Source organism: Trachemys scripta, chromosome 6 (genome assembly GCF_013100865.1).
Source record: "Trachemys scripta elegans isolate TJP31775 chromosome 6, CAS_Tse_1.0, whole genome shotgun sequence".
Classification (NCBI taxonomy): domain Eukaryota; kingdom Metazoa; phylum Chordata; order Testudines; family Emydidae; genus Trachemys; species Trachemys scripta.
Genome location: NC_048303.1, coordinates 109,069,974 through 109,142,062, shown reverse-complemented (window position 1 = coordinate 109,142,062; position 72,089 = coordinate 109,069,974).

The following is a 72,089-nucleotide window of genomic DNA, read 5'->3' as shown; positions in this document are numbered from 1 at the left end:
TGAGCATGGAGCAAATTGGTTTGCCTCCCATCTTAATGGCAGTCCAGCTGGTGTTGTCTTGCCATCAGAGAGAGAACCATTTTGTCTTAATACACTTTGAAAGGCTGTTTTGTGTTTTGACACAAAAGATGGGCCAACAATCAACTACTCTACCCAAATGACCTAACTGGGTCATTAGTCACATACCATCAGGCACTGAGAGCTTCTTCGGCTAAGACCCTTCTGTAAAACACTGAAAGTGGCGTATTAAAAGCACTGTGTGTATCTCACATACATGCACACTCATGCATCCTTAATTTACAGGCATTTTACTAGGACAATACTTCTGATATTCAAAGGCAGATTTTTTTTTTTTTTGAACTACACTGGTTCCTAACCTCCTTTTTCTCCTACTTCATCCTCACAGGTCACCCGAGGAAGCAGAAGGTAGACAGATAGAGCCCCAGTCACAGAAGCTGTGCTCTGGTGAAACCTTGCCATCTCCACTCAGTTGCAGAATCAGATATTTCACATGGTGAGGAAGTTACAGGCTAATTTACAGATAAAACTGCTCAGATTCAGACTGGATTATCAGCCTTCCTGGGGCCAAAGACAATTTGGTGGAGGCTATTGTGTTCATTTTAATGGAATAAATGGGCCCGGAATGTCAAACGTGTTAACATGACCCTGTCACTGTACAACACCGAACAGTCAAAGATGGTTCGGTGTTTTCAGTACAGAGGCCTTGGCCTGCATAGATCCAGGACAAACACAGAAGAAAATTAATTTGCTAGTTAGTATCCAGAAGAGAAAAAGAATCAAAGTAAACCAAAGCATTTTTCAATTGAGTGAGTATGCAAAGCAAACAATCAAAATGTATCAAAGTTTCTTTTTCAGACAAAAGATATCATTAGTCTTTTATTTTGTCAAGCAACCCTTTTGTGGTCAGAAAGAAAGTACTGAATTCTTATTGAATTCTGAATTGTGAACAATAGTCACTTTCCCCTGCTTTGAAAAAGAGGTAGGATAGTAAATGTGGAGAAAATATGACTTTTGTTGATCTTCTGAGGATAGTATGTGGCTAGTCAGTTTTAGACAGATGCTTGGGACTCAAAGGTCTGCCAGATTGCTCTGAACCTTGGCTCACTTCCCCAGTCTGGGATGTCATTTAGGCTGCAATTATTATAGTAGGGCAGAGGGATGTCTCTTCGCTTTGCTTGAGTTTTAGCTATCATCATTCACTGAGGTCTTTGAAATACCATGTTTGTTTTTTGAGGTGAAGTCCAGCAGGAAAGCACTGGGTCCCCAACTGTTGCCAGATTCTCTTTAAAGTGACTGATAAAGGCTTACTCAAGAAATCATCTCGCAAGCCACCTTAAACCCTCTCTTGGCACTGAGAATTTCACCAATTATCACATTGTCACTTGACTGCCATTCTTGAATAAAATTCTTGAGAACCTTAAAGCAAATTTGGTGACAGCATGAGGCCTCACATTTCTTCCATTCCATCAGTCTGCTTTTAGATCTGTACTGGCCTATAGGTGATAGACGGAGATCAGGTATCTATGCTGAATTCATTTAGAGCTACCTTCATTATCATTGAACATGAGGAACTGTGGAAACATCTGCAACCCTGGCAGGACTAAACGGGGTTCTTCCTGAGTAGCTCTTATTTTCTGAGAGGATCCAGTGAGTACCACTCAGGTAGAGTACCATGTATGTCTATTCGGTCACTCCTCCCAAACACTGAAAACCACTGGGGAGAAGGTGATGCAGTACAGGCCGAATCTCTCATATCACCAATAAACATCCCTGGGCACATAGGCTGCAGAAGTCTGCACCAGCTGAAGGCTGAGTTGCCTTCAGGTATTGTCTGACATAGAACTCATTCACGTATTTCAATCAGGAGGAGTTACAAATGCCTAACTGTGTATATTATATGTATGCTCCAGAGTCTGCTCTGGCTTCTAATTAGTTTCTAGGAGCAGGTTGACTTTCCAGGGTGTTGACTTTCACTTACACAATTCTAAATGTGGAGCCTAGTTACATTACAGACTTCCCTATCTCCTTGTGGGATACCACAGGAGAACTGCTGAGGTGCTAACAGCCTCTTCCCTCATTTAACAGCAAGGTGGCTCATAGGGAGGTTTTGGTGAATGCCCCTTTGCTTCGATCTTCAAGATATGCTTTGTGGCTTATCTATTCTTCCAGGCTTTCCCTGAGGTGTGGGCTGAAGAGAAGAAAGCAGAGAGGGAGGAAAAAAAATTTTTTTTTGGTATCTCAGGAAGGTCTAATATGGACATAAGTTCCAATGGACTTGAACATAGGTTTTAAATGGTTTTTATGTCTAGTGTTTTAGATATATATTTTTAGAAGGTAAAAAAAAAATTAAATAACCCCTGCATATCCCGTTTATCCTGACAATAAAAAGCAATGTCTTTCTTCCATCAGAGAAAAGCTTAACAATTAGCTTCCTTCCATGAGTGAATGTGATCTCTTACAAGCTACACTTTGATTGCACAGCATTTCAGCAATTACTTCGTTGTAAAGGTGTATGTGTTATTCAGTAAGTTCAGAGATGGTAGGGGGTAGACAAAGCTTTTGTACTGCTAGCACGACACATTGTTTTAAAATGACGGATTCCTAAAGGGACTGACTCAGATAAGTACCGGTACGATGGAAAAAAACCCCTCAGTTAAATGAATGAGCGAGGTGCAGAGGAAACGTATTCCAACAGGATGGACTCTTTCCAGGAGATTACACGGTATAAAGTATTTCTGTTCAGTGCTCTTAAAACAAATCCATTCTTTATCAGGTGAATCTATGATTATATTAAAATTAGACTTCTTTGCGTCACACAGTCTGTTCATTTTTTTTTCAACTTAATTTTTACCTAAAATGGTTCGAGATTTAAAGGCCTTCACATTACAAGAACTGAAATTTATGTTTTCTTAGCACAGGAAGCAGCTGAGTACCCACTAGAGCTACTATGATTAAGACTGAGCTGGTGTGTCCATTTCAAACCTCTCCTTTCAGAAGAGGAGTTGGCGGTCGTGTGCGAAAGAGAGATGTGATCATGTAATGTAAGACTGTATCATAATGCATATGCACATGTGATCACAATTAAAAACTGTATCATAATAAATACACTCATGTGACCATGTAATTAAAGACTGATAATGCACATGCACTGGCAATGTAAATTTTGGTATGTCTTAACATTTGAGTGCTTGGCTTTGCAAATTTAATGTCCTTTTAATGTAGTTTTTATATGTAATATTATGTACCTTTGGCCCATCTACTTTTTTCCGTTTTTACTTTTTTGTCCCTCCGCCACTAAAAAGAAATGTCTCTATTTAAAAAACAAAAAACAAAACAAAAAACCCTCAAGAAAAATCTATGCAAATATTTACATTAATAAAAACAGATTTATGCATTGAATAATCCTTGTACATCTTTCTTCTCTTAGGAAAAATGGAGTATTTCAGGAGAATCCTTTAGAGATTTTAGCAGCTATAATAACCTTACAAATCAATAACAGATACAGAAAAGCACATATATGTGTTCACCATAAGTGCAAAACATGTGTGGATAGCAATTGGTTCTTCACATTCGAAGGTCTACATCAAGGTAGAAGCTTGGAAGGTGGTTGTTCGTAAAGGAAAAAAGGAGGGTAGTGGTCAAGGTTACGAATTGCACTGTCTGATGCTGTGTATCCCATCTTTTTCACAGGCTTTATTATTACTTTTTCAATAGTGTGCAGATGTGCTTGCTGCTTTAAGGGCAGAAAAAAGAAAAGACTACACGAGACAAGAATAGAAAAGAAAAAAAGAAAAAGACCAGGTCCCTGCCCCAAGGAGCTTGCAATGTACAAAAGTGAGGAGGAGCAGATGGAACAAAATCATGAAAAGGTGCATTGCTGAGGGTTCAGAATTTGTTTTTTTGACCCAGCAAAGACAGCAGGGGAGGATAATTAATGCTACCCAATAAAAGGCTAATGGAAAGAAATGAGTCTGAGAAGGGAATTTGTGGTGGAAATAGTTATGAAACTAGAACATTTGTTCACTGGGCACTGCATGTTCACAATTCTAAGCCTACATCTAGACTAAAAGCTAGGGGTGTGATTCTCAGCTTGCATACTCTCTCTCATTGAACTAGCATGAGTATATGTACTCAAGCTGGGAATCAATACCCCTAGCTCTTAGAGATAGCCTAAAACTCCTCCTGAGTGTACCCATTGTCAGAATCCTGTTTTTCTTTATCTAAAACAAAAGTCATTCAGACTGAAAGCACGTGCCTGCTCATTGGCCTAGAAAAAATGTCATGATAGTTTCCCCCTATCCACCTATCTTAGGTACTTATATGGCCTCCACTTCTATAGTATCTTAGTATCTCAAAATCTTTAATATATTTACCCTGACAACACACTGGTGAGGTAGGGGTTCTATTATGTATCATCTACTTTTGACTGACTGTAGTGTACATTGTCATAATGGGCTGAATTCATTGCTGGTCTCACACTTCAAATCCACAGATGAATTTGGCCCTATAACTAACTACTTGTCACTGTCTCCTGGTGTGGTCTTTTAAGGGGTCTCTGCTTCTCCAGACTGGCCCTCCTTAGTTTGCTCTCAGTCAGGGCAGTTCATGGACCCCCCACCTCTAATTAAGTCTAGCAGTCACGCTGCTTCAGTCTCTTGGCTGTGTTCATGAAGGCAGCTGGGTTTATGGGTATTGCTCCTTGGCTGTCCCAGACCTTTCTGTCTCTCCCTCCTTCTCTGTGCTCTCCCCTTTACAGCAGCCCTTGTTTCCTCTATTGGCTTCAGCTGTGGGAGCCTGCCTCCATGATTGCAGCTCTGGCAACTGCGTGGGGGTGTGATCAAGTTGCATGCTTGTAAACAGAGGAGACTCTCCTTCCTGCTCCGTCTGTGTTCAGTATGGGATTTGTAGATTATTACACTGTTCTGCAGTGTTCCAGTGAGGTTAAAAATAGTATCTCATCCATAGATAGGTACATATGTGCCATGCTTTAAGATTGTTTTTATTTTTTTGGCAATACAAGATATATTCCAGTTTAGAGGTCATAGAATTAAGTCAGTATAGTAAGTGAAACAGTAATAAATGCTAAGCCATGCTGGAGAAGTCAAAGTGACTGGCTAATTACTGAACATCCTGCTCTTCAGAGCCTCACATTTAGCAAAGCTACAGTGGTTTAGTGCCTTACTACTGCCAAAGCCAATTACCAAACCCAATTTCATGCATGGACAGCACTGATCTTACCCTCCCCCCTCAGCAACCCCCTCCCCATTTAAACTTTCTGAGCCATCTCTAATGCCGATTAATAAATGGACATGAAGGTTTGGCTTCTCTTTATAGGCAGTTTAGTTACTTTTATTACAGTTTTGGTTTTTTTTCAATAAGGTTACAGAGATGTAAGAGTTTTCTGCTGTATTAGCACTAACCAAATAAGCTTTAGAAATATTGTGATGTTCGAACATAAGCGGCACAAGGAGTTCAAAAAGAAAAAGCACATTTCAGTAAGAAACCTAAGTGAAAAGTCATCCAAGAAATATAATGCAGATTGTCTTGGCAGTTCAATGAGGACATTTTTGGCAAGTCAAAAGTTATAAAGAATAAAAAGCCTTCTATAGCTATACTTCGTCAATAAACTAAAGCACATACTTGTGCTGCTCTAGAGTATGGGATGAGGAGATTAGCTGGCCATAAGGATGCAGAAATTGTTTCCCTCTGTTTCCCCATTAAATAAATTAAAAGGCTAGTATTAGTTTTGTTTTCCTTTCAGAAAAAAATTGTAGAAATGGGCCAGGCCTGCCAAGAGAGACTTTGCCAATGTCTGGGGATGTTCACATCTGGGAGTTTGGATTGCTTCATTAGAGAGACAAGAGTCAGCCATGAAGTTCATATTCACATCTCAACTCTTCTATGAGTACTGGGGAATGAAAGCCAGGCTCTTGTTTCGGTCCCATCTACCAGACTGTGTACTTGATCAATGAACTCTGTGTGCTTTTCTAGAACAAGTTCTACAGCCCATTGAATATCTAAGTAGAGTTATAAGTATATAACTTATTACAAAAAGTGACTTGATAATATAATTTAACCAATAAAAATACTATAGGACTGATTATCAGAGGTGCTGACTACTCTCACAGCTCCTAGTGACCTGAACTGGAGCTGTGCAGTGTCGGTAAATGCATGCAAGGAGAGTGTGCCTGATTTTTCACAAGAGCTGTGTGTGCACAGCTCCAGTTCAGGTCAATAGGAACTGTGAGAGTAGTCAGCACTGTCTTACAGTAACAAACAAACAGTAAAACTTACAGTAACAAAATAATTTTACAACAAACTTTATGGTATTTACTGCATGGTAAATCATTTCATAAATAAATCATACCTCAATACATTAGTTTATTTTGATAGCATGTAAAAGATCAAATGTGGCACATATATGAAGTTGTAGAATTTAGATCTCTTTCCTACCAAAATAATTGTTTGAATATCAGTTACAGCAACGGAGTATTGAATCCAATTCCTAGTAGACAGGGTCCAAATCTCAAAAGTAATACCACCATAATTAACTCAAGTTATCTTTTATTTATTTCAATCTACTCAATACCAGACAACTATCCACAGTTTAAGGCACCCTGACAATTGTTTAGAGTAAGAGTCCACACAGGAATAACCATCCAGAAATGCGACAACACTGATACACAACAATATCCGATTATCTTTAAACAGCCAGTGATGCAAAACTACAAAATCATCACCCCTACTCTCACCCCTACCCAAAAGCCTTCACAACCAGATGGTCTGTGCAGTATGCCCTAAATGTCAACAAATTTGGGCTATTAGGGACCAACGGTTTGAACAAGTTTCAGAACAAAGGGGCTATCATGGAGAACACCCTGCTAGCAGCTCTCTCTTTTTATTACTAAAGAAAATCGGAGCTATGGCAGTGTGGCTTGGAGTGATAGAAGGACCGTCTTTCAGTTTCCAGGCTATTTAAAGCTTTATAACTCAAAACCAGCATCTCAAACTCCACCCAGAAAGCAGGAGACAGTTGAGATAATGGAACACTAGCATTATGCAGCCCTGACAAGATACATCATTTACTAAGTGAGCTGCTGCATTTTGCACAAGCTTCCGTTTCTGAATGGACTTAAGACACAGCTCCCCCGCCTCCCCAATACAGCACATTATAGTAATCTAATCTTGAGGAAGAAAAGGTCACAACCTCCTAGCCAGGCGCAGATGGTAAACAGCTGACCCTAGCCACTGACGTAATATGATCATCTAAAAGTGAATGGGGATCTAAAGCCACCCCTATGTTCCAAACTCCACCCTGGCAACCACCCTGAATTACACAGGTCGATATTATAACAGTCATGCCTTTCAGTTACTTCCCCCAGCCCAGTGTCATCACCACAGTCTTGTCTGGATGGCGCTTTAGCCACTTTGCTCTGGTCCATGTCTCAGTCTCAGGGCTGAGCTACACTTGCGAGTTACAGCGCATTAAAGGAGCCCCGGGTACACTATCTCACTCCCCATCCACACTGGCCAGACATGCAAAATGTTCTGACTCTGCGGCTACAGTGCTGCTGGTACTCCACCTCGGCGAGTGGACTAACGTTTGCTGCGTCCCCGCTGGAGCGCTGCGGTGCCAGCGTGAACGAGGTGTTGCATTACTGCGCTCTGATCGGCCTCCGGAAACGTCCCATAATCCCCTTAAATCAAGTGGCCACTCTTGTCTTTGTTTTGAATCGCAGCAGGAATGCGGATATGCCCTTTGAAAGCTTCGTTTCTGACAGCCGGCTACTTATCTGTCCCGAGACAAAGCAACCATTAGTGTGGAATGCTGTGTGTGTGTGTGTGTGTGTGTGTGTGTGTGTGTGTGTGTGTGTGTGAGAGAGAGAGAGAGAGAGACTGACTGGAGGGGAGGGGTCTGCTGCTGTCTGAACTTACAAGACAGCATGCTGACATGCTCTCAGCCCCCCCAAAACCCACTCTCTCTCCCCCCACATACACACAACACACTCCCTCTCACACTCCACCCTACCCCAATTTGAGAAGCACGTTGCAGTCACTTGCATGTTGGGATAGCTACCCATAATGCACCACTCCCAATGCCGTTGCAAATGCCGCACATGTGGCCCCACCAGTGCGCTTCAAGCTGTCAGTGTGGACAGACTGCAGCGCTTTCCCTACTGCACTCTACGACAGCTGGTTTAACTCAAAGCACTCTACATCTGCAAGTGTAGACATGCCCTTAGCCAAACACTGACTAAGCTACTTGATTGCATTGTTTGGGTCAGTTGAGACAGACATAAAGCTGGCCGTCAACCACAGACTGAAGACACTGCACTCTGTACCTCCTCTGTACTCCTCCTAATGGCCTCATTCTCAGCTGCAATAAGAGGCTCCACATGATATGCCTCAGACACTTGAGAGTCCTTGGAGAAGCAGAGCAATTGTTCATAACTCCCTATTGTGATCTCACCAAGAGAAAAGATTGAAACTAGTGAAGGACAACTCCAACTATACCCACTAAGGCCTTAAGAGGAAGAATAGTGACTGAATGGATGTGAGGAGCAATCTACTGAACAATCACGCAAAGCAAGGGTCCTTCCAGATCAGGAATGTTGGCAGTGCTGTTTACATTGCAACTGCCTGAGCTGCACCTGTGCTCTCTCCAGTAACGTTGACCTGACATGCCACAAAAATTTCATTAGTGGTAAAACAAGCAGGTGGGGGAGGAATTTATGAAAGGGGGATGCCCATGGAATACAACTCACCCAAACTGATCACTCCTCCATTAAGATATGATTGAGACTGCTAGTTAAAAAGGTCATGTTCTCAATACCATTGTTACATCAGACCTATGCCAATGTTGGCACAAGTCCATGGTGTTGTTTACAATTGGGTATCCATTTGTAGATGGCTATTACATCTGGGTATCCACTCTGCAGATGGCCATTCTTTGTGGGAAGTAAATATTTCTTTACTCCAAGTTACATTGAATAGGATATATGCCTTTAATCTGCTACATACAAGACAATCACTAAATTATGAGAGTTAGGAAAAAGCTTCCCCCATGAGCATGTTATTCCATAATTGTCCATTATGGAGTGTCTTGCCCCTTCCCCTGAAACATCTGGCACTGACTACTGGATTAAAAGGACCTCTGTCCTGTCCAGTATAGTAATCCCTATGTGTCAAACTTCACAATCAGGGGAATTCAAAGAATAAGAGCATAAAAAGAGCAGGTTCTAAGTCCATAATGAAGATTAGCTGAGCTTGGAAGTGACTTGAAGCTCCTCTATGGCTGGCTATGGAGTAGGATTGTGAATGTGATGAGTGAAAAGCTCACAATGGTGCACAGGTGCCAAGCTAGTACCAATGTGGCACGTAAAGAAGAGAATGTTAGAATGTGTTCAGTAGTTTAACAGAAACCAGTACAGAGATCTCAGCAGGGGAGAAATGAGATGAGTCAATTTTGCATGTGTGTTTATGCCCCCGAGGCAGAATTTTGAGCGAGTTGTAGTCGGTGCGGGAAGTTGTCAGCCCAATGCAGAGTGAGGCTGATGTAATCTAATCTACATGGGGTAAACGCATGGACTAACAATTTTCCTCATCACTTGTTGGGTAAAAACGTGATCGGTGTAGAAGTCTCACATGTCTGTGTCCTCTCTTTTCTTTTTCATCATTCTGATTTCTGAGACATTCAAATGAGTGCAAACAACCACCAGGTAGTTCCATTCACTTGCATTTGACTGATCTAAGCTTCTTAATGGAATATAAAACCTTCATCGCTGTTTCAATACTACTATTTATGTGCCAAGAACCCATTAAAATTTTTCTTTCCTTTGAGTCAATTGTTGAGTATTAACCTATTATTAACTGAATAAAATGAAGTTATGTATAGGTGCCAATTTTAGTGACTAAATGCCTCACCTCAGGAGAATGCTAATGGACCTTTTCCCCTGCAGGTAATCAGGTGGAACCCGCTCCAAGTTATAGTGTCCAATAAAGATTACTCTCTGGTGGCCTTTATATCACAATCACCACCATTGCCAGAGGTGTCAGCAAAGAATTGAACTGACAGATAACATTACCTTTTCACTCAAGCCTCTAGAAAAACAGTGTGGCAACGTGGGGAAGCATGAACTGCTATTGCATGTGCTATAGCAACATTGCCCATGCATGATAGACCACTGCCTGGACTCATTCTTTGCTAGAATCCTCATCCTTCCCTTCATCTCCTCAGATTTGGGCTACTACAATCCCTTTCTCCCGGTAGAATGCCTTCAGGTACAAAACGCCTTCGCACACGCACAAAGCAGCACAACCACTTCGCCCTAGTCCTCAAATGTCTGCATGGAGTTCCTCATTCCCTTCAAGGATTCAGTTCATGATTACTCTCCTTGTTTTTTTTTTTAATGTCCCCCTCCCACGGAGCTAAAACAGCCCAGCTTATGGGCTTTGCCTCTATTCTCTTTCTTACTCAGCTATGGCTTCCTACACGTCCCTCTATACAATCTAGCTAATACAGGTTTGAGTGTCATATGAGGGTCCTGCCATCTGGAATAGCAGCCAACATGTACTTGGTTATACAAGGCTGCTACGGATGAATGCCAGCACCACTGTTATAATTACTGTTGGACTAAATCCTGAAGTCCTTGCAGAGTTTTCACTCAGTCCAAATTCCACTAAATTCAGTGACTGAGGACCCAAGTAAGGACCTCAGAACACGGGCCATTAAGAGTTTGTTTAGCACCAGGTAAATATATAGCACTTTTACCAAACATTGAAAGTCGCAGTCCCAAAAAGCTTATAATGATCTCTCCCAATGTAATGTCAATTTACATCTAATCATCAATCACAATAGCACTGAAATTTGTTCAGATACCAGAAGAGCCTGATCCTGTTTCCCACTGAAGTAAATGGAAGATTGCCATGGACTCAAAGGGGATCAAGATCAGGCCCAGAGGCATGACTTACAAGGAGATAATCTTCCATTGTTGTATGCAGTGTTGTAACCATGTTGGTCTCAGGATATTAGAGAGACAAGTGGGTGAGGCAATATCTTTTATTGTACCAACCTGTGTTGGTGTGAGAAGCTGAAGAAGAGCTCTGTGTAAGCTTGAAAGTGTGTCTCTCTCACCAATCATGTAGTGCCCAGAATGGGTCCAAGCATAGGCACCAACTTTCTCCAGGGCTGATGGGTGCCCATGCCCCTCCACCCCGACTCCACCCCATCCCTGCCCCATTCCAACCCCAACTCCAAAGTCCCTGCCCTAACTCCACCCCCTCCCTGCCCCTATTGGATCCCTTCCCCAAATCTCGGCCCCAACCCCGCCTCTCCCCCCAGTGTGCCACGTTCCCCCTCCTCCCCCCTCCCTCCCTGCCCCACGAATCAGCTGTTTCGCAGCACAAGCGCTGGGAGAGATGGGGGAGAAGCAGGACGTGGTGGCGCGATCGCGGAGGAGGAGGAAGCAGAGGTGGAGGTGAGCTGGAGCAGGGGGGCAGGGCGGGGCTACGGGGAGCTGTCACCAATTTTTTTCATGGGTGCTCCAGCCCCAGAGCACCCACGGAGTCGGTGCCTATGGGTCCAAGTCCTGCCCCCCCCACCTGCCTTGTAAGTCAAAATATATTTTTAAAATAATGTAAAAATGGACTGGGAACAGTAAGCGTTTAACAGTTTCCCTATATAGCACAATGCGGGCAGGGGGGGCAGGATGAGGGCTCTGGAATGGGGTTGGGATGAGGAGTTTGGGGTCTGGAAGGGGGCTCAGGGCTAGGGAAGAGGGTTGGGGTGTGGGGATGAGGACTCTGGCTGAGGCTGAGAGGTTTGGGTTGTGGGAGGGGGCTCAGGGCTGGGGCAGGTAGTTGGGATGTGGGGAGCTCAGGGCTCTGGCTTGGGATGCAGGCTCTGGGGTGGGGCCAGGGATGAGGAGTTTGGGGTGCAGGCAGACTGCCCCTGTGCTGGGTCCAGGGGAGGACTCCCCCCAGCCCTCTCCCCGCTGGTAGCAGCGAGCTCTGGGAGGGGGCCCCCTACTCCCCGCCGGCCAGGCCCGCCGATGGGGGGGTAAAGAGAGTAATTGACCAGGGGCCCTGGGGGCCCCAGCCACTGCCATGTTAGCTCTGCCTGCTCTGGGGAAAGGCGTCTCTTGATTCAAAGATGCTCTTGATATGCCCCATGCAGATTCCGGGGCGGCTGAGACAGCGGAGTAGCAAGTAGCCTCAGCCGCCCTGCATGGCACATATCAAAAGTGTCTTTAAATCAAGAGATGCTGCAGCTTTTCCCCAGAGCAGGTTGGGTCGGTGCGGCTGCAGCTGCCCTGGGGGTCCTCCAGGCAGGTGGGAGGGGGTACTCAGGGGGGCCTGTGGCCCTGGCTGAGAAAGGGGGGCAGGGAGCAGCAGCCAGCCACTGCCCAGGGTGCAGGGATGCGCCGGGGGAGGCGCGCGGGGGCGGCCAGCAGGGCCGGGGGAGAGGTCCAGCCCCGAACATTGGTGGAGTCAGGTCCCCGTGCTCTGAATATTGGTGGAGCCTGGGCACTGCGTGCCCATAAAACTCGCCACCTATGTCACCAATAGAAGTTGGTCCAGCAAAAGATATGACCTCACCCATCTTGTCTCCCCAAGGAGATAATCAACACTTAAGGATTTGCAAATACCATATGAAAACAGATTAGTTGTGTTCGATCACACCCAGTATCTTGTTCTCAATACTAGCATATTCTTGATGCTTCACAGACAGGGAAAGACTACAATGGATCAGGTCAGCTATGCCATACTGTACCATGGGGAAGGAAGGTAAACGGCAGCTGGCTACTGAGTCACCTTTACACTACAGACCTGACTACATTGCAACCGTAACTTCATCACAGTTGTCCTGTGATGGGTTACACATGGTTAAAAGATGTGCCAATCTCTAAAATGGAGCTAAAGCCTTGAACGGCCTCGTGATTTAATCCAATCATGGGGATGCTACTGGGTCTTGTTCACACTGCAGATTCTAACAGGATTCACTTATTCATTCTGAATCTCAACATCGATTACAACTCATGAGATTCGCCTTTGGTGCATTTTAACAGCTATTGCAAATGCTGCTTCTCTTCCTTCCTTGTCAAATGGCCTTCAGTAGGAGGACTATTAGATGGAAGTTTTAAACATGGATAAGGAGAAATTAGAGAGCTCTTCGGTGTGGAATTTCAGAAATTGCATTTCTGCAAACAGCTGTAAGTGAGAAGGTTTTCTCTTCAAATATTTCCGGTTTCAAAGAATTCTCTGGAGTCCCATTTATTCCTGACAGTTTGGAAATGGCTTGACAACAGTACTTAATAGTCTTCTCCCAACTCTGTGTTGTTAAGAAATTAAACCTCTGCCTTAAAACAGAGCTTTATTTAATGCCACATAAACAGAATTATAAGGGTTAACAAGGAGCTGAGCAAGAAACAAGATTCAGTTGTGGCACTTTATATGCTTGTCATAGCTGCTGAGGCTTGTGGGAGCTGGTGGGACTGTTGCTGGAGGGCGTGCCAGGAAGGGTTGCTGAGCTGGTATCAGATAGTGGTGCTGAGTTGGGGTTCTGGGTTTGAGGCTGGTGGGGACGAAAGGAGGCAAAGCTAGCTACAGGGGCTAGAGCAGGGCTGGGCAAACTTTTTGAGGGCCACTGGGGGTTCCGAAACTACAGGGAGCAATTTAATACATTACACCTGGTTTGGGAAGGCTGTGCCTCCCCAAACAGCTTGGTCCCCACCCCCTCCCACTTCCCGCCCCCCTGACTGACCCCCCCCACCCATCCAGCCCTTCGAGGACCCCACCCCCTATCCAACTCCCCCTGCTCCCTGTCCCCTGATTGCCCTTGCCCCTATCCACACCCCTGCCCCCTGACAGGCCCTCCGGGACTCCCATGCCTATCCAACTCCCACCCCATCCCCTGACCACCCCCCTGCGTCCCCCTGCCCCTTATCCACCCCCCCCCCCGCTCCCTGCCCCCTTACCTTGCCGCTCAGAGCACCAAGTCTGGCAGCCGTAAGTATACTTACACCATAAGTAGCACATTCATACGGGGAGCAATTTAATACACTGGCCCTAAATTGCTCCCTGTAGGAATGTGCTACTTACAGATGCCAGTCCTGGTATCAGCTCTGTAAGTAGCACATTCCTACGGGGAACAATTTAATACACTACACCCGGCGGCTCTCGCAGCTGCGCTGTCCGGCAGGAGCTCGCAGCCCCGCCACCCAGAGCGCTGGTAGCATGGCGAGCTGAGGCTGCGGGGGAGGGGCCGGGAACTAGCCTCCCTGGCCAGGAGCTCCAGGGCTCGGCAGGATGGTCCCGCGGGCCATAGTTTGCCCACCTGTGGACTACAGGGAAGTGGTGCTGACTGGGGCGGGGGGTACTTGTGTAGAAGCTGGTGCTAGATGGAGAGTTTGTGGATGGAGCTGGACACACAGCTTCTGGAGGTGCTGCTTCTACACTCCCAGAGATGAGCTCTTTATGGGTGAAGGAGGGGCATCAGGAAGGGGGAAGAACCACATTGAGACTGGTGAAGAGTGGGAAGGGAGCAGAGGCAGTAGTGGGGAGACAGGAAATTATTCCTTCCTTCACAGTCCCTGCTGAGTTCTAGTGCCAGCTGGACTTTGCATTTCCCTCTCTTCCGCCAACCAGTGGTATGCAGCACAGTGACATTCCCTGGCAAACCGCCTGTGGGTCAGTTGTGAAATCTAAGTCTGTGTCTACACTAAAGACCTTGCAGTGGCACAGCTGTACCAATGCAACTGCGCCGCCGTAAGATCTCCCATGTAGCTGCTCTATGCCAACAGGAGAGATCTCTCCAATCGACACAAACAATCCCCAGGTGGTGGTAGCTATGTTGGTGGAAGAAGCTCTCCCGCCGACATAGTACTGTGCACACTAGCCACTTATGCCAACAAAACTTATGTCACTTGTGGAGGGGGGGCGGATTTCACACCCCTGAGTGACATAAGTTTTGCCGACATAAGTGTTAGTGTAGACATAGTTAAATGCAATAATGTGCAAACAACCCAAAGGCTGAAATACATTTGTACAGAGTATTCATCAAATAATTTCTAACAAACAAGTCTGCAAAAAATCAAAAGTTTGTGTGCAATTTGCAAAATGATACAAATGGCAAAGGACACATTTTATTTATTGCAAATACCTGCTACTGTATGACAAGGGAGAAAATTCAGCCAGCCACAGCCCAGAAAGAAACTGAACTGTAGTCTCCTTTCAAATGTCACCAAGCCTTTTACTGACACTACACGATAATTTTTTAGAGGCATATACAGGGTTTTAGATGGACAAGTCCTATTATTAGTTCTGACGGGAGTTCTGTATATAAATTCCCTATGCACTGTGCAGAAAATAGGTCCCTTATGCTTCTCAAATCATATCATTCCTTTTCAACACAAGCCACTGTCCTGACTATTATTTACCCTATAGACCTACCCTGATCAGTTAATCACAGATTTTCAGATATTTATCCTAGCCATTCTCCGAATATTTTCCCCATTTACTATATATAAAATGTAAAATATTTTTAAACATACATTAGGCATCTCTATGATGTATAAAAGTGGTCCATCAGGGGGAAAAAATTAGTTGATTTAACATTAGAAATTATGGGGAGATCTTCAAAATTACAAAGGGCAAGTGGGTGTTCAACTCACTTTGGGTGTATCTACACTGCAATTCGCTGCCTGTGCCAGCTGACTTGGGCTTGTGCTAAGGGACTGTTTAATTGTGGTGTAGATGTTCAGGCCTGGGCTGTAGCCCAAGCTCTGGGACCCTCCCACCTCACAGGATCCTAAAGCCTGGGCTCCAGAACAAGTCTGAATGTCTCTACCGCAGTTTAACTGCCCCTTAGTTCAAGCCAGTGGGCGCAGGCCAGCCACGGGTGTCTAATAGCAGTGTAGACTTACCCATTGACGCCTACCCTTCACTAGAAAAAAAAAAAGGGTGTAATACTTTGCATTAGCTAACAGGTGGTAGCTAAAATGAGGTAAAATCCTAGTGTTAATACCACAGTTGTCTTGTCTACACATTTTAGCAGGCTGAGGTGAACCCTAAGCTCCCTGATATTCTTTACCTAGACCTTCCAACACACCTGAAAACTACAAACTGCCTGTCTTCACAGGATTATCTCTTTAGTTACTCTATATTAACTAACATGAGATAAGAACACACCTTGTTTTCCTACTGAAGATGCGCCCTGAAAGTCAATAGGAGTTGGGTCCGTAACTCCCATCTGTACCTTTCAAAATCTCCCCGTTAGGTTGCGCTAGGCTGGAAGATGATGATGACTGGAGAAATAGTGCAGTGGTTTCACCATATTCACTGAGACTGTGAACATTAAGTAATTGAGAGGGGAGAGATTTAATTTTGTGTTTGTTTGTTAACACCTATTAACTTCAATAAAATTCTGAACAAAGGCAGTCTGTTAATGATTCAAGACCCACACTCATTAATGTCAGAGGTCACCAACATCCTGGACAGCTCCAAATGAACCTCCAGAAAAGCCAAAGACCGCCAAGACTTGACATTCTTAATTTTTTTCTAAGTTAAAAACAAAAACACTTACAAATAAACACTTTTCAGGCACTCCATACAACACAGAGGCAAAAAAAAGAGGGCAAAAAGTCAGATTGTTTTAAAGTCCTTTGCAGGCCACTTTTAAATCACAGGAATGCACTAGCGCTTGTGACTCTTGGCAATAACTAGCTTGGAATATATATTCAGCCAAGGTAAGAGTCCTCTAGGGGGCCAGGGAGCAGAAGAGGGTGCTAATCTGTCTCCTGACATTTCCAGTACTGTTTCATTTAATTAGTTCATCCTTCCTTTCCTGCCCTAAACTATTGTTTAATGATGCTCTTCAGTCTTAACTAACTGCCACGTTCCAGCCTAAAGATGGCGGCATTTCAGTCACAAATGAAAAGAACCCTGTGTAAAATGTATTGAGTCTATCAAGATCTGTTATACCATATCCAACCTTTAAAAATTTATGTTTGATTCAAAAATGTAGTTGACTCTTTTCCCAATCAGCCTGCCCACACAGATAGCAATTTCACCCCATGGCTATCTAGTTGCTATTCCTGTCCTGCAAACATGACACCCTTTAACCCATTGTTCTGCTAAAAGTTTTAAGCTTGGCGCTGAGACAGGCAGTATGTTGTCTCTTCCATTATGGAAATAGGATGACTAATTCCACCCACTTATGCAGTGTAGTTGACATAGAACCAAATATTTACTGTAAGATCCATTTCCTGGCTATGAATAATATATATGCATAGTAGATATCCATCTGATAACCTATCCAAGCCTCCAAGAGGCACACCACCTGTGGTTCTTTAGAAATACTGCCTTCAAGAATGCACAAGCACATAATAACCATCATTCTCTGAGAATTCCACTAGCTTCAGATTCGTGTTGGGATCCAGTTCAAAATTGAACATTTTTAAAACCCTCTGTGAGCTTGTTCCAGCCCACCTCAGAGCACTTGTCTGCTCTGACTCTCTCTGTTCCTCTTCCAGTTCCCTCCAGCATTATCTCCCTGTCTCTTCCCAGAGCCTGGCCATGGTTGAAGAGAGTCTTCCCCTTTGCATGAGCTTAATATAACTCTCAAAATTCATCAGCCCTCCATCTCATTACAAATGTTATCAGGAAGCTTTCACCTTGTGCCCCCAAACTCTTTACCTATGTCTCTGAATAACAGAGAAAAAGATGAATTATTTATTATTTAACTCTAATTGTATTATTGAATGCTGGATACAATTTTGGGATACAAATTGTATGAAAGACGCTATTCAAAATAAAACATGATCCAAATGCAAGGGAATATCTCCCACGCTAACTTTATTTTTGCTGGTAGGCACCATGGTTCAGTGAGTTGCACATGGGACTGGGACTCAAGAGACATGGGGCTCCATTCCTGCTTCTGCCAATGATTCACTATGGATAGGTCTACACTCAGATACCCGTGGCTGACCTGGGTCAGCTGCCTCGGGCTTGCAGGGCTCAGGCTGTGGGCCTGTTTAATGGCGGTGTAGACCCTTGGGATGGAGCACGGTTTCTGGGACAAGACGAGGGGGGAACGTCTCAGATCCTGGGCTCCAGCACAAGCCCAAATGTCTAAAATCTGCCAAAAGCTGGGAATGGGCGACAGAAGAAGGATCACTTGATGATTATATGTTCTGTTCATTCCCTTTCTGGCACCTGGCATTGGCCACTGTCAGAAGACGGGATACTGGGCAAGATGGCCCTTAGGTCTGACCCAGTATGGTCGCTCTTATGTTCTTATGTAGACAGCAATTTTTACCCCTGAAGAAGCCCCATGAGCCTGAGGGAGCTGACCCAGATGAGCTGCGGGTTTTTTATTCTAGTGTAAAAATACTCTATGTGACTTTGGGTGAGACAGTTATATCACTCTATGCCTTGATCTTCTCATGTGTACAACAGCGGCAATGGACCTCCTCATTTGTAAAGTGCTTAGAAAGATCTATGGATGAAGTATTATTGGTCAACAAGACCAAAATATGAAAAAGTCAATTAGACATTTGTAATCGAAATCAGGCATGCTGAAAACATCTTAGCAACAATCCATAATAGGATAATGTGTACTACATCGGTAAGTAATTTGAAATACAAATACATTACCTAAAAGCAGAGGGAGATTATTGTCTTCCCATTGGAAATTCTGATACAGATGTCAAAAGTTTGGAAGTTCCCTCCAGGCAAAAAAATCAAAAACAAAAAACAGTTCAGTGTTTTAAAATTGCTTTGGTCATAGCAAGGAAACATATATGAGAAATTTCTGAAACCATGCTGAACTTGCCTGGTTTGGGGTGGTCTTATAAGTTTAAAACTCAGTCCAAGTTCATTTTGTGCATCAGAAAATGTATTTCCTACATATAAATACCACTCTCTTTGTACACACACTTCCATGCTACAGAGATCCTTAAAGACTCCTAGAATCATTATAGCTTTCTCTTGGCAACTTTCCAGAATCAGAGATACACTGAGATAAAGTTGTTATATACAAAGGATTTGAGCACTGAATTTGATCCATTCAGAATGGTGAATCTCATTTAATCATTATAAAATGGCATTGTAGCTTCTGTAGCCCTTTCATATATATTTTTCTAAAGTTAAGAAAGTCCAGGCTTCCACTATTTTTAAACCCTTCATATTATTGAGAGAAGGTTTATAGCAATATCTCATCATGTCAACTTGCTAACTCCTCTAAACCACCTAAGGACCTGTACATCTGAACAGGGGTAATCAGATAAGATATTGGGACAAATTCTCTGCAGTATCTGGGCCTCAGATACAAATTAGAGCAAGCAGAACACCATTAACTTGCAACATGGCAATGGTTCCTAATGGGGGAGCAGTCAGCTCCAACACCATACTTTTCAGCATGACACCAGTTGCAAGTGAAGGTGACCTCGATCTTCTCTAGCTGGCACCAGCTGCCACTGGTGCATAATTGATTCTCTGCACGCTAGGGGTAAACTGGAGTGCACTGTTTTGGCCATTTCACCCCACCCCATGATATGCCACTATACCTAGGGTAATCTGAGCAGAGAAGCTACAGCCAGTCTCCACTCCCTTTATATTGCTAAATTATCGCAAAGGGAGCAGGACAGAGTGTAGAGTAGGCCAGCAAGCTGGACCTGTTACAAAGTTTTCCAGATAATGATAATTTTTAAAAAGCAGTTAAAGTTCTCAGACTCCCCCTTTCACCATTATATTCCTAAACATACAGGGAAGATATCTGCCTTGAAATAATTAATCTTACCTCCTGTCTTCATATGAAATATTGAAACATGTTCGTTAATAAGAAAGGTCCAATGGAGCAGGGCAAGAGAAGGAGGAGCAGGCCGGCCACAGAGCTAGCTACAAATAACATTAGGTCATCAGTGTATGAGGAAATCTTATCTTTCCTGGTCATTAATCTTCATTTCAGAAATTAAATTTGGAGCTGTAATTCTCTCTGCCTATGTCTGGACAGACAAAATCGAGGGATAAAGGAGATACTAAGCAGACTTTCAACCTGAAAACTATGAAGTCCCTCCAGTGACGCTATAATAAGGGTGTCTTTAATTAGCTCCACTTTCCTATAAGAAACTAGAGTTCAAAATAATGTTATAATAACTCTAGAAATAAGGCAAGTATGGATGGGGGCTGCTCCGTTTAGTAAAATATTTTTAAAACAAAAATCGCAAGGCTTTAAAAATGTTGCTGCTTTAACAATACCAATATAATTAAAGTTGTAAAAGTTATATCAGTAAAAAGTTATATAGGTATAAAAGTGCTTATATTGATTTAGCTTGTGCCATATTGGGAACTGGCATACGCTAGAACCTATAAGGCACAATTATAACAGTATAACTGTGCCCACACTAGGATTTACCTCAATCTCACTATACTATTTTTTAAAAAAATCGCGCTCCTAACCTACATCATTATACCAATTTATTAATTATTATTATTATTATTTTTAGTGTTGACCGGCTCTTAGACCATTTAAGCCATGCAGCTCTGGACCACACATAAAGCCGAAAGTCCTATGTCAGGATAAAAGCTTCATTTGCACAAAACACAACATAATTACTTAAAAGTAATGTTAGCCAAAGTGCAGCCTTAAAAAAAGGATGTTTGCAAGCCCTTTTCAGAGGACTTTGCTGTCAACATGTTTTTAAATAACACTGAGTGGAGTGAAGACTACAATGTTGACACTCTCTTTTTAGTACCAACAAGGTTAGGTGAATAATGTTTTTGTGTTGTATAATATAGTCACTTAATGCACCAGGAAGAGACCTATTATCAAAAGAGTAATTAAACATAAATGGTAATGGCTGAGTTACCTTAAAATGTGTTTCTGCTCTACAAAGCGAATGCAAAAAATAGCATCACAGAGTTCTTTGTATATTGATTTCCACATCAAAACTTGCTCAGTTTGCAATTTAAAAGACTTGTTTATTATTATCATCATCCATATCTAGCTACAAGCCCTAGAAACTCAACCTGGAATCAAAGTCAAGCTGTGCTCTTTTCTGCTTGTGCATCTTCAGCTAGAATAAAGATTCTGTGGGCTAAATTCCATTTTTATTTACGCCTGTGCAACCCCATCATTGTCTTCCATGGAGTTTCAATATGAGCCAAATTCTGCCCTCAAGAAAGCTGTAGAGGTAGAACAAAGGGCAGAATCTGGCCTGTCTTAGGCTCAGACTGGGCCTGTATGTAGTGTTAAGCTGTACTGGCACTTCTATCTTATTCTCCAGAATCTCAGTTTTCATTTTAAAAACAAGTTTCTCGCTATTATGGCTGCAAAGAAAATCTCAGAAATGTGAAGCAAGGTAACTGATGCAGAGATGTCTTCAGAAAACCTGGAACAATAGCTTTGAGAAATGTGAACTGCCCCATTCCTCTCAGTGTGATGCTAACTCTGATAATAGTGGCCCAGCAAAGCCTGCATTCAACTCAATGACATTTCTCTGTTTGGATATGAAGTGATAACTTTTGAACACCATAACGGATCAATTCCAAAATTTAAGAGAATCTTCTAGGCATCAATGGGAAAAACCTTATTGATTTGGTGCAAATTGGAAACTGGAAGAAGGAAATGGGGGGGGGGGGACACGGGACCCCTAGCACACAGTTAGCACTCATCAGCTCCAGCTGCCTCTGAATTGTGTATAAATCAAAGAACTGGTTAATGGCAGCCATTAACACCTTCCAGCCTAACAGTACCCCCATCTCAATTTAAAAATGTTGACACCCTGACTTAAATTCCAGACAAAAAGGAAGGAAATAATAATGGTGTAGGGGAAGGCACACAGAGCCCATGGCATTGGGGGAAGAATAGAGGGCCCTGGTATGGGAGGAGAGGAATGGGGCAGCACACAGAGCTTTTAACCTGGGGCAGTGGGGGGAGGGGCAGAGGGAAAGACATGGTGGAAAAAGGACACACAGACCCTTTGGCACGTGGCTGTGTGGGAACAGGAGGGAAACAGGAAAGCAAGGAGCCCCTGGTATGTGCAGTGCACTTGGCCTAAAAGAAGTTATAAGGCATCTGAATGTTTCTCTCAGAGCATTTTCTCTCAGAGCGAATTTTAACCCCTTCCACATCTCCTTGGAGCTTTCCTCTCCCTGCCCGATTTCTTTTCAGCCAGTCACGGAGGGACTACTTTCAGGGAGTTGCTGCTGAGTGTCTATTGCTTCTGTGCAATCTCTTAGCTGGGACATACTTCATCCATTCTGTTCCTACAGGGAATTCATACTGTCATAATTCTTCCAGCCTCAGATTCCACAGCTATGTTCTCAGTTTCTGAGGGCAACCAAACTAAGATCCTGGCCCCACAGATACCTTCTTAGATGGTCCTCAAACCTGAAATCCCATTTGCACTTAAGAAGTTGGATGACACGTACAGCTCATCCTACATGAGCAACCATGTGTCTGACGCTCTACTAGTTTAAATGTCAACATTGTTAACTATTTCATTCCTCATGTAAGAAAGGAGAGAAGGGAATCACAGATGCGCATAATTTACTGTGAGGACATCTCATTTTGGCAACTCATGTGGGTGGAGCTTAGAAGCATACCATCACCTTTCCCTGCCCCCACAATTCAACCACTGTACCTATAATCAGCCCATGCAGGTAGCCCTCTGTGGCTACGCAAAGCCCTAATGACTTCAACGAGGCTCCACACCAGGCACAGAGGTTTAAGCGCACAGAGATCACTGTACAATGGAGACCATAATCAACATTGATTCATTAATCAGATTTAAAACCTGGTCTCCTTCCTTTACTTCTACTGGCTCTGCAATGCTAGCAAAGGTATTAAAAACTAAATGGGGGCATATTTTCCATGAAACTTTTGCTGAAAAATTAAAAAAAAAAGGAATAGTATTGGAGTGTCTTCCGGTTTGAAGTGGGAAAGTGAATGTTATCATTAGCCCCATTTTCTAACTAAGGACTAGATTGTGCTTTCTGCACTTAGCCCCGCATAAGGGGTAGCGTGCAGCTATGCCACCCCATGATCAGTTCTGGGAGGCATTGTGAGTGAGAGGTGGGAAGGAAAAGTAGTAACTGTAAGCCCCTTTAGTTCTGCTGGCTGGTACCTCGGGGTTGGAGCAAAGGTGTCACCCACTTCTTGCCCCTCTCCATCTGCATATCCCCTGGTAGGAATCTCTGGAACACACACCCGGAGCTCCGCCCCTAGGGTCCAAACCCAAGATCCATGTAGTGCAATCACATGGGGTACAGTTGGAGTCTTACTGTCCTGAAAACCTGCATTAGGGCTAGTCTCAATTTGTGTAAGTCCAAGTTGCATAGGTAGGAAAGGCCTACAGACACCAGACAAGCCATTTTGGACAAAAGACTTAGTTGATTGCTTCCCCCACTCCGCTAAGAGGGTATATGCACAAACCCTCATCCCATCACAGCTTGACTGCTGGGGAAAAGGAATAAAAATGCCTGTTAAGGAGACAATGATATATAGACTCTGAGGGGCAAATATTCCTAAACATAAGCAAGAGATGCCCGCATTGCTTGGCTTGTGTTAGCCCAAAAGGTCATAAAAGCATGTTTATTATAGAAGCTTCTACTACCCTTTGAACTTAAAAATGTACATCATTTGTCTGTGTATGTTTACCTGTTTTAACCTTGTTAATAACATTCTTATTTAATTTTCCTAGTTAATAAACTTTTAGTGAGTTTGTTACAGGATTAGCTATTAGTATTGTCTTTGGTTTGACATCCAAGTACAATTGACCTGGGTTAAATGATTGGTCCCTTGGGACTGGGAGTAACCTGAATATTGGGGCCATCTATAAGGCTACGTTTTAGTCACGGGTATTTTTAGTAAAAGTCATGGACAGGTCATGGGCAGTAAATAAAAATTCACAGCCCATGATCTGTCCATGACTTGTACTATATACCCCTGACTAAATCTTGTGTGCTCAGGCGCGGGGGAGGGGCAGCCCGGAGCAGAGGCAGCGTGCAGAGGCGCCTGGCCGCGTGTCCACCTAGGAGCCGAGGGACGGGTTGCTGCTTCCAAAGTAAGTGCTGCCGGGCGCCTACACCCCAACCCCTCTGAGCCCCCCCACACCCAAACTCCTGCTGCTGCTGCTGGCGGTGAGGGGAATGTGGTGGCCCAAGACTGCCCCAGCAGCGGCCGATGTGGCTGGCCCAGGGGCTGCTCGAGCTGCTCAGGCAGCCCCTGAGCCAGCCGTGCTGGCCGCTGCAGAAGTCACGGAGGTCACGGAAAGAAATCTGTGACAGACTCGCAGCCTTAACCATCTATCACAGAGGCAGGCTTGCCTGGGTGACAAGATAGACTGGAATACCCAAGAGGACTGTCTGTGGCTCCCTATTAAGGGTGTTATAGTGCCTGAGGAGTTCACATTTGTTACTTGGTTGGTGAAATCTAAGTACAGAACATACAACCAGTTTGGGGTTCATGCCCTGTTCCTTGACATTCAGCCCTGAGGTTGTAATTCATGGTCATAAGCCCCTCCAAACAGCGTGATAAGCAATATAACTGCTTTGTTATTTAGAGCCCATCTTTCAGTCTCCCTGGTGCGCACACATTTTTTAGATTGGACTCTTACTCCGTGGGAACATCACCTAATAATTCCTATCAAGACCATTTGCCAGTCACTAAAGAAGTGCCATATCCAGTCATTACAACAAAGGTAATGTGTACCTAGAAATCCCCAAAAGTCCAAAGCCCAGTGGTGGTGCACAACCTTGGCAGTTCCTTAACAGTACTCCAGTAATCCTCATATAAACAAACAAATCCCCTTTAATCTAAAAATCTGCTTTTCTCCCTTATGGAAAAGTCCTATATAATTGAACAGATATTGTTAAGCTGTCTATGGGTTTTTGCAACTGCTCTGTAGATTTTAATAGAGAATGAAATCCCGTTAATACAATTCTATAGGATAGGAGGAAGAAACCCTATAGAAGAGGTCTCATTCTCTATTCAATTCTGTAGGATTCTGTAGAAATTACTCTACAAACCTCTTAAATGTCTGTAAAACCCATTTAATCCCTATTCAGTTCTACTCTGCTTCTTTTGTCAATGTGAGCAATACAAATAAAGAGCCTTTCCAGTACAAGGCAATTGCAGAAGGGACTACTCCTGGATCAAAGATGGGGAAAATATATATATTCATATAAATACAAAGAGTCAGAATAGAGCCATAAATGCTCACAATTCCTGTGACCGCCACCTCTCCTTTCTTAATAACTAAAATGAGAATGTGAACCATTTCCATAACTTGTCAGCATCTTGTGATCTAAGAAGTGATCTCTGAATTTGTTTCTCAGCGAAGGAAACCCATATCTTCCCATCTAAAATTAGACTGCGAGCCTATCTTACACTGCCGCCAATCAAATGCAAGGTAGACACTTAAATAAGAGTGAAAAATCTTAGAACTCTAAAAGCATAAGAAGTAGGTCACTGAGAGCTTCGGTTAAACTTTAGAGAAACTTCATTTAACAAAGGTATTCTTCTTAATGAGCTGAAACACAATCAGCGTTTTCAAGAGGAAGAATCAGCTTCACATAAACTGTAAATTGCAACATAGAGAGTCAACTAATGAAGCTAAAAAATTTTATATATGCTCCATCTCATGGACTTAGCAGAAAAACCTTTGCGTCTATAGTAATTATCAACCATACATTACATACACAATTATTACTGGTATTATTTAACTTTGATAGATTTAAAGTTAGATGTTCCACTTTGCTAGAGTTAACAAAGAACATCAGCATGGTATATGCGCTGCTTAAATGGTTTTTAAAGGGGAGGGGAATTAGTAACTAGCCCTTTAATTATACAAGCAAAAAATTACATAATTCTGAACCTGAGGACTGTGACATTCCCCACATTTGTCCTTTCTCTTTATGAAGCGTAAAGTAATATGGCCTTTGCTTTAAAACTAAAACTAAGGCTGAATAGGTGTGGAGAACGTCCTGTAGCCCTACTGTAATGTCTTGGGATAGCGTCGCATTTTTTTTGTTGGACACTATCTTTTCTATTTCAGCCTTCACAAAACAAAAGCACCCTGCAGTGGCTGAAGTGCCACGGCACTCTCTGGGCCTTAAGAGCTGAAATTCCACATTCCGGGGTCATTTGTGGAGCTCATGTTCTAACAATACCTGTCAAGAGCTGATCTAAGTTTGCAGGGACCTTGGTCCTTCTTTATTGGGTGTCTCTCAATAGGGAGAGATGCTATTTTTGATTAAATTCAGGGACTAAACGCTGAGCTGAGCTAGAAAGTATAGGGAAAGGATGCAGCTAAGACCGTGGGAACAAGGGAACATAGGTTATAGAACTAGCTACATTATTTCTGAAAAATGTGTAACATGGAAAAGGAAATGTTCAAATTTAAAGGAAACAGCATCTCCTAAAATTATGTGGACTCAAATGACAGTTTTATTTTTCTAAAAAATGATCTCAAATTCATCCACTAACTCCTTCCATCAAGGATCTGAGTTCTTGCTGTGTCCATTAAAAAGCTTCTGCATCCTGATTTCATATATCTAAGCCAATTTCTGACCTATGGAATCTATTCCACTCAAGTCAGACGGCATTTAATCATTTTAACAGTGAATTTTCAGATTTCACTCTATGCTAGGTACATTATATTTTTGATCATGTCTAGCCATCAAATATTTACAAGGGACAGTAAATCTACTTTCTGGATACTGCTATATTGTTATGTGATATCCAGGGCTAGATTTTCCAAACTACACATTGACTCCTGTACTATACCTCTAGTGAAGGCAACAGGGGGTATGGATCACTGTTCACGTCGCACTCCCCATCAGTACCTGGCCCTAGCCAGGGAAACCAATGATCCAACCAGCAAACCAAATTCAGTGATGAATGCGGGTCACTTGCCACTTGAGGCATGTTGCGCTTACACTAAGAAGAAGTGAAGGCAACTACACATCTAGTCAGGTTTGCAGCTACACTTGCACACACTAACACTTTCAATAGTGACACTTAATGGTAAAGAAACTACTGCATACTTAAATAAATATTGTGTACATTCCCAGGCAGGCCTCTGAGGATACTCTGCAGAAGCAATTTTTCTAGTTTTAGAGACCGATTGCACAATTGCATTTTCAATTACACCAGCAACTGAGTAAATTCCCTATTTCCAATCACACGAGTCACTTATATTGTTCTAATCGTTTTTCCCCCCCATAGACAACTGCATTTTAGTATGGATTCAGAATATATTCTTTTACAACTTGGGCCCCAATGTATATGTTAGAGAGTTCTTTCTAGCTAATAACTGCACATTTAATTTAAAGTACTGACTTTTGGAACCATCTCCCCCCCACTCCCTCCCACAAACACACCATGTCAACTCAGAATGATTAATTTCATCCTCTCTCTATACCCCCGCTCCTCCCGACATTATATAGTGATCTTGCACTTCAGAATTCCTCCTTTGGGCACTTAAGGACTTTCCTTGCAACTGGCACTCCTATGAAAATAGACATTAAATATTTGATGGATATTCCCTAATTGACTTTAGGCACTGGATTATCAAGGAGAAATCAAAAAAAGGTGAGAAACAGATTCCGTCTAGTGGATCCGGGGAGTACTTTTAGAGGAGTTAACATATAGAACATACTAAGATTGACCTATGCAATTTGCTGCTGCAAGATATTATTGAGGTCAAGAGCTTAGTCAAATTTTTTTAAAAGGGATTAGACACTTCTATGAATAAGTGCAGTATTGACAGTTACACTAGCAAATATAAAAAAAATTAAGGCAATCAAATCCATACATTCCAACTTGGAATCAACAATATCTCTTTTGCATAACTGTGCAGGAGCATTATGGGGACTTTTTCCATTCTTTGAAGCATCTCAAATACATAGCTGTCAGAGGCAGGATGCCACACTAGATGGACCATTGCTCTATTTTAAGTTGGAAATTCCTATGTCCCCATGTAATCTCATCTGGATGGAATTGTGACCCCTTATGAACCCTGTTCAGTCCCTATAATTCTACATTAATTTCTTAATTACCAGTTATTCATAATTAATTTAAAGCATCTTTGGAAGGCTGCCCTAGGTTTCTTCCTTAGTGTCCTTTGCCATGTCAAATCCTATTTGATTACAGATAATTAGCTGATGAGGCACATAAAATATCACCTATAGACTCATTCTCAGACAGCAACTGATTTTTATGCACAAAGGCATACTACTCTTTTTTCTACTCTTGAATCAGAACAATGTAAATTTTGCTTAAAAGGAAACAATCACGACCAAACCTCTCATTTCACACTTTAGATTAACCTTTACATTATTGACAGGATTGGGTTACGTAAGCAAAGTTACTTCTCTGTGCAAGCATTATGGTTCAGGCTTTTCTTGCAGCATTTGTGTAGCTGTCAGTTTTAGTTTCATGTCTCCATTTGTATTTTATGGCTTCATCTTTGAAAAGATAAAGCAGAGATCTTTAAAGAAAGAGCCTGACACTATTGGAGATCACAAACGACGATGCCTTGAATAGTTAATTTTTCAAATAATACCAGATGGCCAAAAAAAAAAAAAAATCAAGTTGTTTCATTGTTCAAGAATAAGGGTTTCTCCATCTGCTGGTTCAATACTAACTTAGTTTAAATCTTCGAGAAACAGAAAGAAACCTGAACAGTCTTTTAGTAAATTACATATTTTCCCCTAAACAGCTAGAGCATTTCCAATGTTTAATACACAAACACTTATGGCCCCTATGTAGAGAGGATATCCATGTGATAAATTGCACAACCAGCTGATAATTGTAGAGCCATGTGATAAATGAATTTGTCATGCACCTTTGACTGCCTCACCTATGCCCACTAATCTATCTCCTGGGACTTTCTGTAACATTTTAAACCCTCAGACCAACTTCAAATAGCTGCCTTCTTAGTTTTAAATCAACCAGCCAGGAAAACATTTCCTCCTCCTTTAACAAAAATCACATCAACCAAGATTCAGAGGGGTGGGGGGATCAGTGACAAGTTTTCTAGACATAAAAGGGTCCCCATTTCACAGTCAGATATCATACCCTGCAGGGACAGAAACAGGAGTTATCTTCCACTGGAAAGGGGACATTTTCCACTTCCCAACGGCAACCACAGCACTAGCTCCTAACACTGCAACATCCTGACGTAACTGACAGCAAACATCATTTTTATATGCAGAAAAGCAATTTTAGGTCACATTTAGGGGTTTCTCTCTGCACCCTGAAGAGTTGGTCTAGTGGTAACTAAGACACCTGGCTCTACAGGCGGAGGGATAGAAAATTCAAATTTTAAAGAGTCACTAAAGCATTCCAAAAAGGGCCGTTTTGTAACCTATATGACATACACAGAATGCACAATGGTGTACGGTGTAATATAAAGGTTTTATTGCTGTTTGTACAGCACCTAGCACAATGGGATCCTGGTCCATGAGTAGTGCTATTATGCTACTACGTCTAATAATAATTAAGCTAGCGAACAGGAGCGGCTAACAGGGGAGTTATGTGAGAGAGTTTAGAGGTGGAGTGTGGGGGGGGCTAGATACACTTACCATTCTGTAAACTTCAAGCCAAAAACCCCCCCGATAAAAACAAAACAACAACAAAGGAACAAGCTGCAGGAGTAAAAAGATAATGCAGGCAGAAGTCCAGCAACAGAGTGGGGGCTATCCAGTTTATTGCACCCAATGCAGCATGTATGACTACCTGCCCCATGGGCAGGTGGCATATGTATACATTCGGTGCAAGCAGCTCCTGGCCCTCAGAGACTGTCTACGGGCTTTGGAGACTGGAGTGGCTGAAGTGGAGGAGCTAAGGGAGACAGAGAGGTATATAGATGAGACTTTCCAGGACACAGTAGTATGGTCCCACCCACACCCCCTGCAGAGGGAAATGATCCCATAGTTGGGACCCTCCTTCCAGATGATATTGTGGTATCCTCTTGCACTGAGGATACCTCTCCAGGGGAGGGAAATCCAGTTATTAGGAAGAGATAGGTATTATTAATGGGTGATTCGATCATTAGAAACACAGATAGTTGGGTTTGCAATGACCAGGAGAACCACACGGTGACTTTCCTGCCTGGTGTGAAGGTTGCGGATCTCTCAAGACATCTAGATAGACTTATGTGTAGTACTGGGGAGGAGCTGGTGGCCGTGGTACATGTAGGTACCAAGGACATAGGGAAGGATAGGAGAGAGTTCCTGGAGGCCAAATTCAGGCTGCTAGGGTAGGAGATTGAAGTCCAGGACCTCCATGGTAGCATTCTCCTAAATGCTTCCAGTTCCATGCACAGGCCCAGTTAGATAGGCAGCACTGCAGGGTCTCAATGTGTGGATGAGACGATGGTGTAGGGAGCAGAGGTTTAGATTTATTAGGAACTGGGGAAACTTTTGGGAAAGGGGGAACCTATATAGGAAGGATGGGCTCCACCTAAACCAAAATGGAACCAGATTGCTCACACTTAAAATTAAAAAGGCTGTAGAGCAGTTTTTAAACTAAGGGCTGCGGGAAAGCAGACAGGTGCGGAGGAGCATGTGGTTCGGACAGAGACATCCCTTAGGGGAGGATGTATTAATGGAGATTCTCTATGTCCTGGTAAGGAGGAGAGGATGGAAAATGATAAAATACAGGTGGGATCTGATGAGAAAGAGTCAAATGAAAAAAAGTCCCAGTCAATTACAAAAAAGTATTTTTTCACACAACACACAGTCAGTCTGTGGAACTGTTTGCCAGAGGATGTTGTGGAGGCCAAGACACTAACAGGATTCTAAAAAAGAACTAGATAAGTTCATGGAGGATAGGTCCATCAATGGCTATTAGCCAGGATGCGCAGGGATGGTGTCCCTAGCCTCTGTTTGCCAGAAGCTGGGAATGGGCAACAGTGGATGGATCACTTGATGATTCCCCGTTCTGTTCATTCCCTCTGGGGCACCTGGCATTGTCCACTGTTGGAAGACAGGATACTGGGCTAGATGGACCTTTGGTTGGACCCAGTATAGCCGCTCTTATGTTCTAAATATTCCTACTATTATGATGGACAAACCTATAAGAAAACTACACAAGTCATCCCAAGAGTGATATATACACATGCGCATGCACACGCACACATGGTACAAACACCAAGAGGAATCTGCTTATGGTGAACTCGGAGATAATGAAACTCCTTTTTTGGGTGAGTAAGGGTCACACCCTACACAGATTGTATGTGGTAAAAGTTATTCCCTGTTGCCATGGAACTGCCTGATGATGGGCCATCCAGTTTTGCAAATGACCAGCCCATGCTGTTGAGGGAAGCCGCACATTCTGAGGAGCAAGATGGGAGTGAGAGCAAGGCTGGAGCAAGACTAGAAACAGGGCTGGAGCAAGAGCTGGAGCAGGCTAAGGCTTGGGGAGTCTGTGGTCACTGTCAGGTAGGAGAAAGTTCCAAGCTCTGGAGCAACACTGAGCAAACTGAATTGCTGTTCTTCCTGTGGCGCTTATATACCTGCCATGAGAGTCACCAGCCCAGTTCCTGGCTTGTGGATTTGCTGGAGCCTCGCATAGGAGTGACTCATCACCTTACAGTTCTCCCTTCTCCTCACATGCACACACAAATCTAATTTGCTAGTAAAAGAGTAAATTTTACCCCAAGGAATATTATTGTACAGTTGATGATAGGTGACTGGTTTCAATAGAAGCCAAGTGTCCTCTACATAGCCACAAAAGGGTGGCATGAGAGACAGAGGCTGTGTTTCCATCTCTCACGATTTTATCACAAGCAGAGTCTCACAATATTTATTGTTTTTCTTAAAGCTCCACCTCCAGGAACTGAGAATCCCAGTCTTCCTTTCTTTCTTTCAACACAAAGGAAGTTTCTAGCCCTAAGGGATGTGGGGAAAAGCCTGACATGTGACTTGAGCGTAACCCAAGGGCTCAGAAACCAAGAAGTCAAATTTTAAAAAGGCCTTGTTTTTTAAGCCAGTCTCTTGCTTTTGGAGGGTCCTGACTCATGATATTTGAATGAGCAGAGTTGGTAATGCTGCAGTTATGCTGATTATATCAGCTGAGGATCTGGCCCCATGATGGTGGGTAATGGAACACATTTCATGAGTTACCTTTCTATTAAATATCCTGGGTTTGATATAGGACTGCTGATGACATGACACTGCTGGTTATGCTGATACTTGTAACATGCCAGTCAGACACATAGGTAACTGGGCATGAAACATCCTCCCTTTGACACACAGCTTGACATTTGAAAAGACATAGTTCACTGAAAACTGCATTCAATTAACCAGAAACTCATTCATTTAACTCTTTACATCAGAGACTTTTGAAAGTCTCCTATAGTATCCACTGGTTTAGGGGAGTACAAGTGGAGCTGGTTGTAGCACTTATCTGAGGATTTCCAAGCACTATACACAGATCACTCATGATTTAACCCTGTAAGGTAGGTAAATGCTATGACCCCCATTTTAGAGGTGAGGAAACTGAGGCTCAGAATGGTTAAAGTGATGGTGCTCAAGATCTCACAGGAAGTCTGAGGCATAATCCTGTTCTTTAACAATAAGACTATCCTACTCCTTCAGATGGATCTGAAAATATTTAATATAGATGGTCATAACTCTGTGAGCAATACTGTAAATGCCACGTCACTAACATTTTGATGTTAATTTTTGTCCAAAGCCCTTAAAAGAAAATACACTCTTGAAACCTTAATAAGAACAAGGAATCCAAGTACATTTTCACATATAAGGTTCTGGGCCTGATTCTGCAGCGTGTAACGCCATTGATTTCAGTATGCTAGATGCTTTACAAATCAATATGAAGAAAACCTCTCTGCCCCCAAAGAACTTAAAATCTATGTACCCATAAGGTAAAAGATGGAGGAAAGGGATTTAACAAAATAAAGGTTAGAATGCTGAGGTTCAGCACAGCTCTTGGTTGGTTCTCCTCAGCTTTTGAGGTGGGGAGGATCACAGATCAGTTGGGTTTCTTTCTTGTTGTTTTCTTTTTAACCTGCTATTGGCTATTTTGTTACCACATCTTCTCTGCAGAAAGGATGAAGGATTTAGGAATAGCCATACTGGATGAGCCCAGTAGTCCATAGTCTGATATCCTGCCAGCGCTTGCTGATTCAGACTAAAGGGCAAGAGCCTTGCAGTAGGCAATTATGGAATAAACTGTCCAAAGGGAAAATATGTTCCTAACAAACATTAGTTAGAGGTTGGTTTATACCCTGAAGCATGAGGCAAGCTTCCAAAACACATTTTTAAACTCCTTATCATCAACATCTTATGATCGTTCTGGTTCTGATATTGTTATCCATATAAAAGCCCACTCCTTTTTTGAATACTGCTAAGTTCCTGGTCTCGGATGTCTTGTGGCAATGAGTTCCACATGCTAATTGTGCATTGTGTGAAAAAGTAAATTTTACAGATATGTTAGAAGAAGGAAGTTTTGAGGAGGGACTTGAAGGATGCTTACCACTGACTGCAATGGGAGCAGATTGACTCTTTAAAGTGTACTCCACAGGCCAATATGTAGTCACTTATTCTTATCTATTTAGTGCCTTCTCTATTTAGTGAGAGAGAATTCTCATGATCATATTTTCAACCTGCATGTACCTTGCCTCACACTTTGGTTACATCCACACAAGATTGCATAAACCTACAACAATTCTGTTTTTAAATATGTTTATCTTCAGTGGCCCACTACAGAAGCCACTTTTTATTGGACAAGCTTCAAAACAACTAGCAAGTCCCGTTACATAAATTTCATGTCCTATATTTTGAAATGCCTCGTCTGTGATGGATTTTCAATTAATTTTTTACATTTGTAAAAACATGCATCATTTATATGACTATACTGACAACATTTTTTAAATGCAAAGTTGATTGGAAAAATTAGCTCATTTGCTAGCCAAAAGAATATATTATACACTTCTTACTTTAAAAAAAATGGGTCAGTCTGACTTGATTCTGGTTCATTTACATTTAATTTGCATTTACACAAAATAAGGAGCAAGTCCACGTTTATGTTTTTAAATATAGTTGGCTCTGTTTAAAGACAATTTATGTTGAGTTTAAACTAACGAAAGACAGATAAACAAAACCAACTTTTTGGCACAGCTAAATTGTCTCTAAGTGGGAAAATTGCACTAAATGAGTAAGTGTCGTAGCACCATCCTATTTATCACACACTGCCATTTTTTAAAATAGCATTCATTCAGTTGTGTGTGTTTTCTACCACTCTCACTCTAGGGGCACTGTAACATACAACTTTTTAAACATACCCTTTATATGCAACACATAGGAATTGTCATACTGGATCATAACCATGATCCATCTTCTAATATAGTCTGCTTCCCAACAGTGGCTAATACCCGATTTAGTTTTATGAAAATTAAATGTCTCCCAAGGGTACTCACTGATATGACAATAATACTCAATAATACTTTGCCATTATTTGCAGAGTAGCCTGCATCTACATCAAGTAGAAAGGAAGTGCACAGAGTAAGCTGCAAGACATAAGGGATGGACTGGAAAAGGTTTCGTCAACTACCTTGGTTTTACAGAGACTGAATGAGCTTATAAATCATCATACTTTATATGATAAGATAATCACACATTTTAAAGAACTTTGCCCCTCCATTTTCTCGGGCAATGTTTGTCCAATTCCATGTATCATCAGCATTTGCAGAAATAATACCTGCCCGGAAATGCCAGTTTAGAGCTGTGCAGCATCATTGAGCCTACAGGGAGATTGAAAGTATATTTGAAAAAGGAGCACGCTAAGGGAGAGGCAAGGGAGCTTCCTGCAATTTTATTGCAACGCACGGGTTTTAGTGCTACATCGTTTGTATTCTAAAATGCAATAAAGTCAATGATATTTTGTCTCACCTGATGGCCTAGCGTTAGTACCCTAGCTCATCATATGGGACATCTGGGTTCAGTTCATTGTCTTATGCCAAGCCCCCTGGGGAAGGAGGACTTAATGTATCTCAATACAAACCCATTGCATCCTACTATTTCTCCTTAAGAAAAAATGAAATGTGCATCGGAGGAGTAAACCACGTGCTTGTAGCCAGATAAAGTATATGGTATAGCCATAACCATGGGGACCAATTTTACACACAGACAACCATTTAGAGTCCCACATTTAAGACGACACTGCAATAGACTGTGGGCTTTTTGTTGTCTGGCTCCTCTTTTCTGCCAGCTGGCGGGCTAAACTGGTACTATACCACACTCCAGGATTGGGGCCTGAGTGTGTGGTCTCTGCTAATCTGTGGAGGAGGTACCCTTGCCTACAGCACCCCTATAGCCATGTACTAGTGGGGACTTCATGCCATGGGACCAAATACTAAAGTGTATATTATAAATTCTGGAATCATGTTATAAGTACTCAAAGGAAGGAGAGTGATTTGATGTATTGAACAGATTTCCTATCATTAAATAAATCACCCTCTCCTGCTATTTGCCCAAGGAAAGAAACTTGGAAGAAGCCATTTCCTTGGGAAGAGGAACCCTTCTGTCAGGAGCGATAAATTGCCATGCAAAGTTTCATTAGACTAAATATTCGGGGCCAAATTCATCCCTAGAGTAAATCGATTTGGTTCTAAGAAGTTACAGTAGCACAAAGTTTGGCCTGTTCATTCTCAAATTTTCCATGTTTAGTAATTAGTTCCATGTGAACATTATAGTAGGTCAAAAACAACTGGTGAATTTTGGCTTTCACCCAGTTGTACAGGATAAGACCCTTCCCTGCCCCTTCCCCTTTCCTCTCCCCCCTCCTGCCCCCCAATGATTGATGCAGTTTGGCACTCTTTACTTTGCAGTTTTGACCACTTCCACTATGAACAGAAGTCACTTCTTACAAGCCCATGAAAAGGTGAAATGGAATTAAACTTTCAAAATAGGACAATAAATTTGCAAACTCAATAACACTCAGACAAAATGTTATACTGCTGAGAACCTCCAATTCCAGCCAATTCCGGGGGGGGGAGCGGCTTCCACCAGCTTCCCCCTTTTCATCCAGGTCCCTCCAGCAATTCCCTTGCCGGGACCTTACTGCTCGTAGCAGGGGTTACGGTGGACTATAATGAGGTGGGGGGTTGGCTCTCTGCTGTACCAATCAGAGGAGTCCCCAACTGCCCCCAGCTCGCTCAATTACCAAGCACCTCTCCTTAATTCCTTTTCCAAGCCATTTGTCTGCTCTTTTGTGCCTTCATTTATGGAGTACCTGCACTGAACATCCGCTATACACTTAAATAAAGAGTTGCAACATATGGCCTACCACCCATCATGCTATGCATGAACAGAGCCCACCTGAACTTGCTGCGAGGAAGGCGAACCCCCCCCCCCCCGCCCCCACCACACACACTCTGCACCTGGCCAATATGGTGGTAAGGGAAAAATTCCTTCCCAGCCCCCCTTAATGGGGTGGCTAGCATAATGCCCACAGCAGATATAGCTAAACACCCGACATTCTTCTGACCTAAATAGGGAGAGAGTGCGGCCGAGCCTGTTTCAAGTGATGAGGGGAGGGTCCCTGGCTGACCTTTTTAAACTCCTCATTCCCAGGTGGTGAGTCATCCACCATTGCAACTGCTTTTCCAGCAGTTTTACATCTCCCCTCCTCCCCCAAGCCAGAAAGCATTGCCCTCTTCTCCCGGCCAGCCAGACAACCCTCTTTCCTCCTCCCCTCTCCCCCCCCCCCACTTAAAGTGCAGGGTGATGATTATGAGGGGCAAAAAATAGGGACTTTTTCAGTTTCATCTCTACCAAGAGATGCTATACAGCTGTATGTTTATATTGTTTTTCTTATAATTGAGGTGAGAGAAAATAACCCTTTCAAGTTTATGTTATATGACTATATAGAAAACTGCTCTATTATATTGTTCCTGAAACAACTTTATCTGTTGCCTCCTCTTAAGATTTGTATAGATCAATTTACAGCCCAGACAAGCTCAGCAGAGTTCTGACTTCACCTAAGGAATGTTTTCATTTGGATTACCTGCTGTATATGGGACACAGTGATCCAGCTTTGAGTCTGTAGCAACCTGCATGGAACTTGGAGGGAGGAACACAGGTTGCAGGAGGAAAGTGTTTAAAGGAGGCACCACAAAGTTGGTCTGTGTACTCATGGCTGGAATGCTAACTACAGTTGAAAAACCTCTATAATAATTCCCTTGATAAAGAGACAGTTTTAGAGACATGGAATCGTTTCATGTTATTACCCAGCACATGGTACATGAAACAGAGTCTCTGCTGCAGTTATGCATCAAATGCAAATGCAGTAAATTCAGCCACCGGACTGGGTTGGAAAGATTCTGCTGGTTAGAAAAGTTCACTCCAAATATTCAACCACAAGAGCTAATAGGGTGGTAGTAAAAGAAATAGGGGAACCCTATAGTGTTTTGGGTTTGTCAAAACATATTTCCCCCATATTTGAAAGATGTTTTTTCCTGAAAGAAATCATCATGTTTTCCAAATTACAGAAACACCAGTATGCCCAACTCTGATTAAGAAACTCCCAGTAAACCAAAGGCTGTTTGTGTGGCCTGAAATTGCACTAAGACCCTGATCCTGCAAAGCATGTAAACACATGTATAACTTGCAGCATGTCAAGGCTACTAAAGTCATGAATGGGATTATTCATAAAATTAAAATTCTGCACGCATGTAAACACTTCACTAGACTGGGGCTTAAAGCTTTGGCCTTGTACTTACGTGCTTGACAGGGCAGAACCTGCCAAGGGTCTCCCCCTCCTCCTCTTTCCTGTCAAAACAACCAACCTTGGGTACTTAGGTGCTGGAACACATCCTAGTCTGAAGTGGTTTCCATCATATACAGGGTTTACAGTTTGGTTCAATGGCTCTCAGCGCCCCCACTATACAAATTGGTCCAGCACCCCTGCTTGGGTAAGCCTCACACATCCCTCCCCTGTTGTTACTGCCCACCTCTTGTGGAATGTAGAAGCTCACTTGACTGAAATTCCTTGTCAGCTCCTGTGTCCCATTCTGTTGACACACTATAAAGTGGAGATAACCTGGATATATGCAAACATTTTTTTCCAAAAGTTTTGTGTCCCCAGACTATCAAAAAATCAGAATTTCATTGTGTATAGAAGCTGGTGTTATGCTACCCAGGAAGCTCTGTGTTTAAGTCTTGCTCTGCCTTTAGGCCTATCAGAGGAGTAAAATATATTATATTAAAAAGCAGCCCAAAAATATCTTTTGCCAAACTGATGTTGAATCTCAAAGCTTTCCAGAGCTATTCAAAAATCTAGAACTTATGATTTTAATAGATTTTTTAAAAAAAATTCTCCAAACCTACATCAAATTATATAAAACATACTCTGATCTGTAATGACTGTAGCTAGAGATGGATCCCATGGGATGAAGGTACTAGCCATCCCCATAGTTCCTTTGGAGAGTAAATCAGAAAGACAATGAGACGTGCTCAACAATGCAGCCAGGAATAAATGAGCTGAAAGAAAAGTGGCAAAATGGGATGGGATATACTCTGTGTCCCCTTCAACAGTTACAAAATGAAGCTCCGTGCTTCCAACCAAATTAACAGGAAGGGAGTCCTCCAGCTGTCGAGGGGGGCTTGGCTACCATTACACTCAGAGCTGAAGAATTCCAGCAGAGTTGCTGTGGGATAGAGGACCGTGCTTATGAAAATAATCACTGTATTGTTAAGCGTCAGTCCTCATTTTCACAGGAATACAGAGTATTCTACAAACCTTCTTCCTCTCCCAAAAGCAGACCAGATTTAAGCAAACAAAAATGATGCTCTCAGCATTCAGGTATTTTCATAATTCTTCATGTTAAATGGGTGTATTCATTTCAGATTTTTCCCCCTTCCCTTTCCTCCTTGGTCCCCTGCATCCATAACAATGAGTATTCACTTTACTCTTGATATAATAATGACTAATCCCTTTAATATCACATTAAACTGAGCAATCATCCCCAACCCTCAATAGTGTGCAGCTGGAGGGAGAAAGTGTATTTTTGCATGTATGTGTGGTCTAAAATATTCAATGTGTCAAGACAGACAGCATCAGGCACTGTATTCTACTTACAGCTCAACCTATTACATATCAGAAGTGCAAAGAATTGCTGACAGAAAATCTATGACTTTGGATCCAGCACAGAAAATATTAATGCGAACATCCACTACACAAAGGACTTGGCATTTATTGCACTTTCTCCTGGAAGCACAAGGTCTGTATGCCAAAGGTCAGGGGCAGAGGGATTAACTTTTCTCACATATTCAAGTAAAGTGTCCATCACACCTCAAGTAAACAACTTTAAAACACACAAATACCTTCATTAATCATAAACAACCCAGCATCTTTTAGTCGTTTACTGTGCACATCAATCTGCATACTAATTTTCAGTACAGTAAGAAGAAAACCCCAAACATTAACATCAGATTTTATGTTATCAAAACACTGAAGTATTATCTACCACACTCAAGATGTTTTTCAAGAATGCATGCCTGTTGGGTTGAGAGTCACACCACACTCTCACGGAGCCCCATCAAACAATACTATATAAAGGTCATGAATGGGATAAACCCTTTGTTCTCCATGGAATAACATAGGGGGCAGCATAGTCCAATGGTTAGAGGAAGTGACGACATCAGGATTCCCAAGTTCCGCTCCAAACATTGCCATTGACTTTCTGGGTGGTCTTGGACAAGCCACTTAACTTTCCCCTTTGCCCCAGTTTACCCATCTGGAAAATGAGTATAATACTACTTTCCCGAGGTGTGGTTAGAACCAACGTTTATAAAGCAAGCAGCCCTGTAAAGTACCTTTGGATGAAAGTATTAGTTATATTCTTATAATCAACTAAATGGTTCAGTTTCTTCAAGTATAAATCAATTATGTAAATGAGGCAGAGCTCTATTCTACTCACTGAAGATACGCTAAAAACATATTCAGAAAAACAATCAAAGGAATGATCAAAACTCCAATTATCACCAAGTTTTCATTTTCAATTTCTGCCAGAACTATTTTGTGAATCCCCCAGGAAGTATTTAATCATTGGTTGTGAATGATGTCACTCCCTTTGTGTCCCATCTGGTGTATCAGTGCCAGGGCACATGCACTTGGGGCATACAACATCTCCCTTAGGGTCAGATGAAAAGGAAAATCTTCTCTGGGATGATGTGTTTGAATGATGTAAAGCAGGTCAGAGTCTTCAAAAAAGTCTTCTGTATAATTCAAAAGAAGAGTTCAAATTGAATCTTTGACAGAGGCTGCTTTTTAAAGAGACCCGCTGCCTGGAAAGACTGGTGTTCTCTAGGCTTTCAAATATATTTTTGATGTCACCTCACCTTGGTATTGACACCATGTTTTGACTGTAGGAAAAAAAGAACTATTCTGAGTATTTCTAGTAGCTTTTATTGACACATTTGACTGTGCTTAATGTTTTAACAGAAAAGCTGTGTGTTGGAGAGTTAAATGGATGCTCTCGCCTCTCTGCCTCCCCTCCACACACACTTGACTTATAGCTTTTCTATGGGTCACATGGCTCATTATAAGAGCAGGAGGGATTTATAATGGGAATTAGTGCAGCTTCAATGTAGGTAACCCTGAAACAGTACAATAGAAGGTTTATGTACTGTACCTGCGTTTACAGTAAGGAGTGTATTTCTATTCTATGAGGGTTTAGCAAAACTGAATCCATTCTGAAGCTATGCAGAACTGAGCAGCAGAGAGTGCTTTATGTTCCATGTTGGCATTTTCTTTACTCAGAAGTGGCATTAGGTAACCACTTTTTAAAAGCTGTGTTTGAGTTTCTGATGCAACACAAAGATTGAGTTGAACTATGAGCCCTCCAGTTACATTGCCTTAGATGAGGCAACCCAATGAAACACAAAATACAAGCACTTGCTTTCAAAATTGGTGTGGTTTCTGTGAATTTATACAGGGATAAAATAGTAGACTGTGATGGGGTGCCTGCCCCACACTGGGCTCCAAAGGGTTAATAGAGCCCTAGGAAGGCTGCACAGGAGGCAGCCAATCAGAGAAAGGCTGAAGGGAGCAGCCAATCAGGCCCATATAAAAAGGGATGGCAGTTCTCTGGACCATGTCTCTGGAGGGCTAAGAGAACCGTCAGCACCCTGGACAGAGCAGTGCTGCTAGCAGGGTCTGGGAGCAAGAGACAGCTCCTGGCTGGCTGCTGGGATTTTCAGGCTGAGGTCCTGAGGTAAGGGCAAAGAGGATGCTAGAGCCATGAGGAAGTGGCCAGATAGTTCACTGCAGTAGCCACTAAGGAAAGTGGCTGAACAGCAGACTGCAGGTCTCCCAGAAGGGGGGAGCACAGTGTGTGGCACGGCCAGAGGGCTGTGTTGCTGAAGAGGACACCATGGTCCTTGGAGAGATGTGGGTCCTAGAGCAGGAGTGACAGTGGTGAGGCACCACATGAAGAGGGTGTACAAATACGCAGAGATAATTCCCAAGACAGCCAGCAGGAGGTGCCACAGTGGTGAGTGAACCCCATTACATGTGGTGGAGAATGTGGGCAGAATATGGTCATCCCTGAGATAAGAGGAGGAGAGAGGACTGTGGGGACAATTGCCCAGGTACAAGGGAGTTTAAGAAACTAAAGGAGAGCTATTGAAGGTGGGGACGATGGACCCAGAGTATGCAAAGGTCTTCTTTGTGGAGGATTCTTTTGCCAGCCCAGGCAGGACTGCAGGGTCAGTACCCTGGTAGAAAGGGACTGACAGATAGCAGGGAAGGCTCAAGACCCTGCTGCAGGAAATCCTGAAGAACCAACACAAGCAATAGGAGGCACAGTGGTACCTCTAGACTTATGTGGGGCACCTGGTTACGGAACAGCAGGCCCTGATAAAGCTCCTGTGGAGAGAGTTTAATAGAAGCCACAGAGAGCGTGAGGAGAAGCCAGGCACCAGGGCCAGGAGGCCGGTGGCTGGGATGACTGATTGTTATGCCTGCGGGCGACAAGGACGCAGGAAAATAGATTGCCTCTACTGGGAGGGGGACTGAAGCCTCAACCAGAGAGTGGGAAGGAGCGAGAGCCCTAGAGAGTCCCCACTGTGAGGAGAACAAGGAGAGGAGGGGCATGTTGGGCCTGTGGGCAACAGGGGCACCTATAGAGGGAGTGTCCTTACATAAATTGCAGGGTCAAGGCTAGCCCAGGGGCAGAGCTGAACAAGGAAAGGACTATGGGAGGCCCATGGCCAAGAAGAGGCAACAAGCTTGCTTTTGGTGCCATGAAGTCGGCCACATAAAAAGGCATTGCCCCCTTAGGAGAAGGTGGGATAGGAAAGGGGTGCCTGGGTAAGAGACAGTCAGGGTGGATGCAGCGGTGATGGCTGTAGACCTGCCAGAGAATCATCTCCTACACCCAATAGGAGGTGGTAAGGAGGTTGCAGACAAAATGACTGGGACAAGAGAACACACACAGTGGTGGAACAGGCTACTGTGGGGATCCAGACCCTGAGAGAAAAGGGATTGGGGGAGTCTGAACTACAAGCCCAATTAGCAGTGGCAGAGAAGGCCCGCTTAAGGGCAGCGGGAGAACTGGCACACCTGAGGGAACAGTTTAGGGATTCTATACAAGAGAAGGAAGATGTGTGTTTCCATTTGAGGGAAATTGAGAAACAGTGGGATAACCTAAAGGGACATCTCAGAGTAGCCCAGAGCATGAGACTTCCCTACCCCCGAGGGTTGTAGGCTTGAAGGGGAAGGTGTGTGATGGGGTGCCTGCCTCACGCTGAGCTCTAAGGGGGTTAATAGGGGTCCTAGGGAGGCTGAGCAGGAGGCAGAGAAGAGCTAAAGGGAGCACCCAATCAGGGCCAAGCAGGCCCATATAAAAAGGGAGCTGCAGGCCAGAGGAGGGCAGTTCTCTGCTGGGAGCCCAGGGAGGAAGGACAGTGCCTTGGAGGGCTGAGAGAACTGCCAGCACCCTGGATAGAGCAGTGCTGCTAGCAGGGACCGGAGGAGTGAGAGACAGCTCCTGGCTGGCTGCTGGGGTTTGCAGGCTGGGGCCAGGGCAAAGAGGATGCCGGGGCCATGAGGAAGTGGCCAGAGAATTCACTGCAGTAGCCACTAAGGGAAGTGGTTGAACAGCAGACTGCAGGTCCCTTGGAAGTGGGAAGCACAGTGTGTGGCACAGCTGGAGGGCTGTGTCACTGAAGAGAACACCATGGTCCTCAGAGAGACATCGTTCCTACAGCAGCAGTAACAGTGGCAAGGTACTACCTGAAGAAGGTGCACTAACATGCAGAGCTAATTCCCAAGATAGCCAGCAGGAGGTGCCACAGTGGTGAATGAACCCCATTACAGGGACTAACTCTATAGATGAATGAGTTTATATCTATGGAGCCTACCTTTTCAAAAAGGATAGGGGGGTTTGGTGTCTCAATTTCTGGATGCCTAACTTGAGACACTTATGGAGGTCAGAATTTCAGAAACAGCTGAGCACCCACCCTCTGAAAAATCAGGCAGTTTCAAGGTATATTGGGTTGTGTAGCCCAAAACTAAGGCACACAGAAATCACTAGTCACTTCTGAAAAATCAGGGCATTACACACACACACACACACACACACACACATTGCGTGAGAACATGTGTGAGTGGAAAGAAGGTAGAAGTAGGTAATTATCCATGAAAAGCAGATATTTCACAGCTAACAGCAGGAAGCAAAAATTCCACTGCCAGCTCATCTTCAATAAAGCATATTTCTGAAAGCTTTGCAAAAGAGTATCTATTTCGTAAATAGGTTTGTTTATTTAAAAAAACGACACATCCCACTTTTATTTTCAGGTAGGATTTTTCTACGGGGCTTTATCCTGTAGCTCGACACTACATAGGTTGGTATGACTCCAACATCATTAGACAAATGAAGAACCAGAACTTGCCACAATGACAAGTGGGAGAGGGAGATCATTGCTCACCTTTGGTGGGAGAGAAAGAGAAAGTGTGCGTCTGTGTGTGCATTTCTTACCGTTATCACTGAAAGCCTGATGGGAGGTGAGGTAAGAGGGTGGTGGGGGGAAAGCATAGATACACTCTATTAAAGAAAGGTTCTCTTGGTATGCTGTGAGGAAAGATTTAAAATAATACTTGTGACAGCCTCAGAAAATCATCCTTTCTAAACTGCGAGAGAGGTAGGTGTGTGTATGTGTGTGTTTTCTCATATGGGATCAGACCCAAGGTCCATCCAGTCCAGTGTCCTATCTCTGACAGCAGCCAGTTGTGCTTGACTCGTCAGAGGAAGGCATCAGAACCCTGCAGTAGGCAGATATGAGATAATCTGCACCCCAAAATACATATTCACACATACATACCGTACTAAAATGTCTGATATACATAATCAACTCTTCAAATTCCAAATGTGGAAGCTTTAATGCTTGCCACATGAAGTCTGAATTCCAGTGAGAAAGCAGAGGTATTTTTATGCTTCTTATCCTGCACCACTATCAAAGAGGACATTGCCTTATTTCACAGCAGTGCAAAATGTCATTGCATAAGACCCCGGTGGGAGTGCTGCTACTTCTCTTTTACCTCATCTTGCCTTTGCTTTGGTAAGAGCTGCAATCTGTAGGGGATGTCCGTTTAGGTAACTTGCACACCAGTAACTGAAAGACTCAATATTTTATATGCTTATCTTTTTTTCTATTTAAAATTAATTACAGTTTATAATCTTGCTTTTACTGCTTGCATTTAGCAATCATCCACAAAAAGGAATTTGTTGAAGCCACTCCTCTGGTTTCCATTTCAAGCATCTGTTCCAACCTACAAAAGCTTTTCTAAATCAAGTGTCAATAGAAGTACCGCATGTCTATAGAGTCTAATATTTAGCAGCTCTCTTCACATGTTCACGTAAAAACAATTTTAATTGATTTGCAAAAAGAAATGGCCTAAAATAATCTCATTGTATAAAATGAAAAGCATTAGCTAACATTTTGAAGATGTGCCTGATTCTGCTCACATTTATGCTAGAGTACATCTAACATGATTCCACTGAATTGTATGGAGTAACTCTGGATTTACACTGGGATAATTGAGAACAGACTCTAACCCAGCATCAGTACTGTCTGGGGTAGGTTTTTCTTTTTCTTTTCTTTCTTTCTTTTTTTTTTTTTTTTGACATTATTTTAGTGCTAATTTGACATTCCTGGAAATGAAATCTTCTATTCTTGGAATAGGTATTTCACAGTAACTCCTCGCCCTACCAATGTGTATGAATCTTGATCTAAGGGAATCACTTCTAGGAGTGCAAAGATATTTCAGTAGGGCCTCTCACTCCCTCAGCATCTCTGCTAGGGTTGTTAACAAAGGGTCCAATTCGGTGTGAAAAGTGGCGGTGATTTTTGTGGTGGGGGCACCTATCCATTAGAAACTCCAATAAGGCATCCAACTTACATCATATATGTCACTAACCAGCCCTGAGAGGATAAAGGATTATAATCATTACTGACCAGAGATGGATGTGATCCAGTCATATAAAGCAGAAGTAAAAAGCTCTGTGTATCCTATTACCTGTTCCTTAAGACATCCAGGCCTCTCTGCAGTCCTTTAATGTAATAAAAGCACTTTGCACATGCTGGTGCCATATATGTGATAGGGAAAACTCACTTTGTGTCATTACAGAGGCGATATACATTACTGAAACTGTATTATCAAGAGATTATAATATGAGGCATGCCATGTTATGAGCCAACAAGTCTGCAGATCATTCTTTTCAATAAAGTTAATCAACTTGTACTACTCTGACACACAGGAAGATCTTATGGTGAGACAGTAAATAATGTATGTCGCTTAAATATAAGCTATTATGCAGTTGCCATTTTATAGTGGATTTGCCATGCAGTTAGTATACAGGGATCATAAAATGCCATGCAGCATTTCAAGAGACTCAATAACTGCACATCAAGCAATGCAAAACAAAGAAAGAAAGAACAGCATAAAAGCAAACAGGTTGTGCAGCAAGTGGTCAACCAAATTGTACCACTTGCCATAGTGGTTTCCTATATAAAATTAGTTGAAAAATATTTACTCATCTAGAGTCCGATCCAATGTCCACTTACGTTACTGGAAAGATTCCCATTGTCATCTGTGGACACTGGATCTTTCCCCTCAGGAAAAAGTAAGAACAGTAATTTACATAAGAACAATATATCAAGATTACAAGACAATTGTGAAAAATCACAATACGATAATACCTCGTTCATCATATAGCAATTTTCAACAGTAGATCTCAAAGGGCAATACAAACGCGGTCAGTCTCATTATCCCCATTTTACAGATGGGGAAACTGAGGCACAGAGCGATGGAGTGACTTGCCCAAGGTCACCCAGGAGGCCAGTGGCAGAGCCAGTAATAGAACCCAGGTCTTCTGAATCCCCATCCTGTGTGCTATCCACTAGGCCACACTGTCCACTAATCAGAGGAATCTGATGATCATGTGATGATTGAGATCTCACAGCATCTCAGTAAAGCAACATGACTTAAGTGTTTTGAGCCTGTAGATATTTGGTGTCATGAATATTGGAGAGCTAGACCTGTTGTGGTCTATGGGAGCAGGACCTAGGTCATCCTTAATGATCCCACATATTTTATTTTAACATTTCTTTTTCTGTTTGTTTGTTTTTAAGAAGAGACTACAGCTACAACCCAAATGGCAATTTCTTTCCTGTAGAGAAAAGATGAAAAGATGCTCCTTGCAAAGCAACAATACACAGATTATACTAATGTTCAGGATTTTGAATTATATCTGAAATACCAGAAAATGCCATTGTGAATGTTGCCAAAGTTTTTACATTTTAAGTCAATTTTCAATTGCTCAAAACTTGCTGAAACTTTCACCCTTTGGGCTGACACTTCAAAGGCCTGCTGTCTGCCTAATGGAGACTTTTTTGGAGGGGGAAATTTCAACCCAACTGGTTCAGTTGTTTTTGAGAATTAGGAAAGTGAAAATCACATTTATTGTCATCTAGCCATCCCAGTATTGCCAATGCCACACATTCAAAAACTCAGGAGTCATGTCCTCCCAAAATTATGAGATTAAAACAAAACCTCGTGATTTTTAAGACAAAAGTTTGGGGTTATTTTTAGGGCTGTCGATTAATCGCAGTTAACTCACAATAACTCAAAAAAATAATTGTGATTAATTGTACTGTAGTGCGATCTCTTTATCATGAAAGTGCAAATTACAAATGTAGGGTTTTTTTGTTACCTAACTGCACTCAAAAACAAAAAAAATGTAAAACTTTAGAGCCTAAAAGTCCACTCAGTCCTACTTTTTGTTCAGCCAATCGCTAAGACAAACAAGTTTGATTACATTACGGGAGATAAAGCTGCACACTTCTTAATTACAATGTCACCTGAAAGTGAGAACAGGCGTTCGCATGGCACTGTTGTAGCTGGTGTCTCAAGATATTTATGTGCCAGACGCACTAAAGATTCATATGCCTCTTCATGCTTCGGTCATCGTTCCAGAGGACACAATTCCATGCTGATGACGCTCATTTAAAAAATAATGTGTTAATTAAATTTGTGACTGCTCCCCTTGGGGGAGAATTGTAGGTCTCCTGCTGTTTTACCCACATTCCGCCATATATTTCATGTTATAGCTGCCTCGGTGGATGACCCAGCACATATTGTTCGTTTTAAGAACACTTTCACTGCAAATTTGACAAAATGCAAATAAGATACCAATGTGAAATTTCTATAAAGATAGCTACAGCACTCGACCCAAGATTTAAGAATCTGAAGTGGTCTGGAGCATGCTTTCAGAAGTCTTAAAAGAGCAACACTCAGATGTGGAAATTATAGAACCCAAACCACCAAAAAAGAAAATCAACCTTCTGCTGGTGGCATCTGACTCAGATGATGAAAATGAACATGCGTCAATCCGCACTGTTTTGGATCATTATGGAGCAGAACCTGTCATCAGCATGGATGCATGTCTTCTGGAATGCCAATTGAAGCTGCAAGGGACATACGACTCTTTAGCGCATCTGGCACGTAAATATCTTGCAACGCTGGCTACATCAGGTGACATTGTAAACAAGAAGCAGGCAGCATTGTCTTCTGCAAACAAACTTGTTTGCCTGAGCAATTGGCTGAACAAGAAATAGGACTGATTGGACTTGTAGGCTCTAAAGTTTGACACTGTTATTTTTGAATGCAGGCTTTTTTTGTACATAATTCTACATTTGTAAGTTCAACTGTCATTATAAAGAGATTGCGCTATAGTACTTGTATTAAGTAAATTGAAAAATACTTTTCTTTACAGTGAAAATATTTGTAATAAAAATAAATATAAAGTGAGCACTGTACACTTTGTATTCTCTGTTATAATTGAAATCAATATATTTGAAAATGTGGAAAACATCCAAAAAGATTTAAATAAATGGTATTCTATTATTATTTAACAGCGCGATTAATTTTTTTAATTGCTTGACCACCCTAGTTATTTTTATTTACCTTCTCATTTTTTTCAGTTATCTGGGTATACTTGGGTTGCATATTCAAGCTTTTATCCACAACCATGAAGGCTAGAATTTTTTTTTTTTTTTTGTAATGAAAGCTGAGATTCTCACATTCACTTGTCTCCAGGAGCTGGGGCTTAATAAAAACCATCAACTATCCTGAGACTTATGATAAAATCATGAGAATTGGCAACCCTCATCTCTTATTATTATTCCCCCAGGCACCGTCCTTCCGCATCCAGCCTCTCGTTTGTTCGCACACTTGTTACATCATACTTTAGAATCTAAAGTGGTTCTTAACTTTGGTTCTCAAAATATGTTCTCGCATCCCTACAATTAGCTTAAAATATGTTCTCGCACCCCTACAATTAGCTTAAAAACTTCAAAATAAATTTGTTTCTATATTATATTGTTTGTATATTACAGTAATCATTAAAAATTTATAATGTTAATAAATACATAGGTTTGATGAAACAAAGTAGTTATACTTATGTGCCTGTGCTTAATTTGTGTTTTCGATGATTTACCTTCTAAAAAAATCTGGCATGTCTCGCACCCCCAGGGGGTGTGTGCACTCCAGGTTAAGAACCTTTACTGTAGATTGTTACCTCTTGGGGGCAAGGACTGCCGTTTACTACATGCTTGCACAGCACCTACCACAGTGAGAATGAATCCTCTAGGTGCTATTGCCACACAAACAAACAATAATTATTTTTTTAATCTCACTGACATTTTATTTCACAAACAATCTAGCTTAGAAATGGATAAGATAGAAGTTTAGTGAAGAAAGTTCTAAATCTCTATAGGACCACATTGCCTTAATATCTGAGCCTTTCACAGAAGATAAATGCTTTTAAGTGACCCGCTGAAGGTAAGTTTTTATTTGGCCAAATTATAGGGTGGGTCAGATGCTCAGGGTGGTATAAATCATATCACTCCATTAAAGCCAGGGGAGCTACAGCACTTCACACTAGTTGAGCGCTTGGTTTCTACTGAGCACTGTCTCCAGCAGCCACAAGGCAGGACAGAAGCTCTCTGTTTAGCACTAAAGCATGGGTTCCTCTCATTTCATATATTGAGGGCAAACCTGTTTCCTAACAGATTTAAACCAGTCCACACCATATGGGAACAGAGGATTTCTTTTTAATACTGCATGAGAGGTAAGCAGATAGCTGCTATTATTTGTTACCCTTCACACTTGGACAATCAAACTACTTGCCTGCCATACATTTATACCTGACTACTAGGACTGGTTGGATCTTTGTTATTTTGTTTGCCTAGAACTGGTGCATCTTTTTTCAGCTAAATTAAGAATTACTCTGTTATCCTCCTATCAACCAGGAATATTGCAGAGGTGACACTCTCAGTCTCTGCAATAGAAAAGAGCAGATGGCTCCTCACAGCTCCCCACCGGCCAGTCCATAGAGTGGCTTTGATGACAGCCAGTTGTCTGCCCTCTTAGGGTGAGTGACACAAACACAGCTGCTCTGCAGGGAATAAACTGGGCAACAGAAGCCAGGAAATGGCAATCCAGAGGGAAAGCGTGTGAAGGTTTACAGTCTCCTACAGAAATGGTTTATTATCCTAAATAATTGCCTCTGAAAAATAAGGCCCATTTACACAACCTTAGTCACATGACGTGCAGTTTAGCACTTACTCCTACGCACAAGGGTCCCTCCTTGCAACCAGAAATTATCTTATTTTATTTTCAGCTTGAGAAGAGAAAGTCTGACGCAATATAAAACAACATTGAAAAAATTGTTCACCAGAGAGAAAGGGAAAATCCTTAAGGGGGCGGGGGGTGGAGGGGGAAGCAGTTCTGGATAACCAAGCATAATTACTCCCAGGCATGCCATGGAGAGCATTGTCTTGGGTGTACTCTGAGGAAGATTGAATTGAAAATACTGTATGTCTTTACCATTCATGGATTCTGCTCTGGTTCCCAAAGTGAATAAATTAAAGGGGACAGGCAATCAAAACTGAGGGGAAAATGTAGACTTTCCAAATTCTATAAAAAGATATGCTGTGGTTTTTGCATGCATGTTTGTAACATTCAATACACTCTTCAGAGAGATCATTCCAGCTTTAAATTACTCACTGCCAAGCTGAGTTTTGCTTTAGACCCCCCAAAAAATAAATAAAATAACCAATAAATAGGAATCCTGACACGGAGATAAATTCACAAATTCTGCAAAATACAATCCCCCCATCTCTTTACTCCCTGCCCTCCATTCCCACTGCAAAATTATTTCCTGTTTCATCTGAGAGTAGGAATGTGTTGGTATTCTATTAAATTCTATAATTTCCATATAAATTCCATAACTAAAAATTTCTAATTTATGTAGCTAAAGCTCAGCACCTAAATCAAAATGCCTTTTTCCCAAAAGCTTTGCACACTCGTAGCTCCCATTGATTTCAAGAAGACATGCAGGTGCACAACACCTCTGAAAACCAGGCCATTTTAGAGGTTGAAAATTGGGCCCATAATATTTTCCTTAAATCCTATGAACAAAAGCAGATATTTATTTCTTAAATAACATGTAACTACAGACAGTAGTAAGAAAAGTTAGCGTGGGAGACGCAGAGGGAAAACGTATCAGTTCTGTACCGAAGGGAACAAAGAGAAGAGTCACATTTCCGCTTCAGCCCCATGTAGTTACTGCTATGAGTACAGTCGGTGAAGTAGCAAAATGCAAAGCAGTAATACAGTAAGCTGCAATCCCAGACTTTTTACTGCGCTGCAGCAGTGATCACATGGCCAGTTAGCACATGGCAAGCTGGTGAGCTGTAGATTCACACCCTGGCTTGCTGCCTGCTGACACGCCATGTGGAGGAGCCGCCCCCCGCCCCCTCGTCCCCAATGAGTCTTGCCTATTGTGAGGAACTTTATTGATATTTTGTAGATAAAATAGAGCGGATTTGGGCAGAACTGTCTGGGAACAAAGGCAAATTCTGATGGGACAAGTGCTACATCTTCTCTGACTGAGTTTAGGCTTTCTATTACTAATAGAGGTGATGGAAATACTTCGTACAATATGTGCTTTGGACCCACAACTGGAGAAGGGCAGAGGGGAACAACTGGGTCCATTGTTTGTGGAGATCTACATTAAGGACAATTTGCCAGCTTCTATTAAGGAAACTGCTATAGGACCATTGCTCAAATGATCACCTGACAGTGACAGTTAATTTTCCACTCATGGTTAAGTTTATTGAGAGGATTCTCAGGAATATCTAGCTATCTCCTTAACCCTTGTTAGTCTCAAAGTCCTGAGGAGATCACAGAGACTGCACTGGTAGATGATCTCCTCCTGGTAATGGAGGAAAATAGTGTCCATACTGATATTGCTTGATCTGTCAACTCCCTTAAATGCAGTTATTCTTGACTTGCATGGAAACCCTAGCAGGAGTTAACAGGGCTGCCTTTCAGCAGCTTCATTCTTGTTTTTCCAAGAGATGTAAGAGGGCAATGGCTCTTCCACCTTGAGTTCCTTCTCATGTGAACTTCTGCAGGACTCCATCTTGTCCATTTGTGGGTCTGTGAGGCCGTGGCTGCTGTTGATGCAAGCACAAAGAAAAAAAGGCCCCTAAACAATAAGAGACTTGGAGCACTGGGTGGGGAGGCCCGGGGGGGGGGCATCCAGCAACAGAACCTGATCTGCTTATTGGTTTGGAAAAGGGCACACACTGCTACTGCCTGATACAGTCCTAAACTGCTCCTAAAACACCAAGTGGAAGCTCATGCTGCAGAAGCTTTGGGGAAATGTGCCAGGCCCCGTAACTATGTCATGATAACAACATACAAATATTAGTAGTAGTCATGCTATTAATCATTAGTTATAATTATTATTCATAAGCGATTATTAGTAACAACAACGTGTATTGTGGTAGGAGCCTTAATCATGGGCCAGGACCATATCATGCTAGGCACTGTACAAACATAAAAACAAAGACAGTCCCTGCCACATCATCCTCTTCACTTCAACTTCTTCCATCCAAAGATCTCAAAGCACTTTACAAATATTTATGAATTAAGCGTAACAATGCTGCTGTAGAACAGGTGGGTAAAAATCATTCATTTTAGACATACAGTATTTTGATTGCAAGTCTCATGATATTTATGTTTTTTTCTCAAATCCTCAGCTTCTTCAATCATGTTATTAGGTGAGAAGGTCTGCTTTCACTGAAAAAGTTTCTGGCCCTCATGTTTGAGGAGAACATGAAGTGAGTGCATCCTAAATGCTCAGAAACCAAAGGCAAATTAAAGAACCCAACAGTTAAAAAAAAAAAATCCCTAATTTTTTTAGAGCTTGCCAATACTGGAGATAGGGAAACTAAGGCCTAGAGAAATTAGGAGATTTGTACAAGTTGGACCAGGAAGCAAAGGGAGACCTGGGGATAAAACTCACAGATTGTGTTCTTTCCCCAACCCCGTCTCCATATTTTACTACATTTGTTAAGATGGGTGACATTTTCAGGGTCAGGGACAGCAGCCAGAACAAAACATTCAGCCAGCAATGTAGCTAATTTTTCTCACACATTAAGCATGGCCTCAAGTGGGCCATTAAGGCACAGTCCCCAAGTAAACGGTGGTGCGGAGCTACACCTCCCAGAACACACTCCTGGAAGTACTATGCTTCAGAGAGCTCAGAGGAAACTCCAGAGGTCCCCTCTGCAGCCATGCTGCTCCACTGGCCAGTGCAGAATTTTAGAAGCTTATGACCCCCGCCTCCTCCCCATATATTTCAGAGAGGCTACCACCCATGAGGAAGTGCAAGTGATGCACCTGTGGCTGTGCCTTGCACAGAGTTGCAAGATGAGTTAGAAGCCTCCTTATCCCCTCCCGCACCCATTGTTGGGCAGGGGTTGGCTACGATCTGGCGATATATAAAGCACAAGTTAAAAACATTTATTTCAAAATGCACATCAGCATTTTGGTCAAGATATTAAATGAGGCAGCTAAACAAATACTCATCAAGATGCAGACCCATCATGGTCAAAGGGAATCTGGCCATTGACCTCCATGGGCTTTGGTTCAGATCCTAAAGACTTTGATCCTATGAGTAACTGAATACCAACTGCAATTCCCATTGACAATTAAGAGCACTTCTGAAAGGGCCCCTTAGTCCTGAAAGTCCTCTACTGAGGCAGCTGGACTATTCAGTGAGCTGCAAGTACTGTTGTGGAAGTCTTGGTGTAGGTGCTTTGTACATTTTAAGAGCAAGAGTTTATTCAATGCCTGAAGGGAGGGGGAAATAATTGCAGAATATCATTTGACCAGCTCTATCTCATTTTCTCCGTCACAGTATCTATTGAGAGAGGGAGAAAAAACTCCTATTCATTTTCATAAAGGTAAAATCAGCTGCTCCAAATATAACTCAGCATGCAGTAGGCCACTATTTATTGGTGATATTTGGATGCCTAGGAGTGTGGAGACACCCAGAAGAGATGTTTCTATTTAGCCAACCACTGCTGGGTGCTAGCAGCAACGAGCATTCTCTAATTGTAGCCACTTACGTCAATCCTAATCAAATTTCCTAAGATACAAAGCTATTACAGTATATAAATTATGAATTAGAATACAAGTGTTTTCATGAGTAATTTTATGCATTAGAACCAGAAAGCTGAGCAGTTCAGGTACTTGTGATAACATAGGTAGTAAATTTATTAAACATCTTATTTTGGGCTTGATTAGCACTCTCTGCAACATCATAACTTTTGCAGTAGTTCAGGACTGTCCTTATAAACACCTGTCCCACACACCCCATTTTCATATACTCCTATCTTTCTGGGAAAGTTTTTCTAGGAGGATAAAATTTTCTAAGCCAGTTCTAGTCCATTTTATTTTTTGTGAGACATTTGAGGCTAATCCCATTAGCTGTTTTCAGACTTATTGGAGAATAAAAAACTCCACACCCTCACCCACACATTCTTCACCTTTATAAGATGTTTTTCCCCTCAAACTGAATAAAAACACCTCTCACTATGATGCAAATGCCCAAAGCTCCCCTTATGCTGTAAGTTTTCCTTTCCCTAAGCCAATGGCTCTGAGCTCCTCCACTAGCCGATCTATTGACCTCCAAACCAAGTATGTATCCTCTTTCCTCACCAAACAGGACAACACACTGCCTTTCCACTGCATATGGGCTGCATGAAGCTAATGCTCCACTCAAGACTGACAAGCAGAGCTGCAGCTGCTTACTGCAATGCCAACCAACCATCTGCTCCTCATGATCCTCTGCCTACTGAGCTCTCCTCCCTTGTCCACCTGGATGAGTCTCCTTGTCCCATTCACCTCTCTGAGTTTAGCCTACACTACTCCAGCTTCCCTCCACAGCAGCCTCAAACCAGCTGCGCCTGTCCACCCCAATCCCCCTGGAGAAAGACTTCCAAGTTCTTCCCCACACTAAATCCTGAATTTAAAAGATAAGTCAGGAGAAAAAGGGTTAACAGCTAAAAGATAATGCAATATTTGAGCGTTTTGTACAATGATACTTAATCCTGTTCTAACTAGGGGAAGAACTAAGTATCTAATTATAGTATTTGATCCAAAGCAAATCTGATCATTTGTTGCTAATAAAACCAGTGTTAATACTGTCTGGGAGAAAAAACTGGAAAATATACATCAGCCCATGGACTCTCACATGGCAAAACTACATGCCATGTAACTTAATCCTATATTCTTATAAAATAGGCCTTTTTCCCACATCCTCTTTATATTCACTCAAGTCAGCTACCACACTGGTGGCTATTGTTTTTTAATATGTATATTACAGTAGCTCCCATACCCCCAGTCAGGAGCAGGGACCCATTGCACTGAGCACTGAACAGATACAAACAGTGACACAGTTCTATCCCGACGAGCTTACGGTATAAGATCCTGATCCTGCAATTAGAGCCACTAATGTGGACCCTTGTCCCCACGCAGAACTCCACTGAAGTGAATGGGGCTCCATGCTGGCAGGTCTGGGTCGCAGGCGTGGGGCCTAGAGTGTTGCCAGCTCTCACAGTTGTGTTGCAAGTCTCATGTTAGCGAATGTCTTTCTTAAAGCCTCAGCTCATGTAGCCATGTGATTACATGAGACTCTCAGCACTATTATTTTAAAATGTAAATTTCCAGGCCTCATGGTAGTGAGAAAAGCTTTAAAATATGACTCAAGTTCAGAAAACTAAAGGCTTAGAAACCATTAGAAAAAGAACCATTAAAAAAAAAATCTCATGATTTTAGGCCAATCTCAGTATTTTGGGGCTTGACTCAATTTTTCAACTCTGGGCTTAAGATGATAGATGCTATACAAGGAGAGAGAGATGCAAAATATAAATATAATTATAAATAAGGTAAGGGCCAAGGTTTGTCCCTAAATTTTCCATTATCTTGCTGGTTTCTTATAGACATCAAGGCAGAAACAGCTCTTGAGGATATTAGAAGGCAATAGGATGCCTTTGAGTTCTCCAGGCATTTGTTCTATTCTATATTGTTTTTAATACCTGCTCATTACTGCTGTATCCAAGCATCTTCCAGTAGTGCATTAAGCAACATGACTCCATATGTCACCTGCTCACTCCCCCAGACCAGATGTATAACTGTGCTATGACACTCTGAAGCTGCCTTTGTGGGGTATTTTACATTAGCAGATATTCTAACACATATGTATCTGCAAAACATGTCTTGCTTCATGTGTTATCTTTATTTAGGAAGAAACCGTAAAAGATATAATTGCAAAATAATGAAATAACCAACACCAATAGTTAGGCAATATCATAACCTTGCAAAGCAAAACAGATTAGTTAACCATTACTTATTCCATTATATTTTGTTAATAACTAACTAAGCTATTTTCATCACAACACATTATAAGAAAAAAACAACATTTATTTTTGATTAAACAAGTGTGTCAGTATTTCAATACTGAGCCCCTAATCATAATTAGAAGCTTATTATTCCAATTTTCAAGACATTTTAGTAATTAAATCTATTCGGAGAAAAACTGCAACAAGAATGATTAAAGATCTTGAGAACATGACCTATGAAGGAAGGCTGAAAGAATTGGGTTTGTTTAGTTTGGAAAAAAAGACTGAGAGGGGACATGATAGCAGTTTTCAGGTATCTAAAAGGGTGTCATAAGGAGGAAGGAGAAAACTTTTTCACCTTAGCCTCTAAGGATAGAACAAGAAGCAATGGGCTTAAACTGCAACAAGGGAGGTCTAGGTTGGACATTAGGAAAAAGTTCCTAACTGTCAGGGTGGTTAAACACTGGAATAAATTGCCTAGGGAGGTTGTGAAATCTCCATCTCTGGAGATATTTAAGAGTAGGTTAGATAAATGTCTATCAGGGATGGTCTAGACAGTATTTGGTCCTGCCATGCGGACAGGGGACTGGACTCGATGACCTCTCGAGGTCCCTTCCAGTCCTAGAATCTATGAATCTATGAAATCCTAGGCTGTATTCCTGGCTTACAGTGTGGCCTTGGGGAAGTCACTTAATCTCTCTCTGCCTCAATTTCTCCCTTCATAAAAGAGGAATATTAATATTTACACACCTCTGTAAAGTGCTTTGAGGTCTAAGAAGGAAAAATGCTATGTATGTGTTATTTACAACACATCTTTTCACATAATAGAATATTTAATTCTCCATTTGGGTCAAATTATTTTTAGCATCTGAAAAAAAATGCTGTTTTCAAATTTTGGGGCATCCAATTCCACCTGTAGATAATCAAATCAGCACCTAGAGCTCAAATGGATAATTGCTTAGCTAGGGAATTTCACCAGCTCACTGAAGTATGCACATTTGAAAATTGGGCTGAAGGTGTGTTAAGCACCATTAATCACAGGATTCAGACTGAAGACATGGGCAAGGGCTGGCTTTAGGGAACGGTGTATCCAGGAACTGCTGGGTAACCAATACTCAAGGGCCTAACTGTGGAAACAGGGAATAAATTGGATGTAGATTTCACTCTCTGGTCATTTCTACCATGCCAATCACTGTAATATGTTCACTATGTTGGGGGCATGTGACTTTTGATGGTTAGGGAGGTCCTCTTACTCAGGCTGGGTCTACACTACCCGCCTGAATCGGCGGGTAGAAATCGACCTCTCGGGGATCGATTTATCGCGTCCCGTCGGGACGTGACAATCGATCCCCGAATCGACGCTCTTACTCCACCAGCGGAGGTGGGAGTAAGTGCCGTCGACGGGAAGCCACAGAGGTCGATTTTGCCGCCGTCCTCACAGCGGGGTACGTCGGCTGCGATACGTCAAATTCAGCTACGCTATTCACATAGCTGAATTTGCGTATCTTAAATCGACTCCCCCCTGTAGTGTAGATGTAGCCTCAGACTCTTTCTATTGTGCAAGGAAGAGCAACACACTTAACAACAATGGCAGTCACTTCATCCCTCGCTCTCTAACAATGCCCCTGTGGAGGAGGGGTGGGGGAGAGAGGAAAGATGTCAGGGTTTCGTTATAATATTCAGGATCCAGCTCTGAATGCTCATCTCCAGCTACAGACCTGCCTCCACCTCTCAATCTAAACATCCAGTCCATCTGTTCATCTTTCCCAATTGTCAGTTATAATTTTTTAGTGCGAATATAGCCAATGAAATACCCATTAGACACTGAAAGCAAAATATGTAATTGAGAGTTGGGTTGGGCTTTTTTTCCCCCTCCCCCTTCCTTTGGTTCCAACTGTGAACTTGCTCTAAGGCATTAGTTGAAATTGTTGCTTTTAAGTTTGCTTTGTGAAGAAGGATTTCATGACTCCTGACCCCCTCGAGGGTTGTTCTTTGACCTACCACTTTTCTCTGCCATCTGGCATGTTTACTTGAAGTAAACGTGTAGGGTCAGAGGCCAAGACAGACATGTGGAGGGACAGCTTTGTCATAAAAGCAGCGAAGAATGAGTGGGCACTTCTGACTATAGCCCTGTGCATTTTGTTCAGCTGCTGAACACAATACGGCGAGGTTAGTCAGATGGCTGAAAATAAAATAAAAAAAGGAAACCAAACAGACAAGCAGAACTGTAGAATGTACAATGCTGGGCTTTCAGTCCCTATTGTTTTTTCCTAAGCCCTTTCTGGACACGTTTCTAAACAATATGTAACAAGAGACAAAGCGAAAAACCCTGTTCCTTATGGGCTCTAATTGATACATTTTACAAAAAGACTGGTGATCGCCTAGAGGCGTTGAATCACTATGATTACAGATAGGCAGGGTGGAATAAGAGGATATCAGGGTTCCAGCTGTCAGGTCATCATTTGTTTACATCACAAACTCAGATTTAGGCATTTAAGGACATAAAATAGTCTGATGACTTATACTTACAGGAAGGGAAAAAAGCAAAGGAAAGGTTGAACACAATGTGTTCCATTAAATGAGGCTATTCTGACAGAAAAAATAAAAACTCTTGGGAAGGGGACAGAGGGGGAGAGTTTCCTCCTCCATTTTTGTTTTGTCGTGTCTGTCTGGAATCGATAACAGATTTTATGCAAACGTTTCTCAATAGCACCTTAACCTATCACCTCCTTTTACAGCTCTTTCCTTTAAAAACTCCACCCTCTCCTTCTTGCAACATACAAACCTTGCTTCTCCGTTAAGAGGGTGGCCCTGTAGTGAAGATAGTGCCATGTATTTCTCTGGGTCTTCCAAAGGAAATCGACACAGCTGGTTTTAGAGAAACAAGTCTTCCTGAAACGAGAAGTGTCTGCTGTGACCATGATATGATTTGATGGCAGCGGTTGAGGTGAGAAGGAATGATTGCTCTGGATTGTGAGAGCCAGCATGATATAGTGGTTAAAGGATGGGTACAGGGACAGTAGACCTGGATTGTAGTCCTAGCTCTGGCACAGATTTGCTGTGTGACCTTGGATTAACTTCCCTGTTTCACATTCTCCATGTGTAAAATAGGAATAAGAATGTTTACCCATCTCAAAGGATTGTTGTGAAGGTTGGTTAGATAGGGTCAGCTCTCTCCAGGCCATAGCATGACCCTCATAGCAGGGGTAGAAGGGAAGTAAAACTGCTCCCTGCACTGCATCCCTGCATCTTGGCTTGGGCTCAGGGTAGGAGGGAGCAAGACTGGGACTTCCCTACCCAGGCAGGAGGGCAAGGAGTGGGAGTCAAGGCACTGCTACCCAAAGCACACACACCATCAAAGCTGCAAAGCACACAAGGGGAAATAAAGTGCTCCCAATAAACGGAAGATACAAATTACTTCCCTCTGGGTCTGGGAACAACAAAGGACTCTTCCGGAAGAAGCGCAGCTATGCACATTTCCCTTTGCACAGTGAATTGAGCAAAGAAGAAGGGCCTCTAGAGGGGTCTCTATGGAGCAAAATCGTTTGCCTAAAATTACCCTCGCCAATTTTGGATGAGATCTAAAGCTGACCACAATGCATCTAATTCACAAGCTAACACTATCATATTCCTTTACCCCCGCTTCACAGTTGTCAAAGGATTCAAACTCTCCTTCCTTCCCATGAAGGAACCTTACCGTGTGAAGTTCCTTTCATCTATATTTAATACGGTAGTTCTATAAAACAGTTTGTAATGAATCCAGACTACAAATAAGAAAAAGTTCCAGCTTGAGATTCTATCAAGCTTTCCTTGGAAACAAACCAACCTAATAAAAACTACAAACAAGCCCTAGCACTAGATGTTTCATCTTCATTAGCCTGAATTTTGTTTTCACTGGAGGGGAACAACATATTCCATCTCTCCTGCATTAAGACCCAGATCTCAGACCATTTGCCTCCCCATAACTCCCTTTTGCACCTGCTGGGTAATATAGTTTTATAGTCAGTAGAGAGCACGTACAATTGTTCATTTTGGGGCTTGGGAGGGAAATTAGTCATCCAAAAAAACAAAAAAGAGCCACCGTGGCTAAACAACAAAGTAAAAGAAGCAGTGAAAGGCAAAAAGGCATCCTTTAAAAAGTGGAAGTTAAATCCTAGTGAGGAAAATAGAAAGGAGCATAAACACTGGCAAATGAAGTGTAAAAATACAATTAGGAAGGCCAAAAGAGAATTTGAGGAACAGTTAGAAAAGACTCAAAAAGTAATAGCAATTTTTTTTTACGTACATCAGAAGCAGGAAGCCTGCTAAACAACCAGTGGGACCACTGGATTGAGGTGCTAAAGGAGCACTCAAGGATGATAAGACCATTGCGGAGAAACTAAATGAATTCTTCGCATCGGTCTTCATGGCTGAGGATGTGATGGAGATTCCCAAACCTGAGACATTCTTTTTAGGTGACAGATCTGAGGAATTGTCCCAGATTGAGGTATCATTAGAGGTGGTTTTGGAACAAATTGATATATTAAGCAGCAATAAGTCACCAGGACCAGATGGTATTCACCCAAGAGTTCTGAAGGAACTCAAATGTGAAATTGCAGAACTACTAACTGTAGTTTGCAACCTATCATTTAAATCAGCTTCTGTACCAGATGACTGGAGTTAGCTAATGTGATGCCAATTTTTTAAAAGGGCTCCAGAGGTGATCACAGCAATTACAGGCCTGTAAGCCTGACTTCAGTACCGGGAAAACTGGTTGAAGCTATAATAAAAAACAATATTGTCAGACATATAGATGAACATACTTTCTTGAGGAAGAGTGAATATGGTTTTAGTAAAGGGAAATCATGCCTCACTAATCTACTAGAATTCTTTGAGGGGGTCAACAAGTATGTGGACCCAGGGAATCCAATGGATATAGTGTACTTAAATTTTCAGAAATCCTTTGACAAGTTCCTTCACCAAAGGCTCTTACGCAAAGTAAGCTGCCACGGGATAAGAGGGAAGGTGCTCTCATGGATTGGTAACTGGTTAAAAGATAGGAAACAAAGGGTAGGTATAAATGGTCAGTTTTCAGAATGGAGAGAGGTAAATAGTGGTGTCCCCCAAGGGTCTATTCTGGGACCAGTCCTATTCAACATATTCATAAATGATCTGGAAAAAGGTGTAAACAGTGAGGTGGCAAAATTTGCAGATGTTACAAAATTACTAAAGATCATTAAGACCCAGGCAGACTGCAAAGAGCTACAAAAGGATCTCTCAAAACTGGGTGACTGGGCAACAAAATGGCAGATTAAATTTAATGTTGATAAATGCAAAGTAATGCACATTGGAAAGCATAATCCCAACTATACATATAAAATGATGGGATCTAAATTAGCTGTTACCATTCAAGAAAGAGATCTTGGAGTCATTGTGAATAGTTCTCTGAAAACATCCACTCAATGTGCAGTGGCAGTCAAAAAAGCGAACAGAATGCTGGGAATAAATTAAGAAAGGGATAGATAATAGGACAGAAAATATCATGTTGCCTCTATATAAATCCATGGTGTGCCCACATCTTGAATACTGTGTGCAGATGTGGTCGCTCCATCTCAAAAAAGATATATTGGAATTGGAAAAGATTCAGAAAAGGGCAACAAAAATGATTAGGGGTATGGAACTGCTTCCATATGAGGAGAGATTAATAAGATTGGGACTTTTCAATTTGGAAAAGAGATGGCTAAAGGGAGATATGATTGAGGTCAACAAAATCATGACTGATGTAGAGAAAGTAGATAAGGAAGTGTTGTTTACTACTTCTCACAACACAAGAACTAGGGGTCATCAAATGAAATTAATAGGCAGCAGGTTTAAAACAAATAAAAGGAAATATTTCTTCACACAATGCACAGTCAGTCTATGGAACTCCTTGCCAGAGGATGTTGTGAAGGCCAAGACCATAACAGGGTTCAAAAAAAACTAGATAAATTCATGGAGGATAGGTCCATCAATGACTATTAGCCAGGATGGGCAGGAATGGTGTCCCTAGCTTCTGTTTGCCAGAAGCTGGGAATGAGCAACAGGGGATGGATCACTTGATGATTACCTGTTCTGTTCATTCCCTCGGAAGACAGGATGCTGGGCTAGATGGACCAGTAAGGCCATTCTTATGTTCTTATCACTTTATGAAAGCAAGTGAACAGTGTTTCTTAAGAGCAACAACAAATATCACAATGGCTATGAGCTGCTAAGGGACTCTCTACATGTGGAAATTTACCAGCATAACTATATCAATGTAGTTATATCGGTATAACTCCTCGTATGAACATTCTGGAGTAAGAATGTCCACATAGGGTGTTATACCAGTAGCATTCTACCAGTATAACAATGTTGGTAAATTTCCTTGAGTAGACAAAGCCCTAAGGTTCAACTGTGATGAGTGTTATAGGAAAGCCTAGAAATAAAAATAAATACAATGTGCTAGAAAACTATGTTTTCTTAAAAACAAACAAACAAACAACAAACACTACACCAAAACCTCCGTAGTATCACACAACTTGCCAATTTAAGCTGATAATCAAAGCTGATCTCAAACAATTTCCCACTACAACCAAACTGGAGATCTTTTGGGGTTCCCACCAGGGTTAATCACAGCAACGCCTTGAAGAACAGTGGGAAATGGAAAGATCAGTATTACTCACAATACAGACTTCACAAAACATTTCAGGAACCACATGAGTCACTTGGAGAGGTCAATTCATAAGTAGCTTCTGCTTACTCTGGAATTGCATCAGTCTGCTTGTCTGTTCAGCCCCAGCTCTGACAGACACACAATTAGGCATAATGCCAGTGCCACTGGCTCAGGATAACCAAACCTGAATTTGGAAAGCGAAGGCACAATGCCAAAATGGAGCAAGGGCTGCTGCAGCAGTGACTTTAATAGGAGTTTTACTTGATTAAGGACCACAGAATTTGACACATTGTGGGCATCAAGAAAGAGCCACGGGTATGTGCCAGGATTAATTCTGAAGCTCATCTCCAATACCACTGACAAAACGGTTAGCTTACAGGAGGGGTAAGGAACCCTGCAGCTAGGTCTTCAGAGCTTTTTAAAGAACAGCCTCCTACTTAACATTTAGGTGTAGATTCAACTACGAGTCACGCTGGATTCCGCTAGCATAGCCCAGAGCATGAGGTAGAACACCTGCCACCTATCCCCTCTATTGGTCATCGACAGGAGCGTCAGTGCCATTTGCACCTCTGGTTGTGAATCAAGCTCTTGCACTATTTTTTTTATTTGCAAACTATCGTGAATGGAAAGCTGTTGCTTCTTCTACACACTGCTAAGCCCTATTCTTAGTGCACTGAATTCCAGTGATAAAGCAGAGAGAGCTGGGAGTGATCAAACACAGGGAAGATGAGAGGGAAAAAAATCCTAGTGGCATTTATTTGAATTTTAGACTGAATTCACACTAGCCATATTCACAGCCCTCTTATGTATTCTTTCCGTGAAGATTCGTACAATTGTTTGCACACTGAGCATTTGTACTAGTGAAATACATTAGGCTCATTTGTTCTAATGTTCATGAAAATGCACCTTCCACAAGCATTCTCACCAGAAACCTGATTTTAAGAGAGTTTCACCCATCCAATCATGAACAGAAACAATACCATGGGTTCAGCTGATCTACCATAAATAGCTGCAGAAAAATCAAAGTGCAAGTCAGAGTTAGGAATGCATAGGAAGAAATTTGATTAATAATTTCAAACAAATACATTGAAGAGAGTGGCCATTGGTTCATACACATGAATAAAAAGAGACACACAACTCTACATTATTTATTACAAGTTATTCACTTGACTCTGCCCATGCATTTGCATGCAGGTAGATCTTACCGTTTTGGACAGCCATTCAAATATATAGCCTGCCTATTTATTCCTGCTTTTAAAATGTCCTCATTATCATTTATAGGCACTAATGATCATCTGGCCATGGTGATTTTTATAGCTTGATTTTATGTCTTGCTTATTCTTCAGTCTCTAGCAGAGTATTACAACTTGTCAAATAATAGGGTCATCATAGCACTGCATACACTATAACAGCAGAGATGAACCTGCACCAAACACCTGATGATAAACTTCATGTTTCTAAAATGGACAAACAAAACCTTTAATCTGAACATTCCCAAACTAGATGGTGCAAAATCCAGATTTAAACCCCAACATTTGATTCTGCCCATTATAGAGAAAGTTAGAGCTGTGCACTTGAGTCAAGATTTATGTCCTAGGTTTTGTGTAAGTTCCACATCTATGCAAAGGAAGCATGCACATATGATACATTTGTGAAGTGTGTTTTGGTCCACTCTTTTGGCTAATAGACATTGCAGATAACAACCTACTACTGCCATCCGCTAATGGAGTTATTTCAGTAGCTCAAGTGGAAGTCCAGATTCCAGTGCTGAAAGTCCCAGTCTCAAAATCTGCTGACAGTCTGTGGTGCATGCTGTTACATACACAGTACACTCTTGTGCATTCTTTACTCAATGTATGGAGATCAGAGTTTGGACACAACCGTTCTGGAATTACCTGCAAAACTACTCATATGAACAAGGCAAATGAAAAACAAATTCAACTATGCCAGTTAGGTTTTGTAACTCTAATATTCTTAATGCTGCTGGTGCAAACTGGACAAACTATAAGGGTATTGTCATCTACATGAGACAGCTATACACATCAGACCAACAATGCCTCTTTAATCTTGTTTACCTACAGAAGTTGCACTGGTTTAACTTAATTTAGTTTTCAAACCAAATTAGATAAACAGGTATAAACACCTCTGTAGACACTTTGATTTCAATTTAAAAGTGGCTTATTTTAGTTTAGCTTAAGCCTATTACTAATCAACTTTAACTAAAAGAAAATAAGCCTCCCTTTGGCTGAAATAAGAGTGTGCACACAAGTTTTTGAACTGGTTTAACTAAATCAATTTAAAAATCACAGCTTTAGTTCAGTTGATGCAACATGTCTGTGGGCTGTATACATGCAAAGTACTGTAACACCTTATTGAGGCACCTCCATCTCGTTAGAACTAATGTGAACCCAGTTCAAAAATAAAACCAATGCAGCTGTAGTAATGCAGACAGAAGAGGCATGTCAGACTTTTCTGGACCAACTCAACTGTTTGACAAAGAAGAATATAGATTGAAACCCAAAGTGCACAGTGTTGCCAAACAGAAAATTGAAAACAGACTTCATTGGGGTGTAGGACATCAATTACCAGAAAGACATTCTTGTAAACAAAGCACTATAGACCATGTCCACCTCCACCATGATTGTATGTACAGTCCACTAAATACACTGCAGAATAAGGCAGCTTTTGGATTTAAAAGCTGAGCCATTTTGCATACCCTGGAAAAGTTTTATATACAATTTTCATGCATATATAATGTGTGTATGCAAATATGCACATGCATTTTCATGGCTAATTTAATCATGTAGTTGCCATGGGTGTGAACACAGTCATGGCAATTGCCCATGCAAATAACCAAGTGCATGTGCAACTGGCCATTTTCATATGGAGTTTCTATGAGGGCATTTCCAAGTGGCAGTAACTGTGTGAGCAAATTAGTCATAATTGTATACAGGTCCTTTTCAGAAGAACAGTAACACAAGCACTCCATATATGACTGTTGTATTAACATTGAGGGAACTATAATGATTGGTGCTGCTGTAAAATTGAAGTTTTATATCGCAATAGATGGCTTTTGTCACCGGCCATTATGGGTGTGAATGCTACTGACCCACAATCAAGCCACAAATTTAACTCGTTGCAGTAATACCTGTGTGACCAGAATTCTTTTCACCTAATACTTGGATACCAATTATGTTTCCATGAGAAAACAGTTTCTTTACATAGCAGGAAAGAAGGCAGCAGTCATAGCATATACCCAAAAATAGTGCTGTTCTAAATGTAAAGTGATCCTTCCCAAAATAAGAGGATGCTAATGGTCTCTAGGAGACCATTGTTTCTGTGTACTTTGAGGGGTCAGTTAATTCAAGAAGCAAACAAGCCTACCTTATGAAGCAGGTCGTGTCTGGCATTATCGTCAAGATGCTGCTACCTCTGGGGGATTCCAAAAGCAGGGCTAAACAGATAGTACATGTCATGGATACAAAGTATTTCAAATGCAAAACAATTAAGTGTTCATTTTTATTTAATCAGACTTCCATATATAGAATGTGCCTATCAGCCAGCCTGTAGGCACACTGACAATCAAAAACACCATTAAATATCAGCCAAAACTATGTTAGAGTAAGCAAAATAAGTCCTCTTTCAAACCCCATTCCATCTCTCCAATAACCTCCCCAAATAAAACCTGGGTAAAGCTGTAGTTTGAGAAACCTCAGAGTTGTCTGAGGAACAGCACATACCAGTAATCCAGGCTCCTGGTGTCAAAGATAGGGATCACTCTTTTGAGTCTGGCATCTGAAAGAAAGGATACCGAACTCCTTAATGAGTGCAAGACAGATTGAAGCACTTTTGGCCACTACTGTTCCCTGATTCCATAAACAGCTAAACATTCAGCAGAGTCCTTAGGTCTTGAACTGGGTTAACAATAGGTAGGCAAACTACTGAAGTAAAGCAACAGAGGGTCCTGTGGCACCTTTAAGACTAACAGAAGTATTGGGAGCATAAGCTTTCGTGGGTAAGAACCTCACTTCTTCAGATGCAATCTTCTTCTTGCATCTGAAGAAGTGAGGTTCTTACCCACGAAAGCTTATGCTCCCAATACGTCTGTTAGTCTTAAAGGTGCCACAGGACCCTCTGTTGCTTTTCACAGATTCAGACTAACACGGCTTACTGTTAAGCCCTCTGATACTGAACTGAAGTAGTACCTATGACCTCCATCATATCATCTGGTTCCCCTCAGTCAGCCAGCATTACTTCTGCCTTACCAAGATGCAGCTTTAACAAGCTAGCTAAGCCATACTCAGCCAGGCACTGGGAAAGCCAAGCAGCCACAGGCTAATGTCCAACAACAGAGTATCATCTTGAAACTGCAATGCAATGCCCTGCAATGCAAACCATCTCAAAAGCTCCCTCAACACTTCATATAGACAGTGAACAGAAGGGGTTAGACAACAGAGCTCTGTCAGACCTTACATGAAAGAATACTCAAAGCAGATGAGTAGTCATCCATTACTACCTTTCCACCTTTCATAAAGAAAAAGGTAGTCACGCAAACACAACTCCATCTACCCCATCAGAATCTGCAAGCATATTAACAATACCATTTAGTCAACAAATCTATTGCATTCTCCATGCCAAGGGCACAAACGTTCCAAAACTTGGGTGCCCACAAAGTATTAGTATCAAAGTATTAGGTGAAAAGAATTCTGGTCATTCAGGTATTACTGCAACCAAATCCACACAGATCTAGGTGCCGGATGGGAGCCCAGGCCTACAAGCACAATCACCATGATTTCAGTCATATGCACAACAAACTAAGGTTACGTGGCTTATTGCCTGTTGTAAGCTGTTGAGGCTCAAAGAGGACAGATATATTCAGAGGAATTCTCTTAGAAATCTGGGTTTTGAATAGTGTTTGCAGCAGATCTTCCATGAAGCTAAACACATAAATAGTCAGGATATATTCTGCTACAAGTAGGTTCCCCCAGCCACCACTTTAATAAGCTCAAGTTTATTTTAAAGTCCATCTTGGATAAAATGAAAACCAACTTCAGACCCACATCAAGCCTCCCCAGACAAGAAGACTAGAGGGGTTTCCATTAATCACTGGTGGTACCAGAAACACCAAAGGGGACAGGGAGGAATGGAGAGTGGCCCCGTCTCCCCTCCACACTGGGCTGATATGCCCTTGTGCTCTGTGCTCATAAGAGTGGATGCTGCATCCTCTGAAATGGGTTTAGCGGCAGCTGCTTTCCTCCCAGACTGCTGAAGTGCCTCCCGTAAGCACAGGGTGACCAGACAGCAAGTGTGAAAAATCAGGATAGGAGGTGGGGGGTAATAGGAGCCTATATAAGAAAAATCCTCAAATATCGGGACTGTCCCTATAAAATTGGGACATCTGGTCACCCTACATAAGCACAGGGTCTCTGGAAGCTTCTGCTGGGCGGTGGAGTGGGGAAATGATCTCAGTAGCATTGTCTAATTGGGGCTGTGGCTTAAAACCAAAATTTAGCCCCAGGCCTTTCGAGATGCACCCATCATTTGTTTGAATCCACATACAGTACAGGTTAGGTTGGGCAAGCACTGAAGCAGTTAAATGCATGTTCTCTTTAGACTCAAAAATCTATTGATAGCTACAGGAAAGAGGAGGATGCTTAAAGAAAGTAGAAGTGTTAGAGAGGGAGGACTCTCAGATTGCTACAGCTTCAGCCTTTTATCCCCCTTTTTCCAGTTTAAGAGGGGTTTCTTTAAACTATACCTACTGTGTTCTACAATCCAAGGTTCTGCATCAGAGAGACCTGTATTTCTGTGTTTTGAGTCCCTTGCCACTTGGGTAAACATTGTACTTTTCATTGGATATAAGTCATTAAAGTCAGTAAACACCAAAAAATGAATAAAACAGCAACTTACATATTTTTAACACCTCTGAGTTAGAACCACTTTGCAATGGGGAAGAAGAACAGATGCTTGTTTCTAAATGGTAGAGCCCCCAACTGGGAATATGCCAGTAATAACTGTTGCCATCTGTTTTCAACTGTTCTTTTTACCTAGCTCTCCTACATTCATATTTGAATTCATAGCCATATATTTCCACTAGGAGGCAATGGGAACAGGGTAAGTAGGAATTCTCCCATGTGCTCTCACCTTTATTAAATAAGAACCCTCAGTAATTACTGGTCTGCAAGATCTCTATAAAATGATAAATTAGGAGTAATTCTTCAAGGATGATATCGTGACAGCAGTTGTCTCATAACCACTTTTCATTCCTACTCTCACATATTTCCCCTACCTTGTTTACTTTCTTTCCTGCTGCTCAGTCTCCTAATTTCTCTCCAGTTAGAATATAAATGGGAAATGCTTACATTACAACTACTGCTGGACAGACCAGATTCCTATGGGATTATGTTCACCCTTTCTGGAAACTAAGGATTCCACATAGACCCAGAGGTCTGTCCACATGGAGTCACATATAGGATTAGGGCCCCTGTATGCAGTTCGGGCTCATCAGTGTATAAATTATTGTGCCACTGCGTTCATACACTGTAGTTGCAACGGTGTCTAAGTCAGTAGAGCGTTTACATGGCACAAGAGAAGATATACGCAGAGACTTTGTTTTTAGCATTAATCCCCCCAAATGTTTATTTCGATTCCTCAAATTCAATTTTTGTTAATTAGGGTTAGAGCTAAAAATCCGCTTTAAAAAAAACCCCAAAACATTCTGACAGAGATGGCATCCTTTTACCTTGGTTGTTTGCCACTGATGTGGTGTAATCCAATGATCAGTGTTACAGGTCCCCCTCTGTGCCCAGTCCACAGAGGGCATGAGTTTATTCCAACCCTAACTAAACAGCCTTGGCTCTTTCTCCCTTATGTGGGAGCCACCATCTTGACTGATGCACTAGGGATTGAACTGGGGCCATATCCTACACTAAAAAGCCAACGTTGTGTAGGTGGTGGCTGTAACAGATCATATCTTCTGTGGTCAGGTGCAGAGGGGACCCTGGAACACACACATACCAGTGGATTACAGTCCTACCACCAGGGACAAACTATTCAGGATGCTGAAAGCATCCTAACATGTCTGGTAAATGACCTATTATTTTTTTAGCCTGATCTACGGGATTAGTGACCAATTTAAAGAATGATTTTACATGAATTACTGGCAATTCCAACTAATGCTATGTATCACGAGAAAGATGGGAGCCCCAGCTAACCAAAGATTTATAAGCACTTTCTTTAAAGCTTGGCGAGAAAGATACTGGACATTAAATTTTCATCATTCTGATTACCATCCTGCCTTTTCCCTCTTCAACTTCAATTTAACCCAATTTTACTAGGCTCATTGTCACAAGACTCTTTGGAGCTAAAACAAATGCTGTCCACCATCCAAAACCTTGTGATGCCTTGTGTCTGCAACTCTCACTTTAGCAATTCATGAGAATCTTGGCTGCTAATAGTCATGCCAGAATTTAACTAGAGGTCAAAGCAAGACTATAATCAGAAGGACCTGGTTTTATGATAGAATTTTCAATACTATTGTTGTTACTGAATATTAAAGAGACACAATCAACTTTTAAAAAAAATCTGAATTTTTTTTTTGCTCTCTAACAAACAGCAGAAGTAATACCTAAGAATAATATGATTGAAAGAGATCAGAGAAAAAATATTTCTCTCTAGTTCTTCTAGTATATTTTGTGCAATTGCCAGCACTGTGTGTGTGTAGTTAGTTTCATTGTTTCCCCTGTGTCTGGTAAATCAGTGTCCCCTTGTTTGTGTGGGTCTTCCATGCAGCAACAGAGGAGAGTAGATCATTTTAAAATGTAGAAAAAATGAAATTGAAAACCTACAACTGTCAGAGTCAGCGGTAGGTGTAGTTTTTGTTGAGTAGACTTCAGGTTGATGATGTCCCTTTAAGCCAGGCAAAATACCTCAGTAGTTTCACAAAATAAAAAGCAATGTTAATATTTGTAATCTGCCGGTAAATCCCTTTCCTAGGAAGATCTGAGAAGCTGTCTGAGTCCCACACCTAACACCCACTGCCTAACTACAAACCTACCTACCTCTGACCCCCGCACAGACCCCAATTTTGTGTTATTGCTGTGATGTCTGAATTAGACTGTAAACTCTTCAGAGTAGAGGTCTGTCTTTTCACTTGCTCTGTAATGTGCTAGGGACAACTACAGCTCTGTATAAATAATAAATAAGTGCCTTTTCCACACTGCAGAAGGGGCACCCTCCACAATAACCATCACGGTGAACAATTTCCCCAACTGTTACAGAATAGTAATATCTCTTTCACTGTAACTTTTCTTTGGGCCTGATCCTCCAGGGACAATGGGGACTCCTGAGAGAAGCTGAGTGCCCTCACCTCCCACTGGTTCACGTGAGATGAGCATGCTTGTCGCCTCTCAAGAAGTGTCTGAAAGCTTGCAGGATCAAATCCAATTTGCATCCTTCTCCAACTGTACCCAATTTGCACACACACTTCCCATTAGTATAACCAGGTGCAGTGAAGTCAATGGAGTGGACACCAATTTATACCAATGATCAATTCAGCCCCACAGTATGTATATTTCAGGCCAAATAGCTGGTACCTCCATAAATTCCCTAGTATCTAAATTTTAAAAGGTGCTTTCATAGTAGGAAAGAGTAATTCCCTCCACGGCAGGGATTAAGGAGTGAAATTCTAGGTCCTGATGTGACGGATATTGCTACCCCATGCAGTATCTTTTGGGGACCATATTGTGTTAAGTTTATGGATCATTGTGGGCCAGGGATTGTATGCAACTCCAGTGGGAAAGGTTACCACAATTCCTCTAGGAACTCAAACCAGGGGGAGGGGGAGGGGTGATTAAGGTGAAACAATTATGTTGAAAACACCTCCAGCGAGGTACCACCCTGTGGAGAGGCTCGCATATACTGGTTCAAACTGGGTTTTCCAGAGACAAAACAGACAAAGAAAGGGCTTTTGGCATAAAAAGGATGGGTTTAAACTGACTTGGGGTCGTCTTTCTGATACAACGAACAGATGGAACCTTGTGCCCTAGGGGGACCCCAACCCTTGCAGAAGGATTGGAAAGACTTTGGCCTACTAGGGTCCCATAAA